Below are 72089 nucleotides of genomic sequence, written 5' to 3'. Positions count from 1 at the left end.
GCGAGCTTTCAATGCCCAGTGGCTTGAATTTTTTTTACAAAATTTTCTAAAACAATTTTGACTTGTTATTTAACAAGTGCGTTTGTATGCAATATATGTGATCATAATATCATTATTCGTGCACTAATACTTAAAGAATCAACGCTGTTTTATTTAGTTACTTCTACTTCTATAAAGGTTTAATGAATTACATTTTTATAATTAAAGAATAACTAAACAATTAGTATAGTAGTTTTTATAAAACGAGAAACGATACACACACTAAGCATTCTTGCGTATTTCGAATATTGATCCTGTCGTTCTTATTTGACACACACACACACACACTTACTTAAATTACGTTTATGTTTTCACTGTATACAGATCATACATATTTCTAACATCAAATTTCTAAAAAGGTTCTCTCGCCAATGGAATACTAATAGAATTCATAAACAAAATAAATATTCAGTTCTGTATAAAATAATAATACGGAAAAAGAAAACTTTTCGGGCCTGACCTTCGGGTCCTAAACCAACAATGGGGGGCCAACCGATCCACCCCAGGCGTCTTCGTGGCCACCTACGATTCTCCGAATAAAATGCCTTTAATTAAATTGTTAAACATAGGGTACATAGGGATAAATCTTTAATAAACATGAGTCATGTAGAATAAGAATAATAATAAGAAGAATAAATATACTTTAGAGAGGAGAGAGGAAAAATATAACAATGCAAAAAGCGTTTTTACTGCTTATATAGATAAAAAGTAGGTACTGTGTTTTTCCTTAGAGATTCTAGAAACAGGCAAAATCAACTAGATGATTTTATTTCATCAGTGTATTAGGTTAAAATAAATAATGTGTATGTTGTAAAATTGCTCCTGGGTAAGAACATTTTTAAATCAGAAGGACCAGAATTCAACATTTGCGGTGCCGACATATGTATTAAATCGCAAAGTGTTCACCTTCTTAAAATTATGATCAAAACATACTTATTTATTGTGGCCGATTCCATCTAGGACTCCTTTCTTACTTGAAGTTATAATAATTTATAGTCCGCATGAATCTGCTAGTCCGCTCTGAATAAAGAAATGAATCGCGTCGCCATAGCAAATTGTATGACTACACATGCTCGCAACTTCAGAGCGGACTAACAGTTTGGCGCGGACTCTACTATCAGGTGGATTGCGCGTCCGTTTGCTACTTTTATATTATAAAAAGTAATGTTGGCAATGTTGACTTACGAAGCCGAGACGTGATCTTTTATAGGCTTTTCCGGAACTAAGATTCGAGGAGCGCACTATGGAAAAAGATTTGCTTGGCATTTTGCTACGTGACAAAGTTTGCAATGACGAGATTTGTAAACGAGGATAAGATACTGACAGTGCTATAAACATGAGTAATGAAGTGTCAATGGACCGGCCATATCGTTCTGAGAGCTAACAACAGGCAGAGAATAATGTTTCTTGGGGAATAACTATGCATAAATAAAGGAAGTCTAAGCTAGGTGGACTGACTGAAGAAGGGAGTGATTGCTGAATGCAAAACGCATAGGATGGACTACTCTAGGTTGTTGCGATTAGAGGGTACTTATGCTTATAACTCACTAATACGCACAGTCAAGTGCCATTACAACAATATGGAGGTTTAAATTATACCTGATACACTATTATACTGAACACGAGCAGCAGATAGATTAATTATTTATCAATTATCAGATACAAAATGTATAATTAGTAATTATGATAATGAAGCAGCTACAATATCAAAGAAGACAGGCGCGAAATCAATACGTTTTACAAACAGGTTTCAACGTGTGTTGATTAAATCTGATGAAGATTGTTATGTGGAGTAAAAATATTAATGGTATGCGGTTTTTATATATAAATAGCAAACGAGCACGCAGTCCACCTGAGGGTAAGTCGTTCGTGCCACCAAACTAATCGTCCCAACTCCTCGAAAACGGCTACAGATGGCTACAGATAAGTATGTCTCCCTTATCCTTCATACCACATATAAAGCAGCGCCTAACACTACCTAACAAGGCTCTTCCACGTTCAGGGTTCTACCTTCTTAAGTTCTATGGAAAGCCTTTGCCCAGCAGTGGAGTTATTAAGAACATAAGAATTATTTATGAGAAACAACTATTAGAACCAAACATCATAAATAGATGATTCATCACTATTTTGCTGTTATAAATGTATCCTTAGATTTTTTTAGGTTTTAAATGTATCATTCTTAAATGTATGTATATTCTTATGTGTATATTGGAAGTTAAACTTTAGTTCAAATATGTACATAAGAATTTTCCTTTTTTTTATAATATAAGAGTAGCAGACGAGCATGCAGTCCACCTGATGGTAAGTGGCTACTGCCGCCCATAGACATCTGTAATCAACCCCAGATAGGATTAGATATTCCTACCTGAGGTCGGCCACAGATGCGCCGCTACCCCTGAGGACTAAGCTGGAACGCCTCGGAAAAGTCAGTCTCCCTTACCACACCCTTCAAACCGGAACACAGCAGCGCTTAACACTGCTGTTATTAGGTAGAAATAGGTGTGGCGGTGGTGCCGCCGGAGTCGAACCACAAAGGTTTCTACCACCTTCATTCTTCTTTCTTTCGCTCATTCTTTCTTTCTTAATTGCTTTTAACAAGCTTCTCATACTCTGCAGGTAACATTTCAGATTACAAGTGTTAAGGTTTAATCCGAATTCGCGCCCGGGATGCGTGTAATTTATGTCATACAGGCGAGGTGTAGTCTGCTTACAAATTCACCTTTATTATGTTACATGTTATAAAGTTCTATGTAACGAGAATGTATAAGTTCTACGTACTTATGAATAAATTATGTTTGCTTAATAGCAGCAGCGAAGTGTTGCTGTGGTCTGGATTTTAAGGCAAGTATTTATGGCGTTCTAACTTAGTTTTTATGAATAACTAGCTGACCCGACAACCGTTGTGTTTCCAATATAAATAAAAAAATGTTAAGGGTGAACAACCCTTATTACTTATATGAAAACGCTCAGAAGGAATTCCAGAAATACAATATATTCTTCCATAATCATCAACATTTACATTAATACATCTTTATCCACTATTTTATCATATCTCCATTATAAAAGACATTGCAAATATCAGCTGACATTTCATGACACAAAGCAAGACTCCACATTCTAAAATATAAAATAGAAAAGTATTTAATACCTAAGTGACGTAAAGTATTAACAACCAGCAATATAAATGGATCAATGCGATGTGCCTGTAACACTTAGGTGTGTGGAAAATAGAAAGTAGGCGATTCTCGGACCTACTATATAATATACATATAAAATTTGGTGAAAATCGGAGGAGTAGGTACAGTAACTAACATTGTGACACGAGAGAGAGAGTAAGAGTAAGTATAACACATATATGTGGTCGTATTCAGTAGTTAGGATTTTCGATCTACGTGTTCCCCTACAGAACGCATATAATGGACTTGTCTTATTGAGGCTGTAGTAGCTTTTGTCATATTTTAATATTTGTTTAAGTTACTTTGTACTAGTTTAATAAATAACCTTAATAGTTTAATGGATTAGTAGTAGCTCATCTTATACGAGATATTTTTTGGAAATGTATTTTTATTCTGTTACTTCTAATAAGAAGAATAATTCAAATAAAATCACACATTTCAAAGTAAACATAAAATTGTCAGTAGCTCTTACGTAATAATCAACAAACAATCAAACACACTACAGTACAATAATAACAATAATAAAGAAAAGTAAAGATGTTCTTAAAATAAACAATCTGTGTAACAATGTTTTACAATTTAACTTATTGTAACATACGTACCCGGATTAGAAGCTTTGTTCTTAGTAATTTTAGGCAACTGTTCCATGTAATCAGTCAAGAATGATTTACAATTACAAAATGTAATTCAGGTATATTGTACGAGTAGGTATGCTTAAAGGTTCATTTATGTATTGATAGAGTCAAAGAGTCAGTATTGTTTATTTTTTTCAAAATCCACCGACGCCGGCAGATATATTGAATTAAAATTTCGAATTAAACTGACTGTTCAAGGTGCACATAAATCAAGTTCAAACATTCCGTTACATACATGCATACAGATTACAGGTGAAGCTAATAAAACGTAGTAAAATTTAATACCTGCCACAGGACGTGTCTGACACGTTCAATGTCTGTCACGGATATGAACGAACCATAATTCCTATTAGTATCCTCTCGTGTAATCTGCCATATTTTTGCAAATAACCAGGGAAACTTCTTCTATAATAACGTTTTTTAATCCAGAGAGCTAAATCCGCGCTAAAATTTAAAATCCGTATTTTTTAAGTCGACAGTGCTGGTGGCGTCACGTTTTAAAGTGATGAGATGCGTGAAAAGAATCCTGATATTATTTTCTTTAATATTGAAGTACGAAACGAGCATGCATTCCACCTGATGGTAAATGGCCACCGCCGCCCATGGATATCTGTAATCAACATCAGATAGGATTAGATATTCCTACCTGAGGTCGGCCACATATGCGCCGTTACCCCTGAGGACTAAGCTGGAACACCTCGGAAAGGTATGTCTCCCTTACCACACCCTTCAAACCAGAATACAGCAGCGCTTAACACTGCTGTTTTGAGGCAGAATTAGGTGTGGCGGTGGTGCCACCGGAGTCGAACCACAAATGGTTCTACCACCTTCAATTCAACAAAGGTAATATTAGTCGTGTCAGAGGTTAGCCACAGATGCTACTCCTTAATTCCATGTTGCAATACCTTCAAGTATGTATCCCTTATCACACCCTTCAAACCAGAATACAAGAGCGCAGGCAGAAATAGCTGTGGCGGTAGTGCCATCGGAGTCGAATCACAAAGGGCTTTAATACCTTAAAATTACTCTATGTATTGTACATACATAAAGTAATTTAATTTAAGGCGTCCCGTAGGAATAAAAAAAATATTTGCATTAGGAATTTTAAAAACTAGAATTTACTTGTCATAGACGTCTCAAGCAATCGAGATATTCAAGTATTAGGAAACGAACTCACTGATGAGAGTCTAAATTATGCAACTAATAAACAATGAACCATTCAAAACAGTTACTACAACAATATGCTAAATTCCGGATTACAATTGTAACGCTCTCGGGAAGTGTGTAATATATGCGACAACGACGTGTGGTTTGCTTGCGTACAATTTCACCTTAACGCCGTGTAGATGATGTAGCGACTTGCACGAGTACTTACTCCTGCTGTGTACAGTAGCATTACCATGAGTTGGCATAGAAACGCCACTATAGAAATGGTAAATAGAAAACTATTGTCATTTTGCTAGTGAATAACATAACTACTATCGTTACGGTATTTCTTGACAACGTCTGTCAAATTAATGACTCATGGGACCGAATTTGTATGGCAATAGATCATAATGACATTTGCTAGCGATTTGATTTCGATAGGTTTTTTACGTATCGAGTTACGTCACTACGGATTTTAGTTCTACGAGTAACCACCAGAGGCGCTGTACAATTTTTCATACATTTATTTTACGCAGTCGCTAGCGAGTAATACTTTTGTAAACTCATGGTAGTCCTACAGGAGTAAGTACTCGTGCAGTAAGTAATCATACATGAAACACTTAATGTACCATGTTTACATTGTACACAATGTAAACATGCTACATTAAGTGTTTCATGTATGATTCGGATTGATAAATCTATTGTGATTTTATTTTACTACATATACTAAATTTATTTTTTAACTGACTTAAAAAAATGTTTTTTACTCGATCGATCGCTCCATATAGCATATACAGCCATGTACTTACGGGACACCCTGTATAATATGTAAATTGTATTTATATTGTTTGAGTGAATGTATGTTTCTATATCGACGATTTTTCAAAACCTTTTTTTTTTTGTTTACGAGGGGTAAACCTTCAAAAGGTACCCTATGCCGTGGGAGCGACACGGGATTATGTGGGATTCTCACCGCACTAAAACCCCCCCCGGTGGCCGTCCTCGGCACTGCGTAGAGGACTCCGGGATCTCCAAAGGAACGCAACCGGAGTCCTCTTAGCGCGTTGCCCCGTCGGGCTCCGCCCAGGCGAGCGTGGTGCTCGCCACTCCGTCTGATGTGCACGACGGTATGCGACCACACATACCGCCGTCCTTCCCGGGGTCGCTGGCCGGGTGGTTCGAGCTCCCACTCTCGCCACCCACAACCCCGGAAGCCTCTTACGACAGGCAGGGGATACCGTAGCCCTATTCTGGTCCCGGAACTACTGGGACAGATATCGACGATTTTTCAACACCTACTGATCAAATTTGGATGGGTTTTCTGTAGCCATATATTTCACGTATTTAAACACATCATAATTTTATATCCGTTTTGTTAAAAGTTCTCTCGTACAATACAGTTACTTATTGACCTCCATTTTTTGTTTTTCATTTAGAAACATTTTAGAAGTCCCACTTCAGTGTAGGGTACAAAAGTCAATACCAAACTACGCCGTTACCCTGTCAAGTGAATTGCCCCGTGAAAATGTGTGTACTTCCAAACAATGAGAGCCCTCTATAGCCCTCCATAGGGTTTAAGAAGTTTCTGTTAGAATTTATTGTTATCTAAGATTTCCTCTAAATTATTCGTTACTTTATAGATTTACGGTATAGTCGTTTTAGAATCAAAAGTTTATTAATTACTTACATATAATGTTTGTAAGGTTTTTTTTTTCGATTCAATACATTGGTTCGACGTGAATGATGGATATGAAAAAGGAGGATCTAATTCTTGGCTGCAACCCTTTTTATGGCCCACTACTGGACACGGCTCTATTATCACAATTGGAGAGGCCTGGAATGTATTCCGTTATGCTGTTTCAACCCAGATGAATGGAAGCAAATATGGTTTAGTGACAAACCCGTATTTTTGAAACCGTTTGCAATAAATCAAAGTTTAGTACTAGTTCTTTACGTACTTAGTAACTAGTTTCTAATGATATCAACAAGGTCCGTTTAATGAGTTTTGCCCACCAGTAGCCACATATTCAACTTGACCATTCTCGATTTTGCTTAATTTTTAAGATAGGTTATGTAAGGTCAGAAAGTAGCGATTGAAATATATCCGTTTCATACAAATTCTTTGTAGTTAAGTTTTCACTGTAATGCCTGTCATACACATTACAGTCCACCGGAGAGGTCTACCTGTTCAGGTATGCCTGCGCGGATATACCGGACTATGTGTGGGAACAGACCGGTGCAGTTTTTTCACCCGTGCAGGTGTCCGGCGCAAGATAAAAAATCAATTCTTTCGTGTGATACCGTACGGCGCGTCATCTTCTTCAATCGATGCCATAAGAAACAGAACTGAACATGGGTCCGGTACACCGGAGCTTCCCCATACACGCTACCGACGTGCGGTTCACCTGTACAAGCAAACTGCGCAGGTAAACTATCCACGCGTATGGCTTACATAACTCTTGTATTGCTTACGTTTATACCTGCAAATTATATTATACTCTTTGTGGAATTTAGACTTTTATGCATCTTCTTAAACAGAGTTAGCGTCAAACGCCAAAAAGTTTACGCGATAATTTGGAATTCAATTTCGTCGAAATGAAAAATGTTGCCATGAGTTAATTCCGACTTGAAAATAATCTCTGACTTATGTTGATTTACGAGAAAACTTTCTGGATTTATTTGAGTCCTGAACGACGCCTGAAGTTTATAACAAAGCTGGTAATTTGGTCAATTAAGATGCCTATTCAAACTCAGTTCTGAAGAACAAAGTTATTAGAGGATTACATTGTTAATTTGCAAAACATGATGTTTATCATGTCACACCTGGTTCTTAAGTAAACGAGTAAACGTATAAATTTAAATATTGTAGTTGTCTTTGAATAATTGATATGGAACATTAATTTCAAAATCATCGTTTAGATGTTTGCCTAGCCTGGGTATGAACCAGGATCTTTTCGCGTATTTAAATAGCGCCGAGACCACTCAGCTGGACAAATCGTTAATGAAGTAGTAATAAGCACTAAGATATAGTAGGTAGGTTCTGGTGGAGGCCCCTGAATGTCCGATCGCATAAGTTAGTTCAGTTTAGTAATTTGTAGGATTCGGTACCCATAGATTTTATTTTACCAATCGAACCTATTACTAAGCCTTCGCTGTCTGTCGGTCTGTTTATTGATAAATAGAAATTTTAAATGACGAAGACAAAATAAGGAAATAACTAATATAAAAAATATTGGTACGGAACCCTCCGTGAACGTTCGACACGCACTTACCCATTTATTATATGTCATTTAGGCGATTTGAACATAGACTTAGATTTTTTTCGCAACGCTACTAACTTTCAGATGAAAATAAAGCATTATGTTTCATTTTGAGCATAAATGGGATACATTTTAAAATTCAATCAATTTGGCTAATTTAATTGAATGATAATTTTATTGTTTTATTCCACATAGCATTTATAGTGTTTATTTATGCTACCTTATTTTGTTAACAGTACGTAAGAGCACACTCAAAAACTTTTATGGTGATGATAACGCCGTATCGTAAACGGTAACGACTTTTAAACTTCCTTCTTGTACTCAAATGTGAAGATGTGTCAATAAAGATGACGTACGTGTTTTCATATTTGATATTTAATATACTCATAAAGGAGTTATAGGCTAGAGATTTGAAATCCGCGTCTAAATCTAGGGGTCCAAAATTCGAACGTCAGATTTTTGAAGTTATTTGGGTTGTAGAAATTAATTATCAGTTGCAGTGGTAAAGAAAAACATATTTATTATTATTATTATTTATAAGGTCTTGAAAAAAATCTAAAAAGTGTATGAAGTTTACCAATTTGGATTGGTAAGGTTGGTGGACCATAGCCTAAACCTCTCTCAGTCTGAGTGCTGATGTGCCCAGCTGTGCAACAGTAATGGGTTGATGAATACAGAAAAAAAATATTAAGAAGTTGTGTTGCTCGTCATTTTATACGACTCGTGTCTGGCTGATATAAAATTTCGAGTGAGTTGCAAAAATATTCATCAATCTGAGGTAACTGTATGTTCATAAAATTTTATGGGCTGTCTGCCTTTTACATAGAAATTTTTCACTAAGTATTCTACAATCCTTAAATTGTTTTATTTTTATCAAAAAAAAAATTGCATGCAGTGGCTACTGCCGCCAATGAATAACTGTAATCAACCCCAGATAAAATTAAATTCCTACCTAAGGTCGGCAACAAATAGAATAGAATAACTTTATTCATAACAAATTTCACTTACAAAACTTTGTAATACAAAAACTTAATTAAAACTAATTACAAGTAAATAAAGTGTTGCAACTAGTACCTACCTAGGTTAGACCTGTTTTGTACTCACCAGTACCCCACCCTTCGAATTAACAGCATACAAATAAGTATAAGCATACATTATACTATCGGTAAGTTTTTAAGTTATTAAGATTTATAGTATTATTAATACTTGAAAAATGTGTGTTGCTACCCCTGAGAATTAAGGTGGAACACCTGGGAAAAATGAATCTCCTTTACCACATTCCCTTAGTCATAACATAGCAGCGCATACCACTGCTATTATAAGACAAAAACAGGTGAGGCGGTATTGCCTCAGGCGACCCACAAAGGTTTCTACCACCTTCAATCAATGCTACTGTAAATTTTCCCACACGTTACATTAAAACATATATTTTAATTAAGGAATCAATTAAAACTTACAAGACTACATACTTACATTTTTAATTCTCCCTTCCTTGTATAAAGAGTTTTAATTTCAAACACAAATCACACTTGATCTACGACGAAAACTGTTACGAAAGAATTTTCCATTTTGCGAAGCGCCGCGAACATAATGTCGTCATCAACTTAAAAGGTTGTCCGTGTGAAATTTAATTTATAAACGTTATACAGATAGGGCTATTTAGGTCCTTATAGTTCGTGTAACAATGGGCGTTTATTAATAATGTTGGTTATAATGATTATATCAAATTTTGTAGAATACAAATTTAGATGAAATACAAAAATATTAAAGTGCAATGAGACTTCGTATGCTCAAGGCTTCCTTCAATAGAATCGCAACTAGTTGGGCATTTTGTTTTATTCGACTGCGGAGGGTAATGTATTTCACGCGTATGTATGGGCATTGTACATATAATGTCTAATTCTTTGGCTTGCCCTATGGCCCACACGACAGATTTTCATAAGAGGATTATTGGATTAGTCTACATTTTGGGAGTAACATTAGGTAGCCTTAGGTAGTCATGTTTTTGTTTTTGTAATAACTGTCTAATCTAGTCTCTTTAAATATAGAAGTAACAAACAAATGTGCACTCCACCTCATTGTAAGTGGCTAGATTCATTAACATTAAAAGCATGCTTCCCTAATGACACCCTTCAAAACAGAATACAATAAAGTATAGATTGATTTACAGCAGTTAGTAAATATACTTTAGGCTATTCTATTCTGGGAAAAGAGATATACACTATTTTCGGTGGCAATTTCTATTTGCATTACATTTTCCAGTTGAAAACGGGTTTGAAAACTCTGTCTCTTCGTAATGAACGAATAAAAAAGGGTAGACTAACCTTTACGCAAAAATAGCGAAGCTTTACTAGGATCTGACGTAACAAGCTTCTTTTTATCTCAAAAATAATTGGGGACTGTGTAAAATTTAAAAACTGCTCACGTCATTGCACTATAGCCTAATTTAAGCTTGATAACAAAAACAAAATATTTTTTATGAATTAATAAATTACTTTTTTAAATATCAAAAACCAACATAACCATAAAAATATTTATATTTGCAGTTTTGCACTCGATATGATGTTAAAATTAACTATCATTTACAAAAAGTCCGTGACAATTTATGATGTACAAAAATAATTAATGAAGTAACCGCTAATTATTACTAGGCGGGCACGCATATTAAATGACTTCGAAAATTTCTCAGACTACATTAATTAGTGTACAGCGTATATCTTAGGGTGTGTATCCATAGGCATTTTTGAAGAACAGTACTTTTTTCGGCATAAAACGCACCCTATGTTCTTTTATGGACCTGTGACAATATGTATAGAAAATTTAATGACAATCGGTTTGGTAGTGGAGGTGTAAAATCAAATTCACTTTTCATTTATAATGTAGGTTAGTTAGGTTATAGTAAGGTAGGATGGTTTTAAATGTAATGATAATCCTCGTAATTTATTTGCGGGTTCACGTTTCTGTCAAATTGTCTCTTGATTGGATATATTTAGATACGCTGGTTATGAATGAGTAGGAAGAGCGACACTTAACGATGCGTAATATAAATAAAAATATATGTATATCGATATCGCGGTATATTGATCTTTCTGATCGATAAACCGCGCTTTAGATTTCGGCAGTGAGCATTCGGTTCAGGTTTCAGCATTGTTGGAAGCCCGAAAATAGCCGAGCGGTGCAGATGTCAAACGATGATGTTGTGTATGAATAAAGCTACAAAACACTTAATAAAGTAAAAAAAGATCTGTTAAGGATAGTAACAAACGAGCGACCGGCAACCGTCGCTAAAGGTCGCTTGCGGACGCTCGGCGACGGGCGTCGTTGTACCCTTACCATGAGTTTTTACGTTTTGACAAATATGACTGTTTTGATATTTGTTTACGTATTTGCCCATACTATTTCCAAATAGGGCCCCTAGCGAATTATATCAGAACTTTGAAATTGTATGGGCCAATACGTAAACAAATACCAAAACAGTTATATTTGTCGAAACGTAAAAACTCATGGTAAGGGTACTGGTGACGAGTCATGGCGGCCGGCGATGATCGTCGATTACCGCTGCTTAACGTCGACAACCGTGGTTGATTGATAATAATAAATGATAGGTCGCGACGTTCGGTAGTTCCCAAAAAAAAAAAATTTGGCTCATCCACTTAGAAGTTACCTATAATATTATGCAGACATATACACATGTATCATTTATGACACCCTTTTTGTTTCGAGTTTTAAAACTATTGGTTTGCCGGTAACCTCACACCTTTTTGTGAAATTGACGTACAAACCTTAACCGTGGATACGCACGTTCTTAATACATTCGGAGAATTCATTGTTTCCGGGACGTGTTTATTTATGCTGTTTAATTGAAGCGTACCTAAATACGCTTCGGCTTACAAACCGCTAGGTTTATTTGGTAGAGTTTATTAGAGATTTGTTATCTTGTAAGGAATGCGATATTATAAAGAAGTGGAGAAGATTTTGAAGTAAACATGTTTTAGTGTGTTTATATACAAAATTCCGACGTGCCTGTTTGTTACTTTTGTGTTCCTGAGTTTATTTTAAAAGGCTTGAGCAATTTTGATGATATCCTTTTATATTTATGTCACCTAGATCTTGACTAAATCGTACCTGATCACTGATCTGAATTATAATTGCAACTGAGGCTCAGTTACCACTGAGGATTCAGCTGGATATGGCCAGTTTTTTTTAAATATTTGAGTTTAAATTTGTCACTTAAAAATACAATCGAAAAAATTCAACTTTTCTGAAACTCCATATTTTTTATTCATGAATTAGATCATATCATACTTGTAAACTACGTATACAAAAAACAAACCCATATTAAAACTGTATTTTGAAGTGGTTTTAATAATATATGAGGCCCCCACTTAAGGTTGAGCGTGTAATGGGCTTCATATCACCTTGTCAAAGCTAAAACATAATAACGTCATTTCTTCATATTCGACGTTGATAGTTTCCGTCACGCACCTTTGAATTTCCTCACTTATGGACATGTTCTTTTCATTTGTTGTTACAAAAATAAGCATTTTATAAGTTATTTACGAGTAACTTGCAGTGTATGTATGGTCGGGTCAAATCTTGTTAATTTGACCCACTTCCAGGTATCCGTTTGAGTTGATTTTTTTCACGTTAGTCTTAATTTTTAGAGTGTAATTCTTAAGAAACGATTTCTATATTTCGTGGTGTAGAAAGCCTTGTGCGACTCTATCTAAAAGCGGAATAATTTCTAAAAATATTTGTTTAGATACTATGGTTTTTATAAGTATAATATTTTATCTGTTTGTAAATTTACCAAAACACCCTATTAGCACTTAATTTCCACTTAAATCCCATACATAAAAATCATACGGCAGTTTCAAGACTGTTGACAATTGAACTAAGTTCCATACAAAATTATCTATTATCCGTTGTGCAATTTCTGATCTTCGCATATTTTTCCGAAAAATAATTCAAAACGTTATTTTCTCAGACAAAAAAAGGAAGATATTCCCTCGCGGTACATTGCGTTGAAGCACCACTTCAGCTTATACAAGTACTTCCAGTGTCTTGTCGGTATTGTGAATGTCTCGAAAGTGATTTTTTTTTACATAATTATCTGACTTTACATATGATTTTTTTTTGATTCTGTTATGTAGGTAATAAGCTTTAGAAGGCAGTAGAACCCTTTGTAGTTCGAATCAGGAGGCGACACCCATACCTATTTCTGCCTAATAACATCAGTGTTAACTGTTGTTGTATTCCACTTCGAACGGTGTGGTATGGAACACAAACTAACCCAAGATGTGCCAAAAGTCCTCAAGAATAGCAACGACTTTGCGGCGAACTTCAAGTAGGACTCTTGTCTGGGATTGATTACAGATGCCTATGGTCGGTAGTATTGACTTACAATCTAGTAGACTGCCATCTGCCATCGATATCATTCACATTGTATGTGTAGGTTATTCAAACGTAGGAAACTAGTACAGATACGCAAATCTGCACAGATTTAGTAACATGTTTTATCAGTGAGGCTATGTCTATTTGTTTATATTCTGCGGTTATTTCAGGTAAAAATGCGTAATAAAGAGATCTCCAACCGTTTACGTCTTGAAGAGTTCTCTAAAGGTACTTCAAGACATTGGAAAATAAATAAAATGAAGACGGTAGTACCTTCTGAATAAAGCAATTTCTTTCTACTACGTTTAGTTTATTAATGGCTTTGTCAGGATTGTAGGTAGATATTTCCTGGAAAGGATTTTTTGTATTCGACGTTGTTAGCTGTGGCGACTTTGGCGGCGGTAGTCTAGTTTTTTAATCTAAGTTCTTTTATTTGTCGAACTTAATTGCGTCGGTGTTAAAAATTATATTTGTTTTTATTCATCAGAAAAATGTTGATATTTTATTTTGTATAGGCGAAATAAATTGAAAACGATTAAATCCTTGTCTCCATTTTGAATATACAGTAAATTTTAAAGCTTACGTGAACGATATAAGGTGGTAGAACCCTTTCTTGTTCGATTTCGGTGGCACCATCGTCGCACCTATTTCTAGAGTCCTCAGGGGTAGTGGCGCATCTGTGGCCGACCTCAGGTAGGAATATCTAAACCTATCTAGGGTTGATCACGGATGTTCATGGGCGGCAGTAATCATTTACCAGCAGGTGTACCGTACCAACCCTATATTATAAAGAAAAAATACGTGTGGCACTCGGAGACTGCCGCGGTAAAGCTATTGCATAGCATTTTTTATGCTATGAAAACGCTCAGAAGGAATTCCAGAAATACAATATATTCTTCCATAATCATCAACATTTACATTAATACATCTTTATCCACTATTTTATCATATCTCCATTATATAAGACATTGCAAATATCAGCTGACATTTCATAACTCCAAGCAAGACTGAACATTCTAAAATATAAAATAGAAAAGTATTTAATAAGTGACATAAAGTATTAACAACCAGCAATATAAATGGATCAATGCGATGTGCCTGTGACATTTGGCCGAATGTTACAGGTACATCGCATTTTTCATTAATAAATGCACTTTGTTTATTCATATTTAAAACACTTTGTACACAAATTATTTGTACTATAAATCATAATGGCGTTTTGATTTTGTGCTGTCAAGTCTGTCAGTTGTAATTGTACGTTTAAAAATAACAAACACTCTTTTACGTTATTTTATCAATCCAGAATTCAACATAGCTTATGTTGATAAAACATATTATTTGGATAATATGGTAATATAATTTTGAATTTTATAATGGGAATATAAAATATACTTCACGCAATTTTAAGATTTCTGCACGGATTATAAAAAAATGTGTATTACTGCCCTCTGTGTTCAAGTTGACGAATTAAGGTTATCAAATAAAATAATAAGGAATTTAAAATAATACTTTATTCAATTATATCCATATTTTTCTATTGACAGTCAACAACTCGGTTGCCTGGAGACTTGATATCCAACAGTCCTCCACCGCTATTTTCACTTACACCACCAGGGGCGCCGGCAGCATTTGGTCAAGGTGACGGCGCACCAGTATGCCATTTTCAGTTCTGACTTCATAATGGAGTCTACCTAATCTTCGGATGACGACTCCGAACTCCCATTTAACTCTTGGGTTGGTGTAACTGCGGACTTGTACCTTATCACCTTGTCCGAACTCCTGCGTTGGCGGTGCATTGTAATGTAATCTGGATAGTGGGGCGGATTTCTTAAATAAGGCATGCATATAGGTTCTTACCTCTCTGCCGAACATTAACTGATAAGGTGATAACTCTTTTGTATTAGGTGTACGTCTCAAGCGTGCCTTGACAGTTAACAGTTTATCAAATAAACTTCCGCTCTTGCTGATATAAAAGAACATTCAGGTATTAGCCGATTATTTTCTCGTTGTACATTCAAAAATTTAAATTTTAGCTTTGTATATATTTCTTCAAATTCGTACCTGTATTTTATTTCCTCTTCTAAATTTTCTTCTTCTGTAAGCCATTCAATTTATTCTTGAATCGCGTAGAATTTGTTCAAATTTTCTTGTAAAGAATTCAGTCGTATATTTATTTCTTCAATGTCAATTTTTTCTATTCCCGAAATGTAATTTTCGGTTCGTTTCATTAACCCTCGTAATTCGTCTCGTATTTCCTTATTGTTTTTTAGTTCATTCGACATCTCGTCGCCAATATCAAATAAAATAATAAGGAATGTAAAATAATACTTTATTCAATTATATCCATATTTTTCTATTGACAGTCAACAACTCGGTTGCCTGGAGACTTGATAGTTGGATATCAAGTCTCCAGGCAACCGAGTTGTTGAAAGGTGTTACTTATTTTCGTTACGGAATTTCTCGATTCGGTCGCCGCGCTCAAAGCCCGCGATAAAAGCTATGCAATAGCTTAAAAAATATGAATATGATAAAGGTTTTGAGATTTTCTCAAAAATATAATAGATTTACTCTTACATAGATGTTAAACGTTTGGATACAATATCGAGTCAATCGGGTTTTGCAGACACAAACATACAAAATCTGAATTTCTAGATATACTATAGACTCCGAACATGTACTTACGTAACGTACAGTAAGACGTCCATCAAGAACACTTATGTATCTACACTATACAATCGTTTACATATATGTTGGCCGTTTCCAATAAGTCTTGGTCTCCTAAGTGTTGAGACTAATCCGACTTAGGGATCAAATGTCATCAGGCACCCACATACACGCGTCTTGGGTTGAAATCTCTGACAGTGACAACGACGAAGCTATTAAATAGAATCCTAATGAGGTATAAATTATGACATTTTAAGTAAGTTATTTTCTACACCAGATACAAAGTAATTAAATAGACTCCCAAAATTTGCGTTCTATATTGTTATGTATTAGTCAAATAGATTTGAAATGAGCCTCGTGTTATCGCTCTTCTTTTGTTGCTTATTGCTCCAAATCCGTTAATGTGTAGTTTATGTTAGTTACAACTAATTTTAAGTCCCACTGCTGGGCACGGGCTTATCCTCCTAACTGATAGGAGCCTAAAGCGTATTCCAAAACGTGTAAATATTAGTTTTAAATAACAAATCAAATGAATGAAAAATGAATTTTGAAGGTGGTAGAACCCTTTGTGGTTCGACTCCGGTGGCACCACCGCCACACCTATTTCTGCCTAATAACAGCAGTGTTAGGCGCTGCTATGTTCCGTTTTGAAGGGTGTGGTAAGGGAGACATACTTTTCCGAGGCGTTCCAGCTTAGTCCTTAGGGGTAGCAATATCTAATTCTATCTGGTGGACTGTATGCTCGTCTGCTACTCCTATATTATTAAAAAAAAAAACAAATACCAATCAAATCAGTCAGTACTTTGGGCCAGTTAATACTCTGTTTAATTTAATGCTCACACTGCTACAATGCAATATTTATACTTTACAGGCTTACACGACAAATATATTAGCAGTCTATTCGGTTACCTACTCAACAGTTTTTGAGTACCACTTACGTATCTCAGTCTAATACATTCACACTCATGTACATAGCTTGTTCAGTTGCCCACAAGAGACAGGTATATAAGCTCGGAGAAAATATTTAACGTATAGTAAATAGGGCGTGAACATTAGGGACCTAGATAAAACGTGGGACCAAGGGTCTGTTTGCTAAATAAAGTAAAATAACCCAGAAATTGAGACATTAAGTTACAGGTAAGTACGGGTAGGTCGGTTTTTGCATTATGGTTCACAGATAAAAAAATGTTTAGAAGTGTTTTATTAATAGAGTGTATTTACAGGGCTATGGAGGGTAATATTTGCAGGCGTATATATAAAGGTACTAATGTTTCATTGGCCTTACAGTACAAACAATTTGCCAGATTTTATCATATGTTACATGTCATTGAAATTGTGACAAGAAGGCACAAATGATAACACCAGAACTGACAGCTTAAACCCTGCGAAGCACGAAAGTGTGATTGAGATTTAACCACTAGCGGACACCCATCCAACTTCAACCCTTGCCCGCCGTTTCTAACTTTCTAGAATTTTTAACTACAGAGGTCACCAGGATACTTTATGCATGCTTTACAAGACATTAATTATTGTCTAATAAATATTATAAGATTTACCAAGTCATGCCACTTCTATTTTGTATCTGATCTGTGTCAGACTCCAATAACAAGATTTTGTGGTATTTCGCCCTCGAAAGATGTTAGGCGTAAACTAATCTAGATTCAGTGGTGATAACTATTTTATGTACAGACCTAACTTAGTTATTCAGCTTTTAGTTGGTATTCTTGGCAATAAGTATCCTATATATTTAGGTAACTTCGTATTAGTAGTTTAACGTTTATCTTAGGTTATTTAGTCCCTCATTATTTCTATATAACGTGAAATATTGATGGAGCTAAAAAAAGATGTTGTCAAAGGTGTGTGTTGTGTGATAGGTTGACGATGAAATAAACGTTTAAGCACGTTTAGTAGCATGACTTATGATGATCATAATCAATTCACAAATTCTAAGCTGAATTGCTTACACGCTTCCATGCATCAAAAGGTCCTTACGTAGAGGTTAAACTTACTTATTAACCATTAAAGTATCGGACTTTTCAAAAAACGGCTTTAAGTAAGTAGTTACAAACATGATAAAATTAAGCTTGTAAGGAATGATCAAAAAGTCATAACAAATACTCGCTCAACACATATCCAGCGTAATGTACTTAAAACTTGAACTCGACTAATGCCGAATACTCTTATCCGAATTACTTGTTACGTGAACGAAATATATTTTAAAATATCACTGTTATTAACATATACAATAAAATCCTTGTTCAACACTCCTGCAATATGCTTAAGCCTCAAATTGCAGTCGGTTGCGCACAACGTTTGCTTTTCATTACGCGTGCACCCGCTTGCACAGTTGCTCTCAGCACATGCTTATTTACACGCGGCGAGATATAGCAAACAGTAATGTAATTACAGGAACATCTGATCGTGTAAAGAGGATTTCAGCTGTATTTATTCTCATGCATGTTGACCAGGTAGTTTCTGGTTGTTATTTGAGTACAATTTACTTATTAAATATGTTTCAACCCTATCAAGAGCACAGCGTAATATATTAATATTGGTCTGGTTATCAAGGGTCACGGATTCAATCACTAATCATTTTACAGGTAAATTATTAATTTATTGAAGAAAAAAGATCATCCTAGTAAATCCTTTTCATAGACCAATGTATACAGTTAATACAGTACATCTAATTTTTGTTTAGGAAACTAAATGTATTCGGCGTAATTTACTTAAAACTTGAACTCGACTAATGCCGAATAATCTTGGGACGAAATCTATTTTAAATTTCACTGATATTAAACATTTGAAACAAAACTTGTTCGACACTTGTGCAGTCCGCTTAAGCCTTAAATTGCAAACGGTTGCGCACAACGTTTGCTTTTCATTACGCGTGCACCCGCTTGCACAGTTGCTCTCAGCACATGCTTATTTACAGGCGGCGAGATATAACAAACAGTAATGTAATTACAGGAACATCTGATCGTATAAAGATGTTTTACCATGTATTTTGTTTGAAACGACAAGAACTACTAAGTAGATGATTTTCGTAAGCAATAGATATTTTTATCTAAGCTCGACCTGCGTGATTGGTCACTGCCTTCAAAGATCCAGGTTCGATTTTCAGTATTTATTTATTTGCTGTCTGTCTGGGTGTGATACTTTGTTTACTGACTCACGTTGCAGATTGATATCCGGCCTTGCCTAGGCAGACAATTAATGTTTTTTTGATGAATTAATAATTTTTATTTCGCACATTTATTTACGTTTTATGTGTTTCCACGACTTTAACTACACAGGGAATACTATTGTGAGATTATAAGTATAAAAAGCGTTTTTATGTGCATGTCTTTCATGTATGTCTGTAATTCTAGGCTTAAGTGTCAGTAAAAAGCAGAGAATCAGACGCAGGTTGTAAAACAAATTGGTTATTTATGAGTTCGCCGTACAGACACGACAGGATTAACGTTTGTATAGTGCGGGAGTAATGAAAAACAAACTACAGCTTCGAGCGTTGTCGCTACTCTGGTACCGGCATTATTTACATTTCGGAGTAAGTATTGGTATAAGTGCTTACAAAAACTTTCGTGAATGTTTCATGATGCCCTTATGTAATAAGCAAATCAAAACAAAAAGGAATTTTGTAGAGATTTTTCTTTATTAATGAAACTTGTGAAAGAACCAATATGCTTCGCCACTATCGCCACACCTATTTCTAGCGTGAAACAGTTCCTGCGTTTTGGTGGAAACTCTGAAAGTTCCGGTGGAAGATGCCTGCTGTAAAATTTACTGTTATTTAATTGTAGGCATTTATGTATAAGCCGCAGTTAAAAATGTTGGTAGAACCCATCGCAGCTTTCTGATTTAAAGGGTTTGGTAACGGAGAGAAGCTTACCCGAGGCGTACCAACTTAGTCGTCAGCGGTACGCAACACATCTGTGGCTTACTATATCCATTGGCGGCACTGACCACTGTTAGAGACATATACATACATGCTCATTTTCTTCTTCTAAATTGAAAACATATATTTGCAAACAAAACAAAAACAATATGAGTAATATGAGTTTCAAAGAGATTTTTAATCAGGGACAAAGGTTATAAATCAAAAATTCTACCCAAGCGAAAGTAAGGCCAGAATATAGTTGACAAAAAGCCTCTTAGAATATTACAAATCCCTCAAGACAATTCACAGAGTTTACAAAATAAAACCTTGGACCCTTTCAAATAATTGTAGGACATTTTGCCCTTCAGGAAACTCTGAGTAATAGTAAGTTTTATTGCCAAATGGGGCATCAGTTTGCGTTAGAGGCCTAGAGGGAAGTCTTGCCTTTATGTTCACGTCTGATTTAAGGACAATGTTATTTTTTATAATATATAATCCTAGATTTTTTATATAATCTTCTACGAGTTTTTTTATCATTGTTGGACTAGGGCGTGTATCTGTTATATTAGTAACAATAATAACGTCATCTACGCTCACACATCACACTCATCATCACACACATGATTTTTTCCTACACTGCACTGCCTTTTCTACACTGCCTGTGCATCGCGGATGCACACACACAGACAAATACTTGAATACCCAGACCCATAATAGAAGTTTAAATTCATTATTAGAATATTTATCTGGTTCGGAATCGAACCTGGGAATCATTTCCGATGGGGTTTGTGTTAAAGTTTTGAAAATGATGGTAATATGATGCATTTTAATTTCAAAAATGATTAAATCTTATATATGCATCTCTCTCGTACACAGCAAATGCTTTTATAAAAATAAAAAGCATTACCTTAAGTGAAAACCCTTCAAATAACTGTAGGACAAAAACATTTGTGACGTCAGCAAAGCACTAAAAATGGCAAGTTTTATCGTCGGAATGGGCAGTTTCCAGCAGTTTGGTTATGACTCTATGGGGACAGCGCCATCTGCGTTTATGCCTTTGCCTGATTTAAACAGAAGATCGTTTTTATTGGTTTTTAATACGTATACCCTTTCAATCTTTGATGAAAGTTGTGTGGTCCAACAATTAAGTTGTCTTTGTAACGCATGATGTATAAATATAAAATAATTTAATATAATACTTTGTAGTTCGACTGCAGGCTTTTTTTCTAATAGCCGTATTTGGCGCTGTTGTTTTCTAAGGGTAAGTCTAAGATCTTTCCACGAACCATATAGCCTTTTTCAGCATTTAAGCCTTTAGAAGAAGCAACACTTTGACCAAGTTAAAATAGGGTTCCAAAGGTACATTTAATAATAATAATAATAATAATAAGCCTTTTATTTATCTTTAACCTAACCTAGATACATATAATAAAAGTTTAGTAATAAAAACGAGAAATAAAATAATTAAGTTAAAGCCCCTTTGCGGGGGTATAGGCCTCCTCCAGACGTCCCCATTTTCCTCTATCTTTCCCTTTCTCTATCCAGTCTGTGCCCGCTATTTTCCTTATCTCATCTGTCTCTGTATAGACATTTACATGTCCATAAAGAGAGCCACTTATCAAAAGCTGAAATAATAAACACTTTAAAATCGAATCTGGAATTTCAAAGTTCAAGGACAATTTCTATACAAAAGGCTATCACTACCTACCAAAAATTCTATACAAATCTTACTCACTTCATTTAACAAAGCCTTAAATAAAAATCAACCCCTAACTACAGAACCTTCCAAATATCACAAGCAATTGACACTGGTTCTGCCTATTTGTTCCAAAAACATCCCTATATTCCAAGCGTCGAGAACAAAGGGTGGATTTTATTGGCAAAACGGGTAGTTTTTGTAGCCTTCGCTATGGCCCTACGGGGATGTACGCTCACCACCTGCGCCCTTAATATCTACTGTCGTATTTATTGCGAGATCTACTATAAACATATATTTGTTGGTTATTCAATTACTTTGTTTCTTAGGCTATAAGCGAGTAATTATGTGACAAATATTCGTAATTAGTTATTATAAATTAGTAATTATGTGACAGCTATTCGATAATGGTATAAACTATTTGATGTTGTAGATCTATATGTACTTATTGTAAATTTTTGGATTTGTGAAACTTTTTAGGTAATTATTTTTTTTTGACAAATAACCATTAAATTGAAGTACCTACCAAAAAAGTATTTTTGGACATAAAATCAAATAGGAATTTTTAAATGTTTATTTGTTTTCGTCATATAATCTATTTGTTATATAACGTGCTGTGTAGGGAGGAATATTTAGTAAAATCTTTTTATTATTTCGAAAACTGAATGGGCAGCGAAAAATAAAATTCTAAAATCAACAGTTCCCGTGATACAAAACGTATGTAGGTTTTGAATGTCAGTTTTAATTATATTTAAAAAAAAACGCACTACGAGATTGAAATAGATATTGTAATTCGGGTACTCTATCGCTCTTAGTATTACAGTTTTTGCACAAAAAATTAAAAATCACAAAAGTCACGATTGGTCAAATCGATAGCCAAAGTTCTTCAAAGTCGGCTCGTCCTAAGGTTAATCTTAAAGTCGAAACAAGCATCAATATGACAGCAATTTTCGTTTGAATGATCAAACAAACTTTTCACTCAGACATCAAAGAGTACTTAGTATTAACGATAATGTATCAACTCTACTTAGCTCTAAGCAGATCAAGTGACGCTACTTAGTTCAAAAGACTTGTTTTTTTATCTAATTACATTACATTGTTAGCCATTATAAAATAAACGGATTTCGATAATAAAGACTTGGTATTTACAAAGGTTGTTTTTAGTCTTTGTAAATATCAAGTCTTTATTATCAAAATCCGTAGTGCTTAGATTTGTGTTAAGTTTTTTCAAATGCACAAATAGTTGTCCGAATGTGGTGGCACTATCGCTACACTTATATTTGTTATAATATAGAAGTAACAAATGAGCATTTCCAACTGATGGTAAGTGGCCATGCCACTCATAGACATCTAATCAATCCCAGATAAGATTACAGTCCTAACTGAGGTTGGCCACAGATTTGTTGCTATTCGTGAGGGCTATTGGAACGACTCGGGTAAGTATATCACAGCTTTAATTTTTTTTATAATGTCATAGTAGCAGACGACCATGCAGTCCACACGATGGTACGTGGCTACTGCCACCCATGGACATGCGAAATCAACCCCTGATAAGATTAGATTCCTATTTGAGGTGGGCCACAGATACGATTACCCCTGAGGACTAAGCTGGAATACCTCGGAAAAGTATATACTTACACCCTTCAAACTAGAACACACCAGTACTTAACACTGCTGTCATTAGGCAGCAATGGTGTCACCGGTGTCGAACCACATAGGGTTCTACCTTCAAACGTAACGCTTAAATTCAACTATCCAAATATTCAAAAATGTATATTCATGTTTTTGGAAGCGTTAAAAGTTCTGATTATAAGTGGCGACCCTATTTAAATGCTCAGCTAAAATTAATTAAACTATCATGACTCACTTATTGCTAATGAGGCCGTGAGCAGCCCTCATAATGTGAAGCGTTTATTCGCCAATTTTGTTCTTAACACGTTATCATAAATTAAACACATATTTTGGAAAGTTTTATTATGATATTATGTTTCAATATTTCGTATTTTTACAGAATCGTTCGACGTGTGCGACTTTTTAAAATGGTAGAAACCCGTTGTTGTTCAACTTCGAAGGCACCATCGCCACACCTATTTCTGCCTAATAACAAGGTGCTTTGTTCCGCTTGGAAAAAAAATACAAAAAATATCTCTCATAAAATTTTCTCAATCGGCACCTTATATAAAAATTGATTTGTACATAAAACTAGCTGACCCGGCAAACGTTGTGTTGCCCTATAAATAAAAAAATGTTAAGGGTGAACAATCCTTATCACTTAGGGGTATGAAAAATAGATAGTAGCCGATTCTCAGATCTACTGAATATGCTTATAAAGTTTGGTGAAAATCGGTAAAGCCGTTTCGGAGGAGTACGGTACTAACATTGTGACACGAGAATTTTATATATAAGATTTAAAATAAATTCACGCGTAATATTGTTATTGTTGTGTACGCGTATTGTTAGGTTACATGTTAGGTTACATGTTGTAGCACACATTTAGGCATGTGTGCTATAACATGTGTATGTGGAAACATGTTCAGATTTATAACGTTACAGCTGATAAATTTCAGTACATGTACAGTTGAACTACGTAGAGCTGCAGTATTAACTGCCAGTATTGCCGTTTAATCGAGTTAATACGGCTATTTATTTCCAAACCACGAAATAGGAAACTTGTTCGCGAAATTGGCAATATGTTTAATATAATTCTCATTGGGAATAGCGTAGTAGTGTGTTAACAAATTTAAGCGAATTTGTTTGTTGTATATCAGTGATTATGGAGCTAAAAGTTTGTAATTCTGTTATTATTCAACAGTTTTGTTAATGTGGTGGTTTGATCAAGTGAGGCTGCCCATAGATGCGTCGTTACCCCTGAGGACTAAACTGCAATACATTGGAAAAGTTTATCTTCATTATCACATCTATGTGGAGTCTAACACTGACTATCGTATCGTGGGTGCTATGGACACACACAGAGTCAAATACACAAACAACCAGACCCAGAAACAGAAATCTAAATTCATCATTTAGAAATCTGTCTGGCCAGGGATCGACCCCGGGACTCTGCGCGTCAGACCGGCATGGTGACCGCTCCACCACGCGGGTCGACCGCTTACACACACACACACACAGCGCACACACACAGTAGCGCTTAACGCAGCAGAGGACATTTAAACCAAAAACCTCATATAGATTCGATAGCATAGCTATAATAAGAATACGTGTACCAGTCCACCTGTTGGCCCCGAAGCGCCCGGATCATTTAATCGGACCCATTCTGAATGTAAACAACTTCATAACTCTGAAGCAACAAGCCTGCTTCATTTGGACCTGGGGAATGGAAAAACAAGAACAAGATACACCGAAAACGAGAAAGTAGCTCAATAGAGTTGCAAATGTACAGAAGTTCCTGTAATAGAACTTGACTGTATGTTTTTCAGTTTATCGATAATTTTGAAGTAATATAAAATAATTAAGTGGCAGATTTAACAGAGAATTATAACTTGGAGGCAGTGATGGCCTAGTGGTTAGGAAACTGGACCTATCAATCGAGGGGTCCGAGGTTCGAATCCTAGGCACCTCTGATTTTTCGAAATTATGTGCGTATTAGAAATTAATTATCACTTGCTAAAACGGTGAAGGAAACCATCGCGAGGAAATCTACATACCTGAGAGATTTATAAAAAAAAATAATCCCAAAGGTATGTGAAGTCTACCAATACGCACATGGCCAGCGCGGTGGACTATGGCCTAATCCTTCTCATTCTGAGAGGAGACCCGTGCCCAATAGTGGGACAGTTATGGGTTGATGATGATGATAACTTGGTGGTTCAAACTCAAAGTCTCAAACGGTTTGATGTTCAAACCTTTGACTTCGCGTAGTTTTATGTGTATTAGATATTGATTATCATTTGCTTTAACGCTGATAGCTTGCTTATCATTGTCTTCAAATCAGAATAAAGCAATGAATGATGGTGGTACCAAATCATAATAAATTCTGCTGCGTCGTCAATCCATTACTGTCCCACTGCTGGGCACAGGTCATCAAGTCATCAAGCGATTTGGTAGACATCTCTAGGAGTGTTAGTTTCCTTATAATGTTTTCCTTAAGTAATGTTATTTAACTTCGAAAAATCAAACGTGACTGGGATTTAAACGTGGGACCCCCGATTGAGAGCCGAGTTTTAACCACTAGGCTATCACCATTTTTTACTACATTACACTACTTCTTACATTGACCTTATACTAATAGAATTCTATCAAATATCAGCCATCCGATACATTTGAAGCACATAAAACAATTCATACCCTTATTTGTAAACGCAAAGAAATGGTAGACGATATATACGATACCATGCCACCAATATTTCAGTCGATCCGTATTATTGTTTTGGGTACGAATTGACGTATATCTCCCCGATAGCTTGTTACAGGGAAATTCGTATCGCATTACCTATTAGAATCAATCGTAACATAAAACAGAAACAATCGTAACATTATATTCTTAGATATTTTCCAAGTTATACTTCTTTAGGCGTGTTTGTTGTTGAGTGATTTTTTAGAACCGACATCTAGAATCAACATAAATTTGCCAAATATCGCAATATTACCTAAAAACCCTACCAAAAAAATCATTATTAAGTATTTTGTTTTTAAGTATAATACGATAAGATTCATACTATACGATGTATAGTATAAATAAATAAATAAATAAACGCTTTCTATACTCACAGCCACACACTAGGATTCCCGAGTCGTGGGTGCCATGGACACACACATAGACACATACACAAACACACAGACCCAGAAACAGAAATCTAAATTAATGATTTAGATATCTGTCTGGTCAGGGATCGAACCCGGGACTCTTTGCGCGTCAGACCAGTATGGTAGCCGCTCCGCCACGCGGGTCGGGTATTATATACATACTATGGTGTATGATACGACAAAATACAATACGATATGATCCGATACTTACCTTGAAATATTTTTGAATAAAGTTTACTTTCTGGCGTGTTGTACCCATTGACACACGTACTCTATTTTTTAATAAGTATGCTAAAGAAGTATTACTTCTTTAATATGTACAGAACTTATTAAGTACACACGCGCTTTTTCTTTTATGGCGTGAAGGTTAAAATGCCACTAGGTATAACTCAAAAGGAAGTTAATTCCACGTCGTGTACGTGAATAGAAAATATGAGCGTTGTAAGCTTTACATTATATTACGAACCTAGCTGCTATGGATGGAAAATTCCGTGGCGCGTGTTGTGGAGGGAGTGTTTACTACACCTTAAATGGAGTAGTATTCACAGACTGCTGCTTATGTACCTATCTACTATAATATTGAAAATTTAGACGGTGCGTTTTGATAAGTGAAGTACTTACTTGAAGGTGGTTGGACTCTGCAAACACCACCGCTATACCTTTTTACACGCTTTATAATAGCTTCACTTGTATGTTTGTCAGTGAGTAACTCCGTTTTTCAGTAGAACGAGATCAACATACATCCTTATCTTACCCTGCATGTATGAAAGAATGAAATAGAATACCGAAAGCTTTTTAGTTGATTTTATCATAAAAGCGTGTTTTTTTAGTTTTTTGAACTATATTTATATAGAGCATTAAATGTGGTGGTGATGCCACCGCATTAAAACAATAAATAGATCTTATGACTTGCGAATATCATATTTATTCTGCCTAATAAGAAGTGTTAAGCGTTGCAGTATTCCGGTATGAAGCGGACATACTTCTGCTGCTGGGCGCGTGTTTCCTACTAAGAGAGCTTTAGGTCATAGTTATCCGCATTGGCCAAGTGCGAGGTTGTAGACTTACTACAGTCTTGAGATTTTCTGTGTTGGACTCTCAGGTATGAAATGCTCACGATATTTTCCTTCACTGTTATAAAAAATGATTAGTTCTAATGCGTACATGACTGAAACATCAGGTGCTAGTGTGGGATTCGTACCTCTAATCCCATTGAGAGACCGAGTTTATAACTTAGATATAGGTATAACAATCTTCCGCCTGTAGCAACCTCTTATCTAGTTACGTATTATCTTCGAAATAGGATCGTTTTGTGTACGGAAAGTGGGTGGGTAATCTTGTTTGTTAAGAAATTTGCTGCCTACTCGTATCTTGAATACCTTTTGTTATGAAATTACCTATTTATAAAGAACAGGAAAATCGCAAAGTAAATTATTTATGATACGAATAAACTAGAGAGATTGGTAATGATAATGTTATAAAAGTTTTGTGTGAGTTCGAAAATGTAAGAAAAAAAATAGAAATCCACCAAAATTGAACCTGAAAGGTGCCAGTATGTTTCGACTAGGTACCACCGCTATTATCCCTGTAGTTCAGGGACCAGAATAGGGCTACGGTATCTCCTGCCTGTCGTAAGAGGCGACTAAAAAGTGGCTTTCGGGGTTGCGGGCGGCAAGAGTGGGGGCTCTAGCCGCCCGGCTAGCGACCCCGGAAAGAACGATGGTATGTGTGACCTCATACCGTCGTGCGCTCTACAAGGAGTGGCGAGCTTCATAATCATCTGGGCGGAGCCCGACGGGGCAACGCGCTAAGAGGACACCGGTTGGGTTTCTTTGGAGATCCCGGAGTCCTCTACGCAGCGCTGAGGACGGTCACCGGGGGGGTTTTCATCATCATCATCATCAACCCATTACTGTCCCACTGCTGGGCACGGGTCTCCTCTCAGAATGAGAAGGATTAGGCCATAGTCCACCGCGCTGGCCAAGTGCGTATTAGTAGACTTCACATACCTTTAAGATTTTTTTTCTATAAATCTCTCAGGTATGCAGGTTTCGCCACGATGTTTTCCTTCACCGTTTGAGCAAGTGATAATTAACTTCTAATACGCACATAAATTTGAAAATCAGAGGTGCGTGCCTGGGATTTGAACCTCGGACCCCTCGCTCGAGAGGCTGCGTTTCTTAACCACTAGGCTATCACTGCACTAACGGGGGGGTTTTAGTGCGGTAAAAGTCCCACTATATGGCACTTACCATCAGTTTGACTGCATGATTGCAAGCTTATTTGCGAGTCCCACCTTATAAGAAGTATACCGTTTTAAAGTTATGTGCTCCTATGTTCGTATTTAAAGTATGTGGATTATATATATCTATAGACGAAGTGTTCCAACTAAGTTTTCTGGGACAACGACGCATCTGTGACCGACCTTACGTAATACTCTAATCCGATTCCGAATTAATTACTAACAGTTCAACTGCGCGTTGTTTGTTAGTTCAATTTCTTTAATAAATACTGTTTTAGTATGTATTCGTCTATTTAGTTGTTCGTTATCTACACAATCTTATTTGGAAAATCACTACCAATTCGGCTTGCATTCATCTTTGTAAGGTATGACGGCCTAAAATATACTATCACAAAAATGTCTGTAAAAACAAAAAAAGACTTGTACGGGAATACACAAAGTGAAACAGCACCGTCGCTCTTTATTAATATAAATGTGCAAAAATGTCCACTCTCCTATCTTTGTTACTATCACGCATGGGTTAAAAATATATAAAAACATAATCCCGCGTTGAGGAATCACAAACAGTACAAAAACTATTCGTAGCCTTCTGTGAGCTCCCACTGGATTCGAAGTGATATAAACACTCGTATTTCGTCCCGGGATTTGGATATAGGATAACCCTTGGATCAGACGCCGAGACCGAATTGTCCCCTTTGTTTCCGCACTCGCAAATCTCATTACATCCAACATTATGGACTTGTTTGTATTCAGTGCGAACGTGGAGTAGGCGAATTTTTGTTTGTTTTACTGTAACTTCCGAAGTCAGAAATTTTGTGACGTGAATAAATGCTGGTACGTAGTCAGAAAATAAATGATATTAATATAAATTACGTATAACTAAAATATCTGTATATTATTAGGTAAAGGTGTTGTGTTGTGTGGTGTTGTGTCTACCGACGCGGAAATACGCAAGCTGCAGAAGTATGCTAGTCTCAGTCGAGACTACATATTTCTGCCGTTTGGTGTGGAAACGATGGGGCCGTGGGGTTCTGACGCTCGATCTTTTTTTAAACACCTGTCAAGGCGTCTGATCGAGTGCACCAATGACCAGAGGGCTGGCGCTTACCTCGGGCAAAGAATTAGCTTAGCTATTCAACGAGGTAATGTCGCCAGCGTTTTGGGGACTCTACCAAAGGACAGCAATTTGGATGAAGCTTATTATATTTAATTTATTTTTCTATTGTATATAACTATTCTATTTTAAATCTATTCTATATAACTATTTTAAATCCTGTTTTATTAATAATTTTTGTATTTCTATTAGGTTAATATTGTAAATAATTTACTACGAAAATAAACTTTCTTTACTATTCGGTAAAGGTTCACTTCATTTATCTCTATTATTTGACAACCAAGTTTTTACAGCTATAGACGAATTATACTGTAATTGATTGATATTTTTTTTTTATAATTTATAACTATGGTGCATTTTCAACCATTGGGTGAATACTAATTAATAAAACTGGGCAAAAATTTCCACTCTCCCCTGTTTACACATAATTCAAAAAATGTAAAAAAAATTAATCCCGCGTTTAGGAATCACAAGCAGTAAAGCGACGAAGTCAGTAAAAACTACTATCGTAGCCTTCTGTGAGCTCCCACTGGATTCGAAGTGATATAAACACTCGTATCTCGGCCCGGGATTTGGATGTAGGATAGCCCTTGGATCAGACGCCGGCACCGAATTGTCCCCTTTGTTTCCGCACTCGCAAATCTCATTACATCCAACATTATGGACTTGTTTGTATTCAGTGCGAATGTGGCGCAGGCGAATTTTTGTTTGTTTTACTATACAAATACATTTGGCTATTTGTACGAGCTTCGCATCTTCCGAAGTTAGAAAAATTGTGACGTGAACAAGCGCGTACGTACGTACTAGGAAATACTAAACGTACTTAGGAAATAAATGTATGAGTTTATGAACTTATACGTCGTATAAAACTTGACGTATTTAAACATTAAGTTATCTCTTATATTGTTGTATTGTTTTATAAATGTACTAGTCAAAAAGGCTGAATGACCTTACAGTCACAAATGTGTAAAAATCATTAATATCCCACTGCTGGGGATTGATGTCATAACATATATAACCCACTCACTACCTACTTTTGCCGAATGCAGTTTGGTAACATTAGATATTTAGAAAATTTTGGAAGCCTTTGACAAAATCTTATATATAAAATTCTCGTGTCACAATGTTAGTTACTGTACTCCTTCGAAACGGCTTTACCGATTTTCACCAAATTTTATATGCATTTTCAGTAGGTCTGAGAATTCGCTACTACGAGTATCTATTTTTCATACCCCTAAGTGATAAGGGTTGTTAACCCCTAACATTTTTTTATTTATATAGCAACACAACGTTTGCCGGATCAGCTAGTAAGTAATAAATTTGTGATCGGAGGTTGATAGGATTTTATCTAATTTATTTAAACATCCCTGTGTTAAAATAAAATCCTTACAAATACCTACCATTAACCACTTAATCATTGTTTTCAAGAAAATCAGTTTAGGGAATCAATCTTTCTGGAAAAACTCATATAATAAGTATAAATCAAAACACGAAAGAAACAAATCGGTAATGTAACCCGTCAAACTATTACAATATCACAGTAAGCTTAAAAAAAGGTAAAAAAATACCCAAACGCCAATTTCCTAACCCTCCACCCCTCCCGGTAAAACAAGTGTCGTGGTCCAGTAGTTCCCTGAAATCTTTATATCTAGGGGCAACGTCAAACTGCCTAACTTTTACAATTTCTCTGTCATTCGAACGAACTTTTCAGGTAAAGTTACGTGAAACATGAAAGAAAATTGTATAAAATTTTTCAAGTTCTCTTTTAAAACCAGCTCGAGCCAAAAGAACCACAGTACGTAAGTTCATAATTAATTTGTAGTGGGAATTACTGAATGAAATAAGCTGAGTAGTGGTTGGTTTGGTTTTATATGGCGTCATATTTAAATTGCTTATTTTGGTAGACTTAATGAGATTTAGTCCTGTGTTAATTATTTATACGGTAAGCTTTGAATATAAGGTGGACATCTTAGTTCACAGGAGTTGCAACGATCAGTGACCGATTCTATAATCCTCAGTGCAACAAAATTTGGTATCTGTTATTCTTCTTTATTTGATCACACGCGACAATTTATATTAACATTGTTTGACGACTCTCGTGGCTCGTGGCGGAGCGGCCATTATACCGGTCAGACGCAAGGGTTCCGGGTTCCATCCCGTTCAGTTTTTTTTATATAATTTAGGAGTAGCAGACGAGCATGCAGTCAACCTGATGGTAAGTGGCTACTGCCGCCCATGGGCATCTGTAATCAACCCCAGATAGGATTAGATATTCCTACCTGAGGTCGGCCACAGATGCGCCGCTACCCCTGAGGTCTAAGTTGGAACGCCTCGGAAAAGTATGTCTCCCTTACTACACCCTTCAAAACGGAACACAGCAGCGCCTTACACTGCTGTTATTAGGCAGAAATAGGTTTGGCGGTGGTGCCGCCGGAGTCGAACCACAAAGGGTTCTACCACCTTCAAAATATCAGTTAGATATTTGAATATCTTTTCTGGGTATAGATGTTTGTGTAGTCAACTTTATGTATCTGTATGGCACCCACGACACGGGGACACGTAACACTTATAACAGTGCCAATTCTTCTACTAGACGTTTATAAGTTTTGTTCTGAAGGTAGGTGGAATATCGTTTCAAAATCAATAAAACTTCACACATCATTTGTAAATCGAACGTGTAATACATTTATATTATAAAGAGATAAAATTTCACATTTTGTAAATATTAGACATTTTCATACAAACCAGCACAGTAGCTGCTTACACGATTAAACACGTAATTATAAACATTTATCCATTTATCTACAGTTAGCTCGGCTAATGTCACAAATTTACATAAGTTCATGTTCGCCCTTAAGCGATCTTCACACATTACTTAAATTGCGTCACAGTGAAATATATTTTCAGTAGATCAACTCCATAAAACTATGTAAAACTCGTAAACAAACATAAAATAAAGAAAACAGACTTATTCGCTATCTACTGTCTACATTTGACACAAAACGAATCATTTTTCTGAAATTAATTTGTCTGATCGTCTGACCACGACTGGATATCACTGGAGTTGACCTACCGATTTAATTTTACAAAGATACACCGCAGAAAGAATTCACACCTACATTAATATGTGCAAAATAAACCAACACAATTCAATAATACTAGGATAGATACGGTCAGCAAATTAAAATTTTAACTCATAATTCAAAGAAATGCTATAGTGCGTTTTTAATTTAAAATACAACATTTTTTAAATATGGAAACAGTTTTAAATTTTATTGAACTATATAAAATTTATAATAAATTCTACGCAATTTAAAATTTTAAAAATTTATCTATTATAGAATTTTTCAATTAAACGGATTTCATAAATTCTTTTTAACAATAATATCTGCTGACTGTATCTACTACATAAATAACATTATATAAGGAAATTACTATATTTATAATGGACATCCTAGTTTATTAGGGATATTTTTACCTAAGATAGAAATGTTGAAATGTTCATATTTGTGAAATGTTCATAGACACAATTTTAAAATTTACTTTGTATAGCAAAGGAAGGGGAATATATTTTCTTTTTAAAATGTAGGTAAAATATTTTTCTAGAACTTAAATTTTGCGTCTACTCTCATTGCATGAAAAAATTTTAAACATAAAAATTCAAATTATATTGGATTTAACAGTTTTTCAGTTTGGTATCGGTTACGTAGGAATATTCGTTCTTCCCGTTTTCGTTTTAAAAGGATATCTGTATGTATGAAATCTGTAGTTCGATCCAAAGTTTCGGACGTTTCCGAGTCGGATTGCTTTCGGACAAAGCATGAATGATTCGTCAGGTAAGCCTGTCTGCTTTGAAACCGTCCGTCAAAAAAGTTCACAGAAACTTCATCAACACATGTATAGTTTAACTTCCTGAGTTGACCGAATAGAGATATCCAGAAGAATAATATTATGAAATAATTAATATGGTACAGCCCGTAACTTACGAGACAGTTATAAAACGAAATAGTTATAAGCATAAATGCAATTATTTTGCTGCCTGTTTTGTTTGAAAAATTAATTGCTATTAATTTTGTCGTTAAATAATGTATATGTGGTTTTGGAAGAAAATAACGTTAAAATAATCACCTATGGGTATTATGTCTGGCGTTTTATACATTTTTTTTTAAATACGTACCAAAAGTAACTTTAACTAACGAAAAGGTCACTGATTCACGCGTGAAGCGTTCCAAATTAGTCTCAGATGACAACTTAACCTCAAAACTTTCATGCGATATAAGTATACGGACATACAGACTGAATGACTGAAGTCCATGAGCAACACATGAATCAGTGTTGCTTATGGACTTCGATAAACCTCTTTCATCTCAAATCTGTGTCTAAACTCAACCAATTGTCAGTCCTACATATGGTCTACATAAGGTCGGATACGTCTTCAAATCTACTTATTACAGATAAGTTCAAAATTTTCGAATATGGATATTATATAGACATCGTATATAAACCTTTTTCTATTCAAAAAGCTGAGGATACATTCGAAAAGTTATGAAATTTCAAAAATGTACACAATTTCAATTTTGGTAATATTTTACGTATGTACAAATGATGTAATTTTTGAGTGCTTATATTGATATTATTATATTACAACTTGATTATATAACATAGCCTATTATAGTAGTACATATAAAGCGCCCGAAAAACAGTCTAAAAGAAAATTCATGCTATTACAAAACTCACATTGATCTAAGACTAAGTTTACTCTTGGATTTATCTTTTACTACTTCGTTATTATTCTACGTTTTATCTTTTAGTATATAATTCTTTTGTTCTGTGAAGATACTATCCTTGTAATGTTATGAAAACGCGTATCAATAAAACCAAACTTAATATTATTTATATTTATCATTGATAGATATTACCGCAGAGTTTGTTGTCTTCATTTCTAAAATTATAATGATTACGAAGAACAATGGGATTAAAATATATTTCTCTATAATTTTTCTAGTAAACTATATTTTACTTTATGAAATAAAATATTTTTTTTGAGTATTTATTGTATCTTTTCACATTACGTAATGTATTGTATTGTGTGTTACTCCAACGACTGTAACAATTGTACATTTTTGGATTTGAGCCCACATCAAAGTAAAATATGAATCCCTCATAACAAAGAAATCCCAAGAGTAAACCCAGTTTATACATATCCAACTTTAATACAATTCTACCTTACAGTACACTTAAAATTTTATAAAAGGAGTGTATAGCAATAAGGAAGACATCGATAGCCTGCATGATTTTTTCACAATTAGAAAATACAGTATGTAGTAAAATTTAAAACGTTCAGTGATGTGCTACTGACACGCACGACACTTCGACGATATAAAACCTAAGAAGTAATTTTATGAGTTCACAAAAAATTTTTTTTCTGCATAAGAAACCTACCGTTAAAATATCTATCATCTTCTTTCATCGCCAATGTAAAAGGCGTATCAAAAAGCTGATGCTTATTCACTTTTGCTATGAACAATCTTAGGTTGTCGTTGTAAAGAAATACCAAGTTTTCCGGAGGTTTACCAAAAGACGGAAAGTTAACTTTACGAATTAAAATAAAGTTGTCAAATCAATTGATATAAAAGAGGTGGATACGTGGCGGCAATGTATATTCTAAGATTTACATATTTGTATAAGATGAAAGAGTATGCCTGAGCTTAGTGTGATAAAATAATCTGCTTTATTCATATTATGTATAACAAAACTTAAGTCGTATAAAGATAATTGGGGATTAAATGTTAAAATGATATTTTATATTTTTAATAATTCATCACTCTGTATTAACAGAAAATCAGAGTTATTACAGAACCGAAATGAAGCGACGAATAACATTTCGAGTGCCATATAAAATTCCATTGTCGCCAATGCAGCCGTCGGCGAAACATTCGCCGGAATCATTTGCAAGGTTTGCATTCATAATGAATTTATTTCATGTATGAGCGATATGGCCATTGTTGGGCGGAGTATACTATTTGTACAGGGTGATCTTGAACTGATTGATATATTTTTATACCTGAATAATTTATTGAATTATATTTGATATTTTAAATTGCGTTTGGCAAAACGATTTTGATATAAAGATATATATAACCTTGTTAATTCAAAAAACAGTACATAAAAATAATGTATAAAGTATCTCCATATTCTCCAGAAAAAACAATGAGTAATATCAAACCAAATAATATACATACTTACTAATTTAAATGGGAGCATCCTTTATAGATATTACATAGAGTTATTCGATCGTCGAAATGTCATACACCGTGCATGATACCTTAACTCTAAAATGTCCTAAGTTTTACCATATTTATAACACCGACAACATATACATACAACAACTGCGTCAATAAATTCATGTCTACTTATAGATACGATCGAGATGCACGGAAACTCTGAAACTAAACTCCGTCGTGCGAAAATAGGGTTGTAATTTTTGAAATAATGAAGACAGGATAAGTATGCCTAAGATACATAATATTTTCTTAAATAAGTACGATTATGATTTTCTATACACGTATACGTATACTTAAGTAGCGTTACTTTTCAACTGATATGCACAAAAATTGACACAACACGATTTCCAGGTTTATAAAATTTTCGGTAAAGAAATGTTGCGCTAACAAAAATGTGCCTTTAAAAAATGACTTTTTGGTAACTTCCATTAAAAATGCACATATTGACACATTGTAACCGTTAAATTAGGAAAGCTCATCAATATTAACTTTAGCAATGAAATCGACAAATGCTGCATTATATTCGTAATCCGAAGAAAGACTTATAGGTGGCAGCCCTATGTAAGCCTAGCAGAACCCGAGACATGATGTGTAACGTCTCTCGAAGTTAGTTGAGTGGAGAATTATAGCACATTTCCGCTATTGTTATATGCTAATATCTCGTTGCATGTTAATAACTTGTACTAGGAATTACATGCATTATGACTTGCACACTATATAGATAGTAAATAAACATGTATATATAATCTATCTTAGTAAAAAATATTTGTCTGTACCACACAGTAATTTACATACAGAGGTGTCATCGGAGTTTGTACCTAACCACAACGCGGGTGGCTTATGTAAAATTCATTTTAGTTTGTACCACAGAGCAATAAACTTATAGAAGTGTCATTGTAACCATGGGATGAAGTATTTAAATTACAATTTTTGACGATACTTAAATTTTGTCCAATCGTTATAGAATGGTTTTGACAAAAAAAGAAATTATTCTATAATTTGTGAAATAAACGTTTAGGCCGCAGTTAATTACATTTTAAACGGATTTAACAACATTAATAATGTGTGGTTTTTTACGTAATAAAGTGGAATACAAATAATTATCTTCTTGTGTTAATCTCAACAAATAATTATAGCCCGCGCTAATCTGCTAGTCCATTGTGAAGTTGTTGCGAGCAGGTGTAGTCATACAATTTGCTATGGCGACGCGATTAATTTCTATATTCAGAGCGGGCTAGCAGTTTTATGCGGACTATATCAATAATATTCATTAGAGAAAAAAACTGTAACAGACTGTATGTACAAACTGTAATAAATAGGGATTTTTCAAAACACGTGATTGTCCATATTAAGTTTCTATACATACGTTTAAGAATTGAATCTCCCATTTATATGACAACGCAAATACATTCAATCAGATAATATGTAGTATGCTCACACCCTAACAGTTTTGTCTCGACTAGCATATTAATTAATAGGCTAGGCAATTCATTTAAATATTCAATTCGTAAATATTTTAAGTCAGATAAATATAAATATTTAGTTATATCTTAAAGGTATGTAATTTGATTAAGAATTTAATATACCAGCTTAGCCATATAGCCTTAAATAATTATTTTATAACAATCATATTGATATGTATAATTGTACATGAATATATAATATATTGTTTCAATAAAGTGTAAAATATAAAATGGCGGTTATTATTTCTCGATTACACGTGATAGGGAATGAAAGAGAGATAAATAGAAGTGTCGCCATTTTGGATTACAATCTTTATTAAAACTTATTACAATTGATAATAATTTTCAATAATGTGCAAAAAAAAAAACATGATATACTTAATAACGAAAAAAAATGCCAAAATATTAATTACTTTCATGTTAAGAATTTACATATTAGCGTTCTATGCTTGAAACCCACTCTTCATGTGCCTATCTGGGGATCGAACCCTGTGCTCTTTCGACAACTTCTGGTAACCGTGTAACTCACAACAACCATGGAGTAAGGTCCCTCTGTAGCCATACAGTCAGATCATAAAAGTTTTCTTATTTTATTTTTATGAAGTATATAAAAAACCTAATAACTCAAAAACCATGAGTAAACTAAAATAAAAGTCGATATTCTGCACAGAACTATATTTGATTAGATACAGGTCTGTGACATTCTGACAGGCTGGTATGTGACCCATTGAAGGTGACAAGGTTCTCCACATATAGGACACCCTGTATATCGATATGATTACAAAGCTTTACTTTGCACGATTCTTTATTAAATGTATTTTAAAGATATACAAAAAATCGGCCTTACATTTTCACTTTACGTTATCAAGACTCAGTCATTAAGCTTAAAATTAATCGTATTTTATTTCTACAGTAATATATACAGAATCATAAGTAACATGCGATAATCGTAGATAGAAAGATGTCATATTTTTCAAAAATACTATTAGCAAGAAAATATTTCGAAAGTAAATATTTCCAAAAAACGTAGACCAACGGTATATTGAATATTAGTGAAAATAAATAGTTTAACAAATTAGGTATATAATTTTTAAATTATATATTAATAATGAAGCTGGAATCAATGTTCATGTGTCGAAATCGGCATGTTTCAAAGATATACTCTTATATACAAGGTAAAAGATGTACGTAAGCTATAGAATGGACATTCTCAAGATTTTTATACAAAAACTTTCATCCCGTTTCACACTGACGCCACCACAGATTGACTGTTGACAATTAACATTAAATATTTCGACTTACTACCAATTGGTAATAACTCGTGGTAACGACTAATAGCCTTACATGTATTAAGATGTATAGATATAGGAAAGCTTAAAATGGCTGACTGCTCAAAGTGCCGTGACTCATCATATAAAAAAAAAATTGAAATAAATTATTTTGAATTTTGCCTATGAATATTCTGTAGTCAGCTCTACATTTAATAGTTCGTATTTTATATATCATATGTTTTTTTTTTCAATATAATACCTAGTAAGAATCGAGTTTGCAGTCCATCTGATGATTAGTGGCTACTGCCACCCATGGGCATCTATAATCAACTCCAGAAAATATTACGTTCCTACTTGCGGTCGTCCACAGATGGGCCAATACTCTGAGAACTAAGCTGGAATGCCTCGGAAAACTACGTCTCCCTTACCGCACAAATGTTATTAAATATTTGAGTAATGTTCACCATAGCCCAACTAGTTTTGGGTTCATTTGACAAGGGTGCTCTCGTGTCATACCAACAATATGTGACATAGGATGACGTCATGTGGAAAGGCTTTGAATAAGTTGATATAGATATATAATGTGATACTTAAAGCTCTGTGGTTTGACCGTAGGGGCAATATCACCATGCCATTTTTTACCTTATATTTTACAATGGTGTAGGGGTCATGTGTCCTCACTTGAAGGGTGTGGTAAGTCAGGGGTTAAAAAAGGATATAGGCTACCTTTTATGCGCAAAAAATACCGTCCCCGATGTATAGATAAAAACGTCTAACTGCGTGCGAAGCCACGGATAAAAGCTAATGTTCTATAAAATAACAATCATGTAAACTTTTATCGAAGAACATTATTTTACTTTGAATACTAGGGAACCCGGAATATATATATTTATTTAAAAGCAATAAGAGGCGTAATATTATAGGTAATATAATAATAACATAGGTGTTATTGCGGGTTGGACTAGAAAAAAATAATTTACGGTACAAAAAAAAAAACATTTTCTAGATCATTATTTTACTTAGCTACTCATTTGCACTGTTTTACGGTATATTGTAGTATTAAATATGTTTATGTTATCTGAGACAAAGTCGTTTATACGAAATACCGATTATGATTTGTTATCGTAAAATAATCTGTTAATATAATTCATATTATATTTCATATTTTTCTTTACCAGCAAACTCTTTCCGGGTTTTCCGGTAATTTAATTCCATCACGAAATAAATAATAAACTGGAGAATGCCTGTAATATAAAGCAGTAATCCTCTTAAGAGTGCCCTTCGTACCCCGCCGAATATTTTTCTATCGCACAAAAGCTTGTATAAGAGGAACTTGGGGTTATTTGATGAACCTATGGATTATTGAAAATATATAGTACGTATTTTTTATTATAATATAGATGTAGAAGACGAGCATGCAGTCCACTACCACCTTCAATTATCTATGATGTAGGGATATTTGTTTATAATAATTTTGTTCAACGTTTAATACATAGTTACACACATATTTATGTCCAAATAATTATGTGTGTCATGACTGACATGGCATAAGTACTTATTTGTATTGATCATCTCATACACACTTCTTTGTCGGGTATTGAACCCGGAAATCTGTATGATACCGGTATGAAGCTCTCAACCATTTAATCCATGCTACTAAATTTTTTAATTCTTCTAATTCAAATTATAATACCATAATTAGTTTTTAAATTAATTGGAACCGTTTTAATTATAGCGGTTGGAAGAAAATGTCAAACAAATATTATTTTAATTTGTTAATGTAATGTAATTTAATTATTATTACTGTTGTTTGTTGTTATACAAAGTTCGTGTAACAACAAAACTTCGACGAGTTAGGAGGTTACAATAATAAACGACTGTAATGCTATTCTGTGGAATACCAACACGAATTCGAATTTCAAAATAATAAATAAATTTATTGTATAAGAATATCATTATGTTATATCGCGACTTATAAATATCCAATCCATTGAATGCTTTGCCTACATTTGTTAATTACCTAATTTACAATAAAAACGGTTAATGTCGATATTGGGTAGGCAAAACTTTACCTGATTTAACATTAAACAGGTGATAATAAATCAATAAAAATGTCAGAATTTACACATGACAGTTCATTTCATCTTACATTCGAAAGTGCGCACCACCGGTACCGGTTTTAGAAAAACAAAGATATTCCACTGCGAAATGATCTTGTAAGTAAAATAGTGCTCCTGCAAATGGATTGACTCCAACTAGGTTTACTTTAAGAGCCTAAATTTACCCCTATACAATAGAGCGTGAAAACAATAAAAACTATTCATTTTATTCCTATACATATAGCCCCATTACACTCTTAGGCCCTTTTCCCACGAAGATATTTACAAGCTTCACGAGTGATGCTACTCATCATTTCGGGTTCCTTATACGACGCTAACCAAATTCCACTACATTCATTCATTCTTTACTGAGCCTTCAAGTACAGTGTTATTTTTTATTATTATTTATTATATATAGTTGACTAAAGGAATGTTCTTGGGCACATATTTATATATTATGTTGAGGTTGCAACGGTGATTCCGTGGCAACCACAGAACGCTAATTGAAGTTATTAATTTAAATTTCTGTCTAGTAAAAAATTGAACATGTGATATATTCCATTTTAGGGCAGCAGCGACTAACACTGCTGTTATTAGGCAGAAATAGGTGGCGGTGGTACCGCCGGAGTCGAACCACAAAGGGTTCTACCACCTTTATAAGTATTAAAAATCTAAATACAAATATAGAATCGCTTTCCAAGAAAACTATTTTCACTATTATTTTACCAAATTAGGCTTATAACTTACCGTCATAATTAAGGCAGATATTCCTTATTCTTATATAAAATTCTCTGATTATGTCATGATAACGTCGTTCACGATAAAGTTACTCGATTAAGAGGCTGTCTACATATATTTGATCGCAATCGCCTTGTTTCGGTCAAAAAATGTCATGTCTAGGTCATACATAATATAATATCAATTAGGCACTAAAGATGCGAAAAAGACGTAAAAGTAAAAAAAAAACGAAAAAAACCACTATTTACACTCACAGCCTGGGGCTAGGACTTCCTGCGTCGTGGGTGCCATGGACACAAGCAAAGACGAAGACACAAACACTCAGACTTTGGACAAATATCTAAAGTATGTATTCAGATGTCTGGCCGGGTATCGAACCTTCTGTGCGTGATTCTGCCTTTGTGTGTGAGACCGGTATGGTGACCGCTCCGCCACGCAAGTCGTTATTCATCGTAATAGTAAGTTAAAGTAGTTCGTCCAATCCACAGCGAATGAATACTGCCAGTAATGCCGGCAAAAATTCTCGGTGGGACATCTATTCCAATTTCGTCACATATGCCTCCCTCTCGTACGCTCGCTACAAAAATTCTGATGGTATTTAAAATCTGATCGGAAATAACTGTCGCGTTACCCCAATTGCTGTGAATGCAGTAGATAGACTAACAAAGTCACAAACTATCCGACACTATTTATATTTTTGTATCATATATACAAAAATATAAATGGTTGTTTATTTTAAATGGTAACCGATTGAAACTGCCTTTTCAGCCGAAGTTTCATAGAAACTAATTAGATTTATTAAAATTTAGACAATTCTCTGGAGTTTAGCGATTTATACGCCTTGGCATAGAAGCTAGTAAAATGTTATATGCAGCCGAACGCAACCTGAGTTCACCGGTGTACGTTTTCGTTGTGCCGAAAGGTTAAGACCATTTTTTCCGACCGAATTTTTTTTCAAAATCTGTCAAAAACCGAAATCAAAACTACGTTCGGTTACAACGGTTTTTGACCGACTCATACCGATTCCGGGCCTTTAAGTATGAATCAACCCTTATTCGACTTGACGTAAAACCCCGAAATGTGTGTAAAATATAAACCGCAATTAATAATAGAAATTTCTTTATTGTAAGTGTTGAGTTATCAGATATCGTGCACGCTTTTACATACTGCTTTATTTATAGAACGATTTAAAAGATTTTAAACACGTAAGAAAATAATTTACGAAATGTTATATTTGGTCAATAAATTATGTAGCATTGTATTGTTATTATCAACTTTTTCGTAGAATTGCTACAATAATTTTGCTTATTATTTATTGCTTTATATTTTAACGGCCACAAGATATTGAGCTGCTTAGAAAAAAATACAATTTAAAGTTGTTATAAATATTTTTGTATGAGTATAACTCATAATAACATTCATTTTATTTCATTGTCATCAACCAATTACTGTTCCGCTGCTGGGCACTGATCTCCCAGAATGAGAAGGATTAGACCATAGTCTACCGCGCTGGCCAAGTGCGAATTGGTAGACTTCACATACCTTCGAAAACTTTTTTTAAGATTTAACAGGTATGCAGGTTTCGTCAGAATGTTTTTGATCACCGTTTAAACAAGTCAATTTCTAAAACGCATATAAGTTTGAAAAATCAGAGAAGCTTAACTTTATTTGCTTTATTTGCACTTTATTTGCTCAATCGCAATATCGCAATAAAATATGTACCTACTGACGGCGTAAGCGTTCAAAAAACTACTTTCTAGTATACATAATTTCACATCTATTTTTCAGGTAGACTTAGCCTAAAACCTGATCTTCAAATATTCAATAGAAAAGGATCGCGTTTCGTACATCCATTCCATTTTTAATCCCGTGATACTTATATACATTTTATTTTTATCCTCACTAATAAATTGATATGTTTTGTTACATTATCAATATCCGCCTGTCCCACTGTAGGACAATCTCATAACAATCAGAAGTTTTAAGCTATCAAGCTAATTAGACTAGTTAGTCAGAAAATTGTATCGATACCTGTGATTTGATCGGGATATTTTTGTATTTCATATCATCGACCTCCGATTGTGAGTCCGAGTCTCTAACAATAGGCTATCATTACGATTACGACGCATTACGATGTTCATCTAATTATGACGTTCAGGGTGTTTAGCTACTTATGAACTTTTGAGTGTATAGATGTATTCGGAATTTTTACCTGCTCATCTACTAAACTACTGTAAATAAATATAATTAACTTAAGTATAATAATCTCAATGCGATGCTGGATGCATTATGTACGAAAATAACTGTAAGTATTCGTGCGATACAAATTGTGGAAAGTGCACTAAGAATTAAATGCATGCTATCTGAAAACAGTTCTCTAGCATGGTGTTGTTGCTAGTGTGGTAAGGCATACATAATTTTCCGAGGCTTTCAGCTTAGTCCTCGGGGGTAGCTACGTATCTATGGCCGGTCTCAGGTAGGACTAATCTTATCTGGGGTTTATAAGGTGAGACAGCAGCCATTTACCCTCAGGTGGAAGTCATGCGCGTGTTCTACTCCTATACTACAAATAATTATAGTTTAAAAACTAAAAACCACGCTAAAATCGCACAAGGAAAATCGTTAATCCTGATTCCTGACGATCCTGATGAGGAGAATGGAATAAAATTATTAAAATCGTATATTATCATCGGTTTTTGATAACTGTTCAATATTGTAAATTGAACGGACCGTTCAAAGTTGGTAAAAATCGAGTTCAAAGATTACGTTACATACATACGAGTACAGACATACAGGTCAAGCTAATAAAAGCGTGGCAAAAATCTAAATTATTCGCTTAACATTCAGTAGCGAGTTACAACAGTTTGCGAATCTGATGAGTCCGTTGAAATTTGGGAATGGAAAACAGAAAACTAAACATTGCAAGCCTGTATTTACAAACTTTTCGCTTCCGCGTTTGTAAAGGTTAAAAAAGTTGCCGAGTTTATTGAACCCTCGTTACGATTATTTTTCGCTCGTGGAAAAATCCGTATAAACATCTTAGGGTATTTATTAAGCTCTGTTCTAGTTTGATGGTAATCATGGCTACAAAATATAAATATAAATAACGAAATATTATACAAACAAAAGAGTAACTAAAAATTCAATTTGAGTAGTTTCACGGGTGGGTACATCCCTTATTTTTGTGTGGGTAATTAATTTGGCAAGTAGGTATAAATTATTCCATTTAAGTATACGAAATTTTCTATTATTCAATGACAATGCTATAGTTATTAGGTATTATATAAATATATTTAAAGATTGGGAATTTACTTTGTGTGATATACAAAATAATCATAAAATTATGTATGATTATAATTATTTAAGGATGAAACTTTATAGAAATTTATATAAATGGTTGCACTTTTATGTGTGCATCAAAATTAATCAAAATTTATTAGACTAATTTCGGATTTGCGTTTATACACACAAAAATAACTATAAAATAAATATTAATACCTTTATCGCTGTGCGTAGCTTCTCGTATATCTAGCATAATAATACCATGATTCCTGTCATCATTTCATTACGTCAAGAAACAAATTGACAGCTTTGCTCGGATTTGAAAGCGTTATATAAAATTGCTTCATACAAAATAAGTATAAGCCGAAATTAATTTGATCTTCATAATATAAATCCAGTAGAAGGTGGTTTTATGAAACTTAAGTACATCTAAGATGTACATGTATATCTAAGAGCCTGACAGTGATTAATTTTTCGAAAGTATAATTTGTTAAAGTCAACGTGACTGTGTTTGATGGAAAGGAAAATATTAGTCTATAAAATGTAATGCATGTTAGCCAAGTTAGCTTTTAATAACATACTTTTACTTTATTAAATCCTGGTATGTTCTATTTTAGATGAGAAGCAAAACTAATCCGCGCTTGGAAATTAATGTGTTACTTACACTTTTGCTTATATTTTTACCTATTTCTGCCTAATAGCAGTGTTAAGCGCTGTTGTGTTCTACTTTGAAGGGCGTGGTAAGGGAGACATACTTTTCCGAGATTTAATCTTCAGCGGTAGCGGCGCATCTATTGCCGACCTCAGGTAGGAATATCTAATCCTAATGAGGTTCATTACAGATGTCCATCAGCGACAGTAGCCACTTACCATCAGATGGACTGCATACTCCTATATCATATAACACGGGACAATTTCGTCAAAAATTCTGGAAAATCTTGCCCTGTTAACACCATGACGATATATCAGTGTAATTTGCCTCAAACACAAATAACGTATTCCCCTATCTACTTTTATTAAATTCATTGCTCACAATACTTCAATTCATCTTTATAAAAGTATATTAATTTCAAGATCATATTTCGATTGAAAAGTTACAAAACAGATTATCGTTTATTGTTTGCGATTATTTGTTAGCAACTTGAGAGTTGGGAATTAACTTTGTTACATTTTGGTAACTTTGATACGGAAAGGGAATGATTGTAATTTACAACTTTTGTGGCTAGACAGTGTTTGAATAATTATGTTAAGAATTTGAGCCATGAGTTTGCCACAAATTTTCACTATCTATTAAGCCCCTTAGGAGACAATTTTGAATAGTGTTTTGTTGTCAATCCATGACTGTCCAATTTAATGGGTCTTTTCTCAGAGGTGTTTCCTTAAAGGCCAAGCCAACATTGGTAGAATATTCATCAAATCAAACAGAACAGAATTTCACTACGGCATTGGATATCGCCAGAGTCAATTCAAAAATTCGCAGAAGAAAAGATATTAAGAAAATATTTGTATTACCAAAAGTAAATATTTCATATTATCGCTTTATCGAACACGTGCATTTTAAACAACAGTACAGCAAAAACATTGTTAATGAAATTTTACAGAAGTGACACCACTTACATTATAGAATATGATATAAATGTATCAAAATTAATTTTAAATATCTACTTTTAGATTCTAGTTCTAGTACAAAAGTGAAAAAGCTTGCAGAAGTTTAATAGCAAACGATGCTACACATTTAAGCATTTTAAAAATTCGTTAAGGCTACAAAAATGTACGAGGAGCTTCAAAAGTTATAATGATTTTGCTTTAAGAGTATTGGGGCTTTGTTTGTTTGTAAGTTTCTTGTTAATATTTACACATATAAGTTGCAGAGTATAGATGAATAGACGTGAGTATGAGTATACATATAAGCTATTTGGGTGTATTTGGTACATGCCACGATGCTCGTTCATTCTGTGAATCAAAGTATTTTGCATCTGTATACGTTCGCAGCGTTTACATACTCGACAATGTTCGACAAGTGATTCGGCGGATTTATCGTACGTATTTTAACGTTGCTAAGAAACAGATTATTATTTCATTTATATTCTTAAAGGCGTGTGAAATAACCGTGTCCGAAATAGTTCGTAGCATTTGTTATCCCTTGGTGTAGGTATGTTAAGACAAAACTATTAAAACTTACGTCAAGATTATTTCGGTGTTTAGGACAAAAAGTTTAATTTAATTAATGTAACTGCTTAACATCGAATTAAATAATTGATTTAAATTACATATTATTTAACCATAAATTTGTTAACCAATAAATTCAACAAAAAATAGGGATTTTAAATTTGAATTACAAGTATCTAATAAAAGTCACACAACACTTTTTTTAAAGTAGATAATGTTTCTTATTTTTTTCTTTTTTACTTAAATGTTAATATTATAAAGTGCACCCAACATTTGAATTTTCTTGTGGTAATTCTTTTATGATTAGTTTAAATTTAGCAAATTGGGCTTCTTTTTCATCTGTTACAGACCTATGCTTTCGCTGAAGTCATGATAGTATATATTTCATCTAGAAGCATGGAGTACGTTAGCCAAATTCAAGTGTTCCAGCAGTTCCAGCCGAATGCACCAGTATGTGTTTATTACACGAAACTTTTTAACGGGTTTTCCCTACTGCGTTATTTCTCAACTTAAATATATAAATAACTTAATAAATCGAATAGTCGAAGAAAGATGTTTCCTAAGTTGCTACAAAACTGACTGTTCCACCGGTAGTATAAATACCTAATTTTCTAATTCAGTCTCATAATTGCGCATACATAAGTATGAAGGGTTAATTTACATAGGAGATCAAAGCGGGTTGCGTTACATTTTCGGTGTATTATACTGTAAGAATGTGAGATTGTTTACAAAATCTTTTCATTATGTGTCCTAATGCTGAGCACTGGTTTCCCATTTATTACACGATTGTAGCATATTACGCTGCTGAAAAAAAACAATCGCGTTTTTGAAAAATCTAACACTTGCGATTTGTTCGTAAAAATAAAAAAAATATATATTAAAGTTTATTTTTGCGTATATTCATTGTTAGTTTATATAAAAATCTGAGATTTTGATTTAAAAGTGAAATTTAAATTTACTTTTTAATTCGAATAAATTTAGCGCTTACCTGATGGACAAGTAGATAATAAACGTCATTATTGGCGCGTTTCCCATCACGCGTGTGTACGCTTGCACACACGCATGCCACTTGCATCTTATCGTTTCATACGCACATACACACGGCTCGCGAAAAGACGAGTAGACGAGTAGAACGAGTTGTTTATGCGGGATGCGCCTGTGGGCGTAAACACGCATGACATGAACGCGCCTTTTATATGCGTGGGTGAGACGCGTGTGTATGTATATAAATGTAAACATGCGCGACAGGAAGAGCGCCCATATTTCGTACTGCGTCCATGCAGGCCAAAATTAATATCAAGAGAAGTTGTCATTCCTTGGCAATGAGCCATTTTCATTAAGATCGTAGCACATTTACAATCTGCAGTGTCACTGTCAGGGTGTGTACAAGAAGTGAACATGAAGTAATTAAAATATAATTTTAGACATTTAAGGTGGTGTTTGAAATTAATGTATTAAATGACAGATAATGTATCAAAATACTCAATTTTTGGTCTCATCGATGAATAATGTTGAGATTTTGGAAAAAGTATAGGCATGGGAACAAACATGTACTAGAATATGTATAGAAATATTTATACAAAAGTTGATTGTACACTTAAACACAGCAAGTTATGTACTCTTCAGTAGAATTTGGCTCTTAACTTACAGACATTGAGTCAGCTTCGAAGGAGAAATGGCGAAATTATTTCACTACAAGCTACACAAAAATACGGATTTTATAAAATTACAAACAATTATAACGGTTCTATACAAATATGTTTAGACACAAAACCAAAAGTGAAATGATCTTTTAAGATGAATTCCTGGAGAGATATAATTTAGTTGAGACACATATTAATAATCCGATTAGGGCGACGTTGGGGCTAAAGCGATGCGATATGTTTTCTAGGCTAATTATTTTTACAGGAAGTTGCGTAGGCGCAGGCTCGAGGCGAACCACGTTTGCTGCAAATAAAAAAATACATTAGACAGTTATACACGGTATTATCACCCAACTATAAATCTAAATTTTATTTTTGAAACATTTAACATCTAGGTTCTTGTTAATAATATCTAAGAGCACTCTCGAGCCACCGTTTCAACAAAAAAAAAATCAAAATCGGATCATCCGTTTATGCCACAGGCAGACACAAAAACACACGTTCAAATTGAAAATACAAAATATACGGCCATATGATTTTTTATAAAAATGTTGACAATGTCTCCTCATTGTCAACATTTTTATAAAAATCCTTTAATTCCGCTTCACACTGCCAATATCTCGGATTGCCATCATATTTCAGAACAACTTATTACCGATTGGTAATATATGGACGTGAATGACAATTTTCCTTTTTTAATATATATTATATATGTATAATAATGTTTATGTTTTTTAATTTTTTTTATTATATTATATATGTATGGCCTATACAGCCAACGGCGGCACTTACAAATTGTCAGTTACAATATTTTCTTAAACTACTACCGGATCGGAACGCTACCTCTACTGAGAAGATCCGGTAAGAAAGTCAGTGGGATTTCCTTTCCAAATCCAGTCTATTACAACCAATAATAGCGTCTTTCATTTAAACTCCACATCTCTTATTGAATCGGTGGTTGAAAAATCTCACTTACCAGTAACAGTGTGATTCATGACGTCAGCGAAGTCTTCAGTGACGGTCTTGTAACTAGGTATGGTGCTGAGGCAGGTGATCTCCACCGTCTGGTTCGGGTAGAGCTGGATGCTGGACAGCGGGAAGTGGAGCGAGGAATTGGTGAGCGACAGCGGCATGCCGTGGTGGTAGCGGTGGACGTTCACGGTGCCGTGGGGGATGGTTAGCTTCTCGTCGACCTGGTGAAGAAAAATTTATTAGGTTAGGTTAGGATAGGTTAGAAAGAAAAACAGACGTTAGGAAGGATGTTATTATCATTGTCACATTATATAAGCTTAAATTATAAAACGATTATTTCTAGAGTCGCTAGGAGTTCCTGTGTCGCCATGAACACATATATAGATTAATACATAAACGCTAAAACCCAAAACGGAAAGCTGTAGGTAGATATCTGTTTGGCCGGGAATCGAACTCGAAACCCTCTGCGCGTTAGACCACTTTGGTGATAGCACCACAACGCGGATCGTCAAATAGCTTTAATTGCATTAATATAATAATTGTTACATTATGAATATTTGGCAAGTAATAATTTATTCATTTTCTAATTGTTACATGGTAATAATTTCGCAATTAATAAATTATGTCGTTCTACCTTACGACAAAAGTTTTAGGCTCTACTGTATTTAGTTTATTACACTAAATCCTACTTGAAAACGTACATATTGTAATATTAAAATAGTGGCCATTTAACAACCCATTAAAACGCGAGCCATTGTTATAATTTTAATGGCACTCAAACTATTACCTTTATACCTTGGCTTCAATTAAAAATTTTATTTTTAGTATGCACGTTACCCTGTGTAAAATTGATTTATAGGGGGTTTTTGATAATAAAACTGTTATAAGATCTGATTCAATTGGATAGAATAGCGTTCAAATAGTTTTATTTCATAATTATTATTGATTTGCTAATTTAAGTGGCTAATCCTTTGGAAATTTTAATAATATTTAATGTTATGTACCTACTTAATTATTTACAAATGAAATTTTACACTTTCGTAAACTCAGTTACTTAGTTTCCTAACAAACAATAAGAAGTAACGGATACAGTTTAAATTTTAAATATATTATTAACAGCATTGTCAAGCGCTGCTGATCCGCTTTGAAGGGTGTGTTAAGGGTTCCGAGGCAGTCCAACTCAGTACTCAGGGGTAGCAATGCCTCTGTGGCCAAACTCAGGTAGGAATCTTATCTTACCTGGGGTTGATTACAGATGTCCAAGGGCGGCAGAATCCACTTACCATCTCGTGGACTGGATGCTCGTCTGCTACTCCTATACTATAAAAAAACTATTAGCTACTATCTATTCTTTTCTCCTTATATATTATGACTAAAAAAACTTGAATACTTTATTAAAACAATGCAATTTCGCTAACGTTAGCCCGTTGGCCTTCACAATGAGGTGTAAAAATTTAATAACTTCCGGCTTTGTATACGAAAGCTTTGGTAGCTATAAAACAAATCCACTAATCCAGAGGTGGTTAAGCCTGTACGTGCTGTAAAAATGAAATATTTTTATAAAATAGACAGACGAGTGAAATTGAAACTTCTATATTTGGTTTTTTTAGTGAATATTCCTCCGTTCGAATTTGTTTTGCATTTTTTAAAAATGTAATTTAATTGTTATAGTAAGCTCTTGCACACATTATAATTTAAAAAAAACATTACGTAGGTACTTTATACTTGATATATTTTTTATCTTAAGTTAATTAAGGTTTATTTTTAGATAATATTTAAAAATAATGTACTTATACAATGACATAATTATTGTCGAGAATAGGTATTTATCGCTTGTATTCCTAAAAGCTATAACACAGTTAAAATAAATTAATAATATGCTAATGCACAATGTGTTGTAGTTGTGAAGAAAAGGCAAATACCTGAGAAAATTCTGTTTAGAACTTGTGCCAATTTAGTCAAACGAAAAAGTTTTGCCAGCGCAAAATCATAGAACAATAATATAATAATTAAACACGTCTTATTGTGTTAATAATAAAACAAATAACACGAATGAAAACACGATAAAACAAACGCGTAACTTTAAACCGACTGAAACGATACGTTAAAATCGCAAAGGCACTTAAGAACCAATAAACCGGTTTACGAGTTTTTCATCAATTTGACGGCGGCATATGGCTTTAATAAACTTTTTGCTTCCATGAAAGTTGGTTTATAGTTGCGCGTTTTATGGAAGAGGTAGTACGCGTTGAGAAAATGTTAGTTAGAAATTTTAAAACGATTAAGTCTTTTTCTGTTTAAAGCACTTTTTCCGAGTATTTCTTGATATCAGTTTACATATTTTCACTTTGTATTTTATTCGTCTTGATGACGATAGATACATTCAATTTTAATATTTTGCGGTAGTCTAAAAGATGTATAAATTTAGGGTTTTATTACAGTATAATATGATGCGATATTGATATTTGATTTCACTTATCTAAAAATAACAAAATTAAATTCATTCTCTACAAATCCCAAATAATAAAAAAAGACTGCAAAAAAATCTAATAATTATTCAAAATAAATAAAACGTCAGATATTTTAAGCAAGTATCGCTAATAAGGCAAAATAACGTGGAAGTCTTTTGTAAAAATACAACAAACATGAAATTTCTTCATTAAAAAGCCTAAAAAGTCGAATGACAAAAAGTTGAATATATCAACTTTGCCCTAAGTTGTTTTATCGCGAAAAGTTTTTAGACGCAGAAATATCGTTACGTTACCAACGACACTCCAAGAGGTAGATAAATTTGTTTATGTACCAGTAAAGAGGTAATATACTTACAGGAATTTCAGGTTGCATATAAAAATAAAGATGAATTTCTTGTATAGCCAATTTACTAACACTCATTATTAATAATCATGTTATACAATTTGCAACAAATCGATATTTGATCATTTTTTGTAGGCAAAAATTGTAACACACAAAGTAAATAATCGTTAGTTAATACAATAAAAATGAGTTGCAATATTAGATCCTCATATAAATCATACATACTAAGTAACAAAGCAAGTAAAATAAAAGTTAAAACTTTTAATGAACAAATAGGTATATATGAATAGTATATATATATATAGTATATATGTATATATGAACAAATAGGTAGGTATGAATAGTAATGCTGCAAAACGTACAGGAATGTTCAGTGCACTTAAGGGTTCGCTTAACATACCTGTACCCTTACCATAAGTTTTTTACGTTTCGACAAATATGACTGTTTTGGTATTTGTTTACGTATTGGCCCATACAAATTCCAAGTTCTGACACAATCCACTAGGGGCGCTGGTTGGAATTAGTATGAACAAATACGTAAACAAATACCAAAACAGTCATATTTGTCAACACGTAAAAACTCATGGTAAGGGTACTGCACAAAAGACGCTAACCTTTACGTGGTAGGTACACCACAATGCCTTCAAACTAACTCGACACGACGTTTGACGCAAATTGCAGCATTTCAGCAACTAGTCTTATTAAAGGGGTATTAGGCTTTCCGGTGCTCAAACTTTCTAACTGAAAATGTTCCGAACTTGCCTTCGCACATTTGAGGCTTGATAATTGGATTGTAAATGTCATGAGCACACTTAGTATTTTATTTTATGGTGAAAGTATTTTGAGTATGTCGCCCGAAAAAAAGAACTGCGACCGATAATCCCTACTTTCGATTTTACAAACAGTCTTCTTGATACAAATGAAGTGAATGAATTAATTAATTTTTTTATTCGAAAATGTAATACATGAATATCACAAAAAAAACTTAGAATATTATTGTTTTGGTCATGCTTAGAGCCTGTCAACTTTTAACTTAACTTTTCTATCTATCTACAGGGAGCTAAACTAAACTTCTATAGTTAGTTAAGAAGTGTGAGTGAAAACTAAGTTATAAGTCCATTGCTGGCGTGAGGCTGAATAAAAATATTTTAATAAAAAGTTTTACAGCTACTACTAGGAACTGTACTGTACTCTTAGAAACTTACAAACAAGTTAACCTTTGTTGTAACTTGTCGCTAGTGTTACGAGTTAACATGCTAAGGTCTACATAATATATGAGGTCGTGAGGCCATACGTACTATTACCACATCCTTTGACAACAGTTTTTCGTATTTTATCATTGTTTTGGGACATATTGGACAATTACTGAGGTCAGTCACAAATGCGCCGCTACTCCTGAGGACAAAACTGGAACGCCTGGGAAAAGTATGTCGCCCTTACCTCACCTTTCAAACCACAATACAGCAGCTCTTAACGCTGCTGTTATGAGGTAGAAATAATTGTGGCGATAGTGCCGCCGGAGTCGACCCACAAAGAGTTCTACCACCTTCAAAACTACCTGCTTATTTACTTCTAAATAAAAAGAAACTTTTAAATTCAAATTTTATTTTTGAAGACATATTCAAAAAATTATACGTAGCGAGTATAAATGACCCCATGTATCTTATTATTGTAGATACACAACTGTTACCTTGTTGCTAGTAACAAATTGGACTCGTCGTTACATTATTTATGAGCCACGTGAGGTCGTGAGGTAACATAAGGGATGCACGGCCTCACGTCACTTTCAGTGCGTCCTTAGATATCAGCTTTCGTGTTTCATTTTTTTTTACTCTTGATGTGTATTTTTAGATTTACCGCTAGATTTTATATATCTTTTAGGAATATGCTTAATATATTTAGTAGTCGTGCCAAAAGCTTGTTTGTAAATGTATAATTATATAACAGTAATGTATAATAGAAGAATTGAAATTTACTTTTACGTGAAGAAAATTGAATAAGAGGCCAATATTGCAGCTAACTTCGACTGACCACAACGACAGTCATGACAAACACTACACAAATACAATCTAGTGCCACTATTGACACACGTGACTATTACATTGTGCACTTGGAAACGCTTGCCATTTGGCTAGACGCCCTGTTAGGCGGTTAGTGTAACAAGTTGGACTCACCTTTTCATTATTTATGAAGTGCGCTCTGACACGTCGCTTCGAGCACGTCCGTGGAGGACAGCTTTGTGTTTTATCTTTATCTTTTTACATTGATATTTTTACTGCGGAGAGTAATGTTTTTCGATTGTATGTATCTCATTCTTAGGTATGCTATACAGCCCAAACGTCTTAGCGGATTTTAATATTTGAAGTGGCGTTGGATTCGTCTAAATTGTGGGAGCTATAATTTGAAGCAGTCAGATTTTGTTTTTATAGTAATTGCTAGTTGTAAAAGTGTTTAGAGATGTATGTTCACTACTGTTAAGTCCTATTGCGTTTTACTGACCTAAAATAAATGTTGGCATTTTTCGTAAACTCCTTTCTAATGTGATCAGTTTAATTGAGAGTAAGAAATATTTGAGTCCTTATTTTTTATCCATGTTATTTTTGAAGACTCACCTGTCCGTTAGCAGCCGAACAAGTTAGACTCACTTTTACATTATTTATGAGCCACGTGAGATGCAGCGCGGGGAGCGCGGCCGCGCTCTGCCACGTCACTTCCAGCACGTCCGTGGACGACAGCTTTTTATGTTTTATCTTTATCTTTGGCCTCTAATATTTTTTTAAGTGGGTATATATAGTTGCCACTACTGTTATACTTCTAGTATGTGTCATTTAAACCATAAAAATACTTAAATTTCAATATTATTGCAATTGATATTGAGAAATTGTTATTTCTTGTACAGAACAACGGTTGCACATACAAATTGTCAGTCACAATATTTGAAAGATCAATTTTAAAGGTTTTCAACTTATTTTAGCGAGCTCACCTATTACCTATTTCGTAGTGTAACAAGTTAGACTCACCTTTACATTATTTATGAGCCACGTGAGATGCGGCGCGGGGTGCGCGGCCGCGCTCTGACACGTCGCTTCCAGCACGTCCGTGGACGACAGCTTTTTGTGTTTTATCTTTATCTTTGGCCGTTTATACTTTTTATTCAGTATGCAGAGGCACTGTCATATTACTTCAATTGCGTGTATTTAACCAATACAAAAATGTAGTAAAATTCAATATTATTGTAATTGGGGTTGAGAAATTGTCATTTTTAACACAGGCTAACGATTGCACATAAAAATTGTCAGTTACAATATTTTAAAGCTGAATTTTAAGTTCTCCCAACTTATTCTCGCAGACTTACCCGTTAGTTGGTAGTGTAACAAGTTAGACTCACCTTTACATTATTTATGAGCCACGTGAGATGCGGCGCGGGGTGCGCGGCCGCGCTCTGACACGTCGCTTCCAGCACGTCCGTGGACGACAGCTTTTTGTGTTTTATCTTTATCTTTGGACGGTGTTTTTGGCGCACTGCAAGAATAACAATAAGAAATAAAACATCAATGTTACACTATTACGTCTGAGTCACGTTTTTGTAGCTCTATAGTGTCTAATTTTGACGAATTGTACTCCCTAGAAGTCACATGTTTTATATATTTTAGACGAAACGTGTTCTGTTCAACGTAACTGGAGATTGGTGTGAAAATAAACTATCGTAATGTGAATTTGCGACAATGGTACTCGTAGTGACACTTAACCTTTCAACGAAAGTTTTTGATCAAACATTGTATTTCAGGAGCTGGATATAGGAATAAAATGTGATGTAAGCACGAAAATATATGAAGCAGTTACTAAATTTCTTAACTAAAATGTTATTATTTTAAAACGATTTCTGTAGCACTTTTCAATTAGTTATTCCTTAATGCATAATATACAAAACTACTACTGCATATATTCGACTAAAACTAGTCAATTTTACTATTACTTACAGCGTCATAATACAACGTAACTTATATTTAACTAACATTTGTGTATACTAGAATAGTGTGATAAAGTGTAGACGCTTTTCGTATTTCTCCTCCAAAATAGCTGTTTTCAAACTTACACAGTCTTCAAAGGGGTGAAATACACCTCGCGTCGTGCGTTGGACGCGGTGGGGTAATATTTAAATATTTTACAACACATACGATGTAGTCAGATGCAGTAAAACAACGTTGGATTTATTGATGTGTCGCGGCTTAATACTCGTAGCGTAGTTTCAATTTTCAACTGCGCGAGACTTTATTTGTACTTTTTTATAAGGTTCAAGTAGTAAACAACTATGGCCTGCATAATAATAAATAAAAATAAAAAGCCTTTTATTCCATGCTCATTACATCTGTGCAATTTACAAATTTTACAATTTTTGTGTATTTATTTAAATTATTAAATTTAAATTATTACATTTTTTATTTATATTATTAATCAATAATGGGCTGCATACTTTATGGTTATTGATAAACTAGTGGATATCTTTAATCTCTAACCAACTTCTAATAAATCAGGAGTTCCTCCCGAAATCGATCGCAGATGCGTTCCTGCTCCTAAGTACTAACGCGCTTTATTGACAAAATCAATTTATCAATTAATCGAATTTAATCAATTTATCAAATTTTCGTGCATCTATAATCGAAATTTTACAATTTCTAGTAGGCAGAAATTCTCCAATTACGATTGAATCATAGGAAAACATAAAAAAAAATCAATTATATTAATAAACCCCTTATTAATATAATAGATTTACTTGATGAATCAAACACATATTTTTATGTCAACCGGCATTTAGAATGTCTTCAACATCACAATCACGCTTTCTATACTTACAGCCCCACACTAGGATTACCTGATGTGTGTGTGTGTGTGTGTGGGTGCCATGGACACACACAAAGACGAATACATAAACACCCAGACCCAGAACACAAATGTTTCATTGTTCGGTAGATGTCTGGCCGGGGATCAAACCCGGAACCCTCTGCGCGTGAGACAGGTATGGTGACTGATCTAAGACGCGGGTCGTCAAATAAGACTTCAATGCTACTTGGGATTAAGAAAATGTTTATGTTCGAAATTGACTTTTTGCTTATGTTCCCCTTAAATTTCATGAAACAACATAATAATGCGACTCACCAATGACACTCAATTCGTGAATTTTCGACACCTTCGAGTACAAAGGCGTCTCCAGCGCGATCTCGCAGGCATACGTCCCTGACGCCATGAAATCCATCTTCTCCAGAGTTATCGAAGTCGGCGACAATTTTATTAGCTAGAAAGAACGAATAAAATTTTTATACGTCGAATAAAATGTTCATTTGTCTTGCTGTATTGATATAGATTGTGTGAAGGTGAGCGTGTGTTTGGAAAGGTTTTTGTATTGGTGTGTGTTTGTTCATATATTCAATGGAATCTACTCAATATTTAGTCTATGGAAACTATTCCTAGTACATAGTACGTCAATTTTCGAACCTAAATATAAAATGTATTCTTAATCATAGGAAAGTTTACATTTCTTTAGCTTGTGTGAAAGTAGGTACTGTCTGGCTTCTAGGAATTAAGGCGTTATGTAGCGCTTTTCCAAATTAGACCTCGTTCTGTGTGCTAGTTTTATAAAAACACTAATTAAGAACTATGTCTCGAAGAACTATGTCTCGAAAAAAAAATTGCCGTCAATTTCTTGTCAGTGTCATTGTCAGTCTTAATTAGTTCTTGATAACGTTCATCAGGATTCAGTCATCAGCCATGAAGAAAATATTGTTGACCTCCTTAGGAATCCTAACCCTCCTTATACACGTTCATCCAAATACGTACAATAGGCATAAATACTTTAATGTGGACTTTACTAAGCCTCTATCTCTATTTTTTCTCATAGTTTGTCTCATAAAATATTCAAAAATCATAACTTTTTATTCTGGTGGTGGCTTTTACGATACACTAATGAAACGCAGAAAGCCTATTATTACTCCACTTTTGTAAGTCCATCTTGTATGAATGAGGCATATCTAAAAATAGAAGGAAAATGGCAAATGTGAATTCGTAATATGGTCTGAGGCACAACTGGATAAGTTTTTCGTTTTTCTTGTGAATGAGGTCTACTTCATGATAAATGGGTATCACAGCTCGTGGCCTGTTACCACAAAATCTATGAATATAAATCCTTCTTGAACTTAATCTCTAATGTAACCCTAGGACTAAATATATATGTTTCATGTTATCATTTGCAACTTGAAAACGGCACAGAACAGCAATTTATAAACATATATAGGTATAAATCAGAAAACGAAATGGCGGTGACAATAATACCTAATAAAGAGTTGCTAATTACAGCCTAAATATAATCAAAATAGTGTTTGTGCGGATATTCTATTACCGAAACAAACAGTTAAAATGAATTTTCCTCCTTTTTTGATCTGTTAAAAATTCCGATTATTTTATTATTCAGTTTATTTAAAACCTATTTCGAAATTTGTTAGCAAGTGTAATATTCCTTAAATTCATTTAATTTACAAAGGAACCATCCATCTTACCATATTAAATAATGTTTTTATACAACCAGTATTATCTAAATTCCTCATAAAAAATGGAGTGCGAATAAGGAAAAATAAAACCGAATAAAATTATTTTAACACAATATTTTCTTAAGCAATTATTTTGATACTGCGAAATATGTTTAGGTAATAATACTCTTTGCATTAAAGCTGTACAAACTTTCAAAGCACATCAACGATGCACAAAGCGTTACTTAATGCGAACTTTCTTTACAAAGAAAATGGATTTTCTTTGAGTTACGCGTCGGTTTTGAGATTTGTGTTTCGAAACTTTTATGTGCTTATCATTTATTAATTTCTCTTTCTTCTTTTATGTTACATTTTTTATTACAAGCATCTCTATATACATAAGTAGAGTACCCACCTATGTGGCGAAGCTTATACCAGTAAGTACCTACTTATTCTACATATTATCAAACAAGTTTTATTTGAAATTAAATTAAAATTATTTTATACTAGCTGACCCGGCAAACGTTGTGTTGCCATATAAATAAAAAAATGTTAAGGGTGAACAACCCTTATCACTCAGGGGTATGATTTCTATGATTATTTTGTATGGAATAGTTAATACTGTTAACTTTTTTAATTAGGGATGACTGAGAGTGTTATAAACGTAGGAGTAGACAAATATAATCAGAAAGCTTTGAACTGCTAAGCTATCGGGAGTTACACGTGTTATTGTGAGTCAACCATAAAAGATAGAGATATGCTGTCGTGGGATAAGTTTTATATAATTTTAAGGAGAACATTTCCGTCATACATGATTTCTGTGTAGCTTTAACCATTTAGGTTGCTCACGCGACGGAAGCTTAAAAAATGGAGTAACTTCTCCCGTTTCCCCAATATTTCCCTTCACTGCTCTGCTCCTACTGATTGTAGCGTAATTAAAAGTATACTATAACCAGTTCAGGTGTATGAAAAATAATTGCAACAAGTTTCGTTAAAATCCGTCGAGTAGTTTTTGTTTCTATAGCGGTTATACATACAGACAAACAGACAGACAAAAACTTTACTGATTCCATTTTTGGCATCAGTATCGATCCCTAATCACCCCCTGATAGTTATTTTGGAAATATGTTTCATGTACAGAATTGACCTCTCTACAGATTTATTATAAGTATAGATAGGCCTACGCAGGCACTTAAGATTTATTAATTACAATATGTTTCTTATACTATTATTATCGGATCGAAACAACTAAGAAGATCCGACCAGAAACTCGGCGGATTTCTATAATAAATAATTTAATTTTAATAAATAAATAATAGTTTAGTGTTCCTATAATTACTAAAACACTTGAGAACTATCTAATTTTGACGGTACAGATGAGGAAATGAAAAGAAAAATACCGAGAGAGACCCAAGGGAAAGTATCTTCTTAACACTATTCAAGTAATGATTTAAATTGTATAAATAGTAAGGGAAAGTATCTACTTAAAATTATTGAAATAATGATTTAAATTATATAAAGATAAAATCGGCTAACATTGCTAACTAAACTCAATTAATTACGTTAAATGTTAAAAGATTGGATTTTATACCACTAAAAATAATTATTAGGCCAAGAGAGCTTCTTTGTTCTATAATAACGATTCTTGGAAATTCTATGAGCAAGTTTGAGGCCAACGGTAGTTCTTATAAAGCAAAAAAATACTTTTCGTAATTCGGATTTGTTCCTTACTGGATTTGGCTGAAATAGGCCTCCGCCTAAGGCCTTAACTACTACGTATTAAGTCTTGTGCTAGTTAATGCTTACATTGCATTAATTAACATTTTTGTCCCAGGCATAATTATCTATCCTACTATCAACGAAAAAATCATATTCTCGAATCTCTGGTTAATTCGGTCGGGGAAGTACCACAATCACACCTATTTCTAACGTGAAGCAGTAATCAGTAATCAGTATTTATTGCATAATACAGGTGTTTACAAGGTTTTTGAACGGTTTAACATTTCTCTGTAGTTACCCTGTGGGCATGCAATTTCTTAATTAAACCTTAACTATATATAAGACCGTGTAAATATATAAGACAGTGAAAAGAAGGGTGTAGATGCCTGCTGACTTACATATGTAAAACGATTATGTTAGTTCACAAAAGTGGCAACGCATTTGTCATCTACTTCAGGCAGAACCTCTCCTTTATATATTACTATCATATTTATTTTACATGTTTGCTTACACGGAAAAATAATAATAGCAAACATTATAGAAATACAGTACAAAAGACAGCTTATATCAAAATGAATGCCTTACCCATACCCTATCCTTCCCTTCCTTTCCCTTCCCTTACCCTATCAGGTGATTTGAACATGTTTGGTTCTTCAACTTTATAAAAAAAAATTGCCACTATATCAAAATGATAATTAGTATTCTTACGTTTGAGAAATATCTAAACAGCGCTTCTAAGGCATTAAGGAGGAACTCATTATCGCGTCTGACATACAATACATCCGACGCTCGATAAAGCTGACTCGATCCTGCGACGGATATTGGTTTGGGATTACGAGACTCCCCGACTTATGGCTGGATGAACTGTTTTTTGTTTATAAGTCGCTAAACAGCTTACGTCTTTCTAGACTTCTAACAAAATAGCTTCACTCTCGAAAATACTTTGGAACAAACCACTATTTAACATAATAAGATGCGCATTAAGATAAATTGCTTGGATACATCAGTTTTACCAGACAAACAATCTGAATAAGTAGATAAGTAATATTTTTGTAATAAAAGTATGAAACAAATACTGGCCTTTCAGTGGTCCTCATGGATGCTTATAAACTAGGATTCGTTTAGGATTCCTCTAGGACACTTTCATAAAATAGAATTCCTACTAGAAAATGATTATTTATTGCTACTCTTGAGGACTTAAATTGAACTCCTTATAATGTAAATAATTATAACTTAACTATGGCGAAAAACCTTCCCACCTATACTTTAAAATTTAAACTTAAGAGTCTCAATATTGGTTGTTAACAAAATGATGTTAAGATGATATAGAGCTCGTAAGTTTTCGTCTTTTCTGAACGAAGTTAGCTTAAGAGCTCAGAGTGTGGGAGCTAACGCATACTCCCTGTAATTCACGCTAGTTACGGATTTTTACAACGTTGCAGTTTTGTGTCGCAAAGGTGGAAACACAAAGGGACCGTATAATAAAAGCGAAAGAGTACCTGATAATAGTAGAACTCATTTATTGCGGAAGAAATTGATTAACGGATGAGTTTAAAAAGAGCTGTTAATCTTCAAACGGTTAATAAGGTTTTCTTCAAACATAGCTAGGGATATTCTCGATTTAACACGATTTCAAATAAAAAAATCACACGCAATTCATTCTAACCATCTGCGAGCTACGGTGCTACATAAAGATACATAGATACACATGTTATTAAACTTTTAAAAAACCTCTTTCTACGTCAGGCGTTGAAAATAAATATGAGGTTCTGCCACCACAGAAGAACCAAGGCGGGTTCGGTAAGACCGCCTTAGTTCATTTGTGGTGGTTCAGGCGGCCTTTACATAAAATTCTACATAACAAAACAAGTGACGCCAAAATACTTATATCCGACTAAAGATATTTAGGACGAACTCATTACCGCGTAACTCCTGAGTTTATCCGAGGTTTGATAAAGGTAACTCGATTTTGTGACGTATATTGGGGAGAGGATTACGTTGAAGTACTTTAGATGATTCCACCAGTAGATAATTCGATTGAATTTTCAGCTTTATTACCTGAATTTCGTTGAAAACTCGAAAAGAATCTATGATTGTGTGTTCTTTTAAAGTTACACAATTGCCACCTTTGTTACGTTCCGCTGATCTGATGAAGGAAAAGATCTCCATCTTTTCCTATATGTAGAAGCCTGGAGCATATTCCACCATCTAGCTTCGTACCTAGCCCTAGTAAATTAGCCCAGTTTAATGAGCGGCTGCCAGGGACGCAAACTTCAGAGAGGAGCAATTTGCAGTCCCACATAAGATAAATAAAGTATATTATAATGAGACGATTAAAAATGTCATCAAGTTAGACTAGCTACCTAGATTAACGGACTAACTAGATTGATAAGGATATTTCTCTTACAAGAAAAACTTTTGAAGGAGCGCAAAGGAAATCTTGACAGGAACGGATTCAAATCATGCCATTCAAATTCAAATCATTGATCAAACTGGTTTGTCATGAATCTACAACACTACCAGCATGGTTGTCGAATACAGTTCAATATAAAGGAAATTCGTATGGTTAATAATAATAAGTCATATTTAATTTGACATATCGGTAATTGTAAGTCTGCATGTCCGACGGTGTTCACCATGACAGGATTATTGTAAGGGTCTTAACTAATGATGGATTTACGATACACCCTTTCTCACCTCGAAAACAAACTGTATTTTAACTTGGAAAGTTGAAATTAGATAGGGGATATAGGATATCGACAATCCCATCAATTATAAATAAATATATAACAATATCATATCCCTAATCTTTCGAAGCGATGAAATATTACGGTGTTTTTGTCCTTAATAAACGCATTAGTGTGTGTTCCTAAATCCCCATTATTTCACATTTTCGAACACCTGCGGCTGTGATGAGGGTGCGGATAAGGTAAGGAAGTAGGGTAAGAAGCAAAAAGGTCGATATTTACACGGTATTTGAGCTATATTTAAGGGTAGAACCCCGTTACTTTGGCTGTATGGATTCATGAGGACAGTTACATTGTAGTAGGAATTTTGGGTAGTAAGTTTGCTATAACAAAGATGTTTTTATTTTGTCACTCATCGCTGTCTCACTCTTGGGCAAAGGTCTATCCGCCAATATTCTGCCTAGTCCGATAATAGTATTAAACACTGCTATTTTCTTGGTATACTTCGTTCTTTACGCACCTTATCTTTGTATAGAGCTTCGGGCTTCGTACTCCAGGTTACATCCGGAAGTTTGATTTGCACGGACTTTACGAATAATGAACGATATCAATAATTATAATATTAGCTATATTTTTCTCTGTATGGTTTTAAACCCGTCAGAAAGAAAAATGATTTTTGTAAAAGTTACGGTAAACTACGTTAAAGAGTTTATAGAAGACCTCATGGTTTGAAGTTGTGGTAAGGAAGATACACTAGCAACACACACAAGCGACAGTAAGCAAGTAGGAACAAGAGGACTGACGACTGCCGACGATCACTGACAAGCGGCGACGACAGTCAACGACCGTAGCCGACATGACACGATCACTCGAAACTCATCACAAGTAATTGCTACTAAAATTTCTTAAATGTACCTAATTTCTGCTTTTAATAGATTCCATATGTGAATAATTATTGTCATTGCTAAATCCACTAGGGGACGCCGATATGGGACCTTGTAACTAAATGGATTATGCCTATTGTGATTGCATTGAAATGGATGAATAGGCTTGAATACCTATTGATCCGCAGATAATACTCGGACAATTAATTTGTATTGGTCGAATGGATGTTGTACCCTATAAACCTACTTTCTGAACTTCTAGTCAAACGTAATTCCACTATATTTGGGGAAGTGGTATTTATTAATATGCGGGTTAAAAACATTTTAAAGTTAAATACGAGTATTTAGACATTAGACATTTTTTTGAATTTACATATTATTTTAGGCTAGAAACTAATGGTAATACTGATAAAGCAGGTGTATGGGGAATACACCTGCTTTACTCTACATACATATGCGGAGTACTGATAGTGCTGGTGGTCATCTAAATTGTGATTTTACATTTTTATTTTGGGTTTTCTATATTTATGTAAGTGTATATTCGTGTCTGTATGTGTGTTATGTGTCATTGGTACACGCAACTCAATAATTATTTTAAGTGTAAGTTTAACAATTGAGAAAATGTTTAACGCTTTCTTTATTAATCCACCCTACCATTTACGTCAAAAAATATTTTTTTACAATATTTCATCTTATAGCCGTAATATCTGACGTATTTCTTAGGAAATTGTACAAATACTATGACTTGGGCATACAATTCCATATTCAGCTTCAGGTGTATCTTTACACAATGTTATCCAAGATTCTACATACATACAGTCACACAAACATCCACATACATCTTCACAATGTGTGTGAGCTCAAGTCATTCATACATCCACATACATTTTCCAGACAGTGTAAATAGGGAAGTGTTGTACTCACGTTGATGGTAGCGCCGCTTATGTTAAAGAGCTCGAAGGGCGGGTCCCTTCCCCGCACGTACTTCATGATACGTTGGCCGTTCTTGAAGAACACCACCTGGAAATATTTCTTATTTTTATACGCGTGAAGAATATTAATATCACATACCTATGTTTAATATGTAATGTACTGCATGATAGAATATGAAACGTTTTGGTTGAAACACACGTAAATATTGTTAAAGATAGAAAAAAGTAGTGATGACCAAACGATCTCTAAAGTGTATACTTGTCAACGATATACATTGTTAAATAATACAAAAAACTATTTTATATTGAATAGTAGATGACATTATAAGGGAATAATAAGAGGTAAAATGGAAAAAATCCCTTTTTACATAGAAAAAAAAAACATGACATCTAAAATATACTGTTAAAATATATTACGTTAAAATAGTAAAGTTGCAATATTAGTTACAGAGAGTAGGCGGAGAGAGGCAGTTTCTTTCTTTTTAGGGTCTGTACCCTTACCATGAGTTTTTACGTTTTGACAAATATGACTGTTTTGGTAATTGTTTACGTATTTGCCCATACAATTTCCAATCAGCACCCCTAGCGGATTGTATCAGAACTATTGTGTCAGTAACGTAACATTAAATGTCTTAATTGACAAATGGTGCTTTATGTTTTGCCTCTCTTTTTTGCGAACATGTGAGGTAGACAAAAAGACTTGAGCATTTACTTATTGTTACTTTTACTCAGTCTACTGAAGCAAACGGAACAGAATAATGGATTGAGTAAACGTAATGTAAAAAAGTTTGGAAAATCCAAAAGTGCACGACTCATAATGCTCATTTAATTATGAAATATATATAAAAAAAAAAAACAAGTTAAGTCGTTCAAAATTAATTGCCGAAAAAACAGCTGTAGTAGGAAGAAGGTACTGCACAAGCGCCCCTGGTGGAATAAATGTACATAATATCTATAGATATACAGTCTTGTAGTTTTCGTTTTTTATTAATTGCAATTAAACGACACTGAATTAATTAATCATTCGCATTCAGTGACCTACAATCGTCGATTAGAATTTTTTAAATTTTTTTTTAACTCAAATGATGGATTTTTTCACAAGTTACAGTGTTTTCAGGTTTCACACATGACGGACAGGAAATTTTTTTGACCTATTTTGGTGTTTTTTTACAATTCTATTGCAGTAAATCAATTTTTAAAAAGTATGGAATAATTTTTTTTTTGGAATAATTAATCTCCATTAAATTATCTCGACAATAGTATGCAAAATATCTTGATTCCGTGAACTATCAAGGCTATAATAATAAAAATAGCCGCCAAAATGAAGCGAAAAAAAATTTTCGATCGTAAAGCACTCTCTGATGCTTCGCATCATGAGTCGTGCAATTGTGGGATGTTTTGAAAACTCATGGTATGGGTACAGTGCCGACAGTTGCCAATGGTTGATCGTAATTGCAAACTACATTCACATCCATACCAATACATTAAAAATATATCCATGAGAATTATTTTTCGTATACACAATAATTAGACCACCGTGCCCCGTCTTCATATTGGAACCACTTTATTTTGATTGGAACTTTTAAAACTTTATAGTGAAGATCCATTTACTTTTCATACGGAGGAGTTATTAGTGTCTATCGCGTGATACGTGCCGATAATAATACGGTACTTCAATCAAATCAATACATTGGATAGTCGTTTGAAGGATTTCATTCATTTAAGTTCCAATATCGAAACAAAAGAGTGATACACTCACAATACTGAATTGCTGAAGATATATAAAGCATCCATTCTACAGCTTACAATTGTACGCAAACAATTCTATCAAAACTTTAAAAACCCGTGGGAACATATCGATGTACATGTAGGTAAAAAGCACGGTTTTTCAGGCTTGGCAAACTTTGCAATTTTTAAATTTTCTAATATTATTGAGAAAGGACAATGCCCATGAAAGTATGGACCGCCGTCCAGAGTTGCATCAAATTGAAACTTGTTGTGGACGATGTATAATTAACCGAATACTACCACCAATAATTATTTTTTAGATCAGCACCCGGGTTCTGAAGTTATTTACCGAAATGTTACATAACCTCAAAATCGAAAATATCCGACGATAGATTGATGGTCGGTTTTAACTGATAGTAGGTACCTATAATGTAGTTCGATTAACATATTCCATTTACTTTTAAAGGTAGTAGATAAAAAAAACCTAAAATAATCCTAAAAACCTAAAATAATGAATTCCGAGTATAAAATACCGCCATTTTATTTTTTAAGAACAACAATCAACATTTCGTCTTATTTTATCTTAAATGGAACCCCTTGTTCAAAGAAACTATTCTGATCGACAAACTAGTGTAAAAAAATCAAAAAATAATTTTAATATTACTTTCATTTTGATGCATGAGAAAAATCATTAGTCAAAACACTAATAGATCTTATTGAATTCCAAGTATAAAATTCCGCCATTTTAATTTTTAAGAACAACAATCAACATTTCGTCTTATTTTATCTTAAATGGAATCCCCTGTTCAAAGAAACTATTCTGATCGACAAATTATGTAAAAAAATCAAAAAATAATTTTAATATTACTTTCATTTTGACGCATGAGAAAAATCAGTACCAAGAATGGGCATTCTCCTTTCAATTTTATTTCAAATTTCAGCAAGTTATACTTAGGATATAATAGTAGAACTTTAAATTACTTCAAATACTAAGAAAGAAAAGAGAAGAAATTTCTCTCCTCTTTTTAAGGTATCATATGATGCGTAGTGATAGTTTAAAATAACGAAATAGTGTCTTATTATTTCAACACTTAGTTTTTTTGATATTAACATATGTTCTGAATATTTCTAATGCATAAACATGAATATTATATTCAAAGTTATTCATAAGAATCCTCTCTAGCGAGTATGTTACTTTATGCATTATTAATTAGTGTTTCTAACCTTAATTCCGTAAAGCTTAAAACAGTGCGTTTTTCATCCGCTTCCGCGTGCGAACGCGGTACCGCAATATGCGAAGAAATATGAAAATGTCATTTACCTCAAAATGACAGTTGCTGTGATCACGGCAGGATTTTTTTAATTATCAAAGTAGACGAGCATTCATTCCACCTCACGGTAAGTGGCTACTAATCTATTGTGCCCATGGACATCTGAAACCGACCCCAGATAAAATTAAATTGTTACAGTTGCGCCGCTACCCCTGTGGATTAAACTGAATGCCTCGCAAAAGAGTATGTCCCTTACCGCACCAATTCTGTTACACAATTTGTTTCTGTTCTATCGCGATTGTCTGATGTTTCCACTGGATTTTTTAGGAGGGTGCTTACATCGATCGCTTTCCATTTTAAGCCTACTATGTTACAGCGGCGGTTTCTTAACCACGCCAAACTGTGAGTTTCCGCCAATAAATCCGTGGCGGTGGCGGAAAAAAACGCTTATGTGTTCCTTCTCTTGTAGAATGCGCTTTGCTTTATGGTATTTAAATTTACTGATACCTACTTAAAGGCTCTAAATGAAATGTACAATTATTATTGATGTGAAACATCTATAGCCGCACGTAAAACCGATTTCTGGCGTGGCGACGCATGCCGTGACGTTATACGATGGTATATATATACAGTAGTGTGTACGGTGTGGCGACGCGTCGCCATGCGCAATCGACTGTGCGATAATTAAGTAGTGACGATTTGAAATAAATTCGTAAATTTTTGTATTTAATGAAAATAAATGTTTATTCAATAAATAGTCATCGTTATCTGGAAAAAAATCGTAATATTTTATTTTATCATTATGATTTTCTGCATATTACTTTTACAAAATAATGTCGATGTTTCACATCTGCCAGGCGTCCCGTGACCGCTCACATTTTTTTTTTATAGACTTCGTTTGTTTTCATTACAATACTAGGTTGATTTAAATTTAGTCGACGTTAGGTTGAGTTAGATTTATTTCAAATACTTTTATAAAAATAACGGAATACAGACATAAATAAATAAACTAAAAATTCCATCGAATTTCTATTGTTCTCTAGAGTCCAGAAAAAAGGTCAGCATTTTTACCATTTCAATTCAGTTAAATAAATTGTATTTGTATGAAACCTTTATTTATGTAAACTGAAATATGTGTAGTCTCGAATAGTTATAGCCCAGTAATTTCAAATCCAGGTTTAAATTGTAGGTACCTAAAATTATTTGACGTAGAAATTAATTTATATTTGCTCACAACGGTGATGGAAAGCCCTCTTAGGACTAAGATAGAACATCTCGAAGAAGTATGTCTTCTTCATCACACCCTTTAAACCAGAACACAGCAGCGTTAACACTGCTGATGTGGTGGTGATATCTCCGGATTTGAACAACAAGGTGTTATACCACCAAAATACCACGTTACATAACGTAGTTACTCATATTTACCTACAAGCCAGCTTGTGCCTGCAGTGTAATTCCCCGGTAGCTGAAATCTTCTAGACCGAAAGCTAATTCGTTTATCTGACAAGATTATATTCCCTGTGATCGAACAGCTACATGGCATAGACGGATCTGCTTCGATCGTAGGGTTTTAGTATGTAAATAACACACGTACCTACATATTTCGATACCGTATGCCTACATACGAGTATGTACATATTATTATGTCAAAATATTATTGCAAAAACTACTAAGCTAATTGTGGTTAGATGACATCAATTATATTATCGTCATATATTTTTATCACTAAAAGCGGAATTTTAACGCAATTTACGTTTAAAACACTCGGAAATTGATCCTTATAAGCGACAATATCCGATGTATCAAATAATGTAGATTGTGTATTTTGTTTCAAAATGATCTCCTTCGATTTTCGGTTAGGGAAAATGATATTTTAAAAGTGAATGATGCAGTTTTAGTTTTTCGCTATAAGTATTAGCCATTCGGATTTAGCCCTGAAGGCCCATTTGAAAAATGTACCCTGTTTTTAAAATTATAGCTCGCTAAATACACTACAACCACGTTAAGGAAAAAGTGCACGTCACTACTGAACCAAGTGGCCAATGACCTGCAGAATATAGCGGGAAACCGTTGGATTTAGGATAAGTGGTGCCAAGTAGGGGTGATAGAGGACATTGTAAGGCCGTGGTAATAAATGCAAACAGGTATATTTCTGATTAAGGCAGTTTAACTTCCTAGTTCCACATTTAAATACCTTATCGATAGACTCAGGGTCGACGTTGTGCACGCAGCGTAGAACAGCTGTATGCCCGTGCACCACGAAACGTGGCGCTTCCAGCTCCACTGTCACTTCTGACATGCCAGCAACTGCAACAAATAATAAATAAACAATTAGTTAATAAACTAAAAAGTGGGGAAACGAAAATATGGATTCTAAACATTCAGCAGGCTGGGGGAGGTATTAGAAATAATATTTAAGACATTATATGTAATGTTGTATGTCCAATAGTGAGGTCTTCAACTAAGATCGTTACTAATGTCCAAAATAAAGTATCGAGTAAGTTGAATGAGTGAGTAAATATCATACATGAATGCGTACTTTAGGAGCACGTCTTCCTTCTTCTATCATTGGATCGCAGTCGGTATGTCCTCACACTTTGTCAAAAGCCTTATAGGGAGTTGATATTCGTATGGCATGGGTTACCCTTAACCCATACAACCTTGACTGCTCCGTATACAGCAGCGTGGTGGAGTATGCTGCCGGGCTTCCCAATTGTGGTGAACGACCCGTGCCAAACACATGGATATAAAAACATTATCCACGTATTTATTTCTCGTCAGCCCAACAATATCCGGTCAAAGTAACCATGGAGGAAAATGTCTTCCTAATTTTGATAAGTATCAAAATGTACAGGGAAAGGTTCCATAAGATTACATGACTTATGGTACGAGTCTCTATAGATTGATAATATATTATGTTCAGAAAATAAAATATTGAGAAATCCCATACAATACCGTTGGCATTTTCCTTGGCACTAATAACATTTTCTTCCAAGAATGGTTTCTATTACTGGTTTGTCAGGATATTTCTATGTGAATGATCCATGACTATGACAATCCCAGGTAAATGTATTGTATCCAAAGTTTTAATTTTTGACTATGGTTGATGAATAAATCCGTAAAAAGACAAAATTCCTGAATTTAATCTGAGAATCACATCCTGTAGTATTGATGAGAAGAGACAGAGATTCATGCACACGGTAATCATGTTCAAATAACTGGGCCGCCGGGTTGTGATTTCGGTTTGAATCAAATCAGTCTTTGATTCGATGACAGTTTTTGCTTCGAATGCCGCATATTTCACTAACTTGTTGCTTGATGCCAGAAAGCATACATAATGTCATCAAATACAGATTATTCAGTTTGCGGTTAAGTGATGATATAGAATAATGGTTAACCTGTCAGGTACAGGTAATAATTATAAAGTGAACATGCATATCATGAAGACATTTACTATTATAGGGACTAGATACATTCTCATAATAAATCTATGAACGGTGTTATAACCAGTATCTTTCGAATGAAGAGATACCACCGCTTATTTCTAGCAGTGAAGCAATTCTTCCGCTTTTGTGGGTTTTGTGGAAGGTTACAGATGCCGCCTG

The 72089-nt window shown here is 34.3% G+C and overlaps 1 protein-coding gene across 1 annotated transcript; it reads right to left on the bottom strand.

Annotated features, from left to right (window-relative positions):
* Nucleotides 1-49105: 49105 nt before the first annotated feature.
* On the bottom strand, nt 49106-70801 carry LOC140749653 (uncharacterized; the record flags this gene model as incomplete). The annotated part of the gene is made up of 6 exons (XM_073082768.1): nt 49106-49260; nt 49933-50149; nt 56131-56264; nt 57900-58035; nt 65478-65573; nt 70679-70801. Coding segments are annotated over 6 exons (861 nt in total), but the record flags the coding sequence as incomplete, so codon positions are not given.
* Between the last annotated feature and the right edge of the window lie 1288 nt (nt 70802-72089).

This window comes from Epargyreus clarus, unplaced genomic scaffold (genome assembly GCF_041222505.1).
Source record: "Epargyreus clarus isolate Ecla_fem2 unplaced genomic scaffold, WU_Ecla_fem_2.2 ptg000018l, whole genome shotgun sequence".
NCBI lineage: Eukaryota > Metazoa > Arthropoda > Insecta > Lepidoptera > Hesperiidae > Epargyreus > Epargyreus clarus.
Note: the sequence above shows the minus strand (reverse complement) of the source record. Positions and strands in the feature narration are given on the sequence as shown.